Below are 71,276 nucleotides of genomic sequence, written 5' to 3' on the forward strand. Positions count from 1 at the left end.
TTCTTTTGCTCCTCTTTCCCTCCCTGTCCCCTACCCCAATTCTAGATGACTATGTTTTCCTATGCTAAAGTCCAGGCTGGGACACCTCATTCCCTTTATTAATACTCAAGAGATGGGTACTGCCCTTGCTCAGGCTCACCGAAAATATATGAGCATGAAAAGTCTTCTTTGACCACTGTCCCAAATAAATGCAATAAACAGAGAATGAAGACCAACTCTGATGGAGAAGACATAAAATATGCAATATTCCTTGTTTTCACAGAATGTGAAGGTTTGGAGGATCTTTAGAAATTATTTTAATTTGACTTGTCCAAGTAGAGGGTTAATGGTTGAACTTAGACTGAACTCAGGTCTTCTGACTCTCAGACATGATTTCCTTCACTCCTAGGCTCTCCAAGTATACCAAGGATGACAGAGAGATGGCTAGAAGAAATGTTGGCTTCTGAAAAAGGCTACATTTAAGAAGCACAGGTCTTCCCTTTCGTTCTAGGGCTCAACAACCAATTTCACCAGGGCTGTTGGTTGTAGACACAGCCTGACCCTTAACAAATGCAAAATCTTGTGAAAGCTTCTTTCACTGGAAAGTCTCTATTTCTTGAGAGGACTTTCCAAGATCATTTAATTCAAACCTTCTATCCACATAAAAATACCCTCTATGCATCCATTAGAAGTGATCATTCAACCCCCATTTTAACAGTTATTGAAATTAAATAATGCTACATAGACCATATATACATAAATACATGTATTATATACCTACACACACCCCTAATTTTTTTTGATAACTTAAACCATGTGATCAAGAAAATGTAGCTAATAGAGTTCACAAAGCAGTTATTGAAAAAGGCAAATGGATGTTTCTAATATAAGTATCCCTGTGTAGGTGATAGCTACACACTCAAAGTGCTTGCACTGTGGCATACTTGGGCATGAATGCGCACCTGTTTTCTGTGTTTAAAAACAATTGTGATTGCCAGCCCATTTATGTCTTTACTTGTGTTTGTGCTGCTCAAATTCTTTTTAGGAAAAGAAAACCCTGGTTTTAGGACGTTAGTGACCGACTGACCCAATCAGGTGCATTTCTGATGATCCCCACAAGATATATTAAGGCCTCCATTGAAATCTGTTCATCATCCCCAAAGTCTCCAAGTCGGTGACTTAATTGGTTGAGGATCCATTCTCAGAGCTCAGGGCTTGTGGGCAAAGGCTTAGAGGACACCGAGAATGAGAGACTTTGAGTCGGACTAGGGGAACAGGGAGTTGTATCTCAGAGGCTGCCCAATTCTAATTTTGACTCTCCCTTGGCCCCAAAGCTGCGCCCGAAGAAAGTCAGGCAAAAAGCTAGTTCTGCGATTGACAAGAGGCACAGGCTTCTCTGTGACCGCGAGTGAAGACTCAAGGCACAGCATGAGTATTCCCGAGCAGGTGCTCGGGGTTCGTGTGCCTGCATATGTAGAAGGGGGTGTGTATTCAAAACACTTGAGCTGGGCTGGCTGGGCACAGGTTTCCGTTCCTAACTCGCGGCGGCGAGCGACCTCCCTCCGCCCAGGATCTGTTTACCAACAACCTCGTTAAGTACGGCTCGCCTCCGCACAGCCCCACATTCCGACAAGTCGAACCTCCTGCCGGGCCTCCCAAGCCTGCAGTGGCCTGGCAGGCCCCTCCCCATCCCGCAGGGGCAGGCTAGGCCCGGGCCGGGACCTAGGCCCGGAGGCAGAGTGGCGGATCCCAAGTGGGGATGAGTACAGGGGAGGGGAAGGGGGAGGGGGAGGAGGGTGGCTAGTTTCGGAATTTATCCCGGAGCTGGGAGATAGGAAAGTCTCTGAGCCCGAGCGTGTCCACAATCCACAGGAGCAGAAGTAAACAGGACCGAGACCGGGGGAAAAGTGCCAGTGTGGGTCAGCAGAGCACCTCTGTACCTGTCTAGTGGCTTTTCTACCTAAGGATCCTTCTTTCCCTGTCTCCAACTACCTCTGCCCAACTCCCATTCAGAGCTAATTCACCCAGGCCTCCCTCACCTGGCTCTGCCGGTCCCAAACTGTCTTCCCCAACTCCTAGGTTCCCCCATGCCCCAGGAAAATTTCGAAATTCTAGCACATCTCCCTCTCAGTTGATACCCTGGATCCGATACACAGATCCCACCTCTCAACTTTCCGGAATACTCCTAAGGGTTGCTGAGGTGGGGCGTGGGAGGGGGAGGGGGACGCTCTGTGACGTCCTGAGCATTTTAGCCAATCCCAGACGCGGGGTGGGTCCCCCCCCCCCCCGCCGCAGGTTGGGGAGGGGGGCCGAGAATCTTATCCCGTAGAGAAGTAGAGGGAAAGGGAGGGGGCCTAGCGAACTCAAGGGGGGAGGGTGAAACTGGGGGATGGGGGCCTCGGCCCCCCACCCCCACCCCCCGGCTCGCTCTCTCTGCGGGAGGCGGCGAGGGGAGAGACTTTCCCCGAGATTTTAAGTTCGGGGATTTGGGGGGGAGGCTCATCCGAACCTAGTGCGCTGGGCTTGGGGAAGGGAGAGTGGCAGGCGGCACTGGCAGAAGGAGGTGAAAGAAGGTGCTGGCCTGGCCATGGGTCTAGGTGCCAAGAACCTTTAGGCCCAGGGCCACTGTAACTATGACCTCTTTGCCCTCCACCCTCCTGGGACCCGCTGCTTCCAAAGCCCCCTTCCAGGACTTTGCCCCTGCCCCTCCGCCTTCACACTCCCTTTCCCCGTACCCCCGCAGTCTGCAGTCTTCGTCCCCTGAGCCCCCAGAGGGGCCCTACGGAGCTCCGCAGCCGTACGGCTGCGCGGTAGGTTACCCTTATGTCAGCCCCCCAGCCCCTAGCGGCCCCCACCTGCCTTACCAGCAGCCCGGGACCGCCTCGCTGCATCTCCGTGGCCCTGCAGTGAATCTGCAGGCTGTGGCAGGTAAGGCGGAAGCGCCGGGGTAGTGGGTTCTCCGACATCACTGTTCTGTCTTTCTGGCAAATCCCCGTTACGTGCTTTTCTCCCTACTATTTTGCCCTCCAAAGGTTGGGCGCAGATAGCGGGATTGAAATCTAACTTGTATTCCACTCGACCTAGGGATTGGGGGGAGGGAGAGAGGGAGGGAGGGAAGAAGAAAAGATTGGGGCGGGAGGTAGGGTGAGGAGGTGGTGGGTCGATCCCCTTCTCCTTTCAAGTTCGACCTGGTTTCGATTTGCAGTTAAGTAAAGCCGGGCCCTCCCCCCCCCCCCCCCCCCCGCAACTCGTTTCCCTTCCCCCCCCCCACATTTACGCAGCGGGGCATGTGTGTGTTCCTAAGTGTACGGAGAAAGTTGAAACAATCCAGATGTATACTTTGGGGGAAAGTTGGGGAGGGTGATGCTTGCGTTACCTTCACCCAGAACAGGCTCCCCGAGAAAAGAATCACCCTCTCTTCCCCCACCCCCGACACTCCGAGCAGCTGTTTTTCCAATCCCTTCTTACACTAAACCCGCATTAAGAGAAATTACACTCCAGCTAGCTGTCCGATTATTCGTGGGGTGGAGAGAGGGATCATTTGGAACATTCTTTCCCCATCCCACCCCTCCCCACCCTCCACCACGTTCCTTAGAATTTAGCCAAAAAAAAGACAGGGGATTTATTTTCCACTGCGGGAAGAAGCTAAATAACTTCGACGGGCCCCGAAAATACCCCGCTAAGGCTTTGACCATAAAGGAAGCTGGCGGTCTGCAAATCAGGATATTTTTTCCTCTTTCCCCACTTTTTTCTCTATCTCTGACCCTTTGATATGACATTCATCCCCACATGGCTCTTTTAAGGTCTTTGGGTGAGAGTTATGTCATTCCCAAAACGACAGGAAAAAAAGAGAGAGAGAAAATAAAAGAAAACCCTGCTTGATTTTCTTGGATTTGAAAGCTTTGAGCGGTCTCTTCAGACTGGGAGAACCAGCGGAAGCAGCAACTGCAAGAGTCTGGGAAATCAATCAGTCCCCCAGTGAGGAAAAAGGTGTGCAGTGGACAAACACCACAGAGAAAAAATTCAATCCTCTGATGAATGGAGGGGCCATCACCCTTAGAAAAGATTCGGGGGACTCTCACTTAAACACCCACACAAGACAACCTATAACGGCATACATGCACAAAGAAATCTTGTCCCAGCTCCAGCGAAGTTACCGGACTTCTTCGGTATTTTATTCAGAGGTTCATAGTATTCGCACACCATCTCACAGATACCCGTGCTCTACAAATGCCCCTGGTTGCACAGTTAACACCCCACATCACCTTCACAGGAGTTAGCTTAATTGTACCTAATTGCTCCCACAATTAGACTCTTACAATACACACACACCCTCAGTAATCTCTTCCATTCAGTCCTTCTTAGACTCACTATCTCCCAGCTCTCTACAGTGGCACTCTCCTTCAGTGTCATACTAAGTCACCATTCCTCATAGTCACAGCAGGATTTTCCTGCTCAATCTTTCCCCATAAGTAAAATACTTAGAGCCATAGAAAGTCAGAGATGGAAACCTCTCTTCCCATCATCTGGTCCAACCCCCTCAGTCAATAGTTGAGGAAACAGACCCACGGTGAGCCACTTCTTTAAATAAGATTACAGTATAAAGTCATCAGCAGGATCCAGGCCTCCTGATTTCCTATCAAGTTCATTGTTTCCCTTGAACTTGGGGCATTCCCTCCTGCCTCCAAAATGCCTGGTCTCCCATCTTTTCAGTTATCAGTTTCAAGAATTCCTTCTGCCTAAACCAGTGATCCCTAAACATCAGTTATCATCTTCTCTGAAAAGATCAGGCCACCCCTCTCTAGACTAGACTTAGGGTGGTGTTTGAAGGAAAGGAAGGCAGGAACCTTAATTCCTCCGGAATCCCCTTCCCTTTTCTGTAACATCTGTACTGTTCAGAGCAAAAGTGGGTTTATGGTTTGTGGTGGTTGGGGTTTTTTTCTCTTTGGAAAAAAAAATATTAGAGTTTGTGTTTCTGTAGACTTGTCAGTGTTTTCTACTGGCTTTTCCAATCCTTCCCTTGTTCCCCTTAACCCAAGTCTTTGGAGAAGGGCAGACTGAGAATCAAAAAATGTTTTTTTTTTCTTGCCCTCTTTTCTCTCCCGGGTCCAACGAAGAAAAAGGTCTGGTTTTTTTCTCCCTTTCTTACTGGCTCTCTACTTCCTCCTCAGTGACTGACCTCCTCTTTACTTCTATGGAAGCCCAGACCCTACATCTATGGTATGGAAACTCCCTTTCCCCAGTAGGTACTCTCTGTAGCTTTCCCTTTCCAAGGGCTGTTTCTTTGCCAGTGGGTTTTGTGGCCTCTTTGCCTTGAAAGGCAGTAATCGGGACTATGAGTAGGGTTTTGCCATTTGCTATTTGGAGACAGAATTTGAGAGGGGTTGTCTAGCTCAGGGGGCTTTTCCGGGGAAGGTGGCCTCTCTAACAAAGAAGCACAGACCATTAAAATGAGACTCAGTGATTTTTCTCAGTCACTAGGGCTAAACTACTTGTAATTTTCAGGGTTTCCCTCTGGGACCTGGGAATCGACGGCAGCCCTGGTATGGACAGGACAGTGAGAAGGGGGAAGAGGAAAGCCCAGAGTCGGAACTAATGTTGGGCTGCATGTTCTTGGGGTCATGGGCTCTGGGGAAATGCTTAGGCCAGCACTACTGGTATCCTACTCACCGTCTCTTCTGTCTTCAACTCCTACACCTCTGCCCCTATTATATCCACAGAAATCATGGCTGCACAGGTGATTCTGAGTGGATGGTTGCTCTACTATTTATCCTGGACAGTGTAGACATTGTGGAATATAGGAAGCTGAGTCAGGGGTGAGAAAGGCAAACCAAACAATTTTCTGGAAACTTGGGGCAGAAGCTCTTCTGAACTATAAAAAGGGAATACTAAGAAGGGTATGGCACCCTCTGCTGTGGTTGGTAATGTTAGGATGGAGGGCAGGCAACCTCTTAGGGGTGGGCAGACCAGCAGATGTAGACCAGGATGGCAATATTTCACTGGGCTCAGTCGGAGACCACACAGTGAAATATGGTCAGAAACACAATTCTCTCCAGATTAGAAAAACACCAGGTCAGATACTGAGACACCCAAGCAGATGTTGTTGCCACATAGCCACACACAAATACACACTAGCTAGTGAGATTGCTGGGCAAAGGTAGATAACACATATATTCAAAGAAGAAGCCCATACAAGTGAGAACTCATAGAAAGGAGTATACACTAAGGTCAGAATGACAATAACAGTCATACTAGTGTTAATATACTAGTTTAAGGTTTAGAAAAAGCCTTTAAGGTCTGGGTGTTTAGGAAGGGTGCTTTCCAGGCCCCTAATAATGGGTAATGGAGAGTTTGAGTGGGAGAAAAGAAAAGTTTGCTCGAAAACACAGGGATGTTTTGTTTTGCTTGCTTCCCAGGGTAGACTGACCACAGTGCCCCTGAGGATGAAGAAGCTGCCTCACCCAGGGCTTCAGTCTCAACCAAGGAAGGGGGTGGAGGGTGGGTCTGCTTTTCTTGTTCCTATGGGGGTTGTCTGGCAAGAGTTGGGACTCTTAGCTCAGGCTCTGCATAGTGCAAAGTTAAAGTATCCCAGTGCTGCCCACAGGGTACCTGTTGGACAACTGATCTACAGCTCACCTATTACGAACAATGAATTAAGGAAGGTTTTGGTGATACACCCTGAAAAGATCAGTTTCCTTCCAGTAGTAAAAACACTAAATAAATCTGGTGACAAAAAGTCCCAAGAAATTGGCTAAGGTCTGGGGTGTATAAAACTCTGACTGAAGCTACAATCTAGCTCTCCCCAAATCAAGGCCATCTCTAGCACACTGTTATTTTTTTTGGAAGTGTTTTCTTTAGGGGGGTGGGGTGAAGGTAACAACCTGGAAGAAAGTTAATTTTCTTTCAGAGTATCAACCCAAGTAGGCAGGTTTTGTGAAATGAGAGCAGACCTTGGTCAAATCCCTTCTCCCTCAGTGAGCCTCAGTTTCTTTCACAGTAAAATGAAGGGGATTGAACTTTAAAGTCTCTTCTAGCTTTGATAAGATGTGGTTCTTGTGGAATCTCTCAAGCCCACTCCCCCTTTCAGTTCTGACAAGCTGTGGTTCTGTGGAATCCACTCCCCCCACCCTTTTCTGCCTCTGGAATTGGAGGCCCATAGAGGAAAGGGTGGGGGTGGGATGAAGGCTGGGGCTGGCTTTCCCGGAGACTCAATCCCAGGAGGGTATCTGCTGATGAAGTAAGGAAAATAAACACTTAATCTACACTGGTGAATGGTGAAATGAGAGGGGCCCAAAGGCTAGAGAGGAGCAGCCTTGTCGGGAGGATAGGACTTGTGACGTCTTTCCCATCTCCTCATTTTCAAGAGCTTGGGGAGCGATTGGTTTTTCTAGGTGGCTCCAGATAAACCCACCATTATGAAATTGAGGGGATTGATTGGGATTAGAGGACAGCAGGGGAGGGACAAAGACAGGGAAAAGAATAGGTATTTTGAGGACATAAGGAAAGTACCCTGGGGGACCAAATGCCTGTCTTTAGCTATTCTGACAACCTCCTGCCAAGAGACATGTTTGGACCCAAATGAGTGAGGAGTCTGCATGACTGGCAACAGAAAACCAATATTCCTTCTCTTTCTGCTCTCCCTTCCACTAGACCTGGAGAAGCCACTTGGGTTATCACAGCCGGAGGGATTCCAGCTGAATGGCCGCAACAAGAAACTTCGAAAGCCCAGAACCATCTATTCCAGCCTCCAGCTTCAGCATCTGAACCAGCGTTTCCAGCATACACAGTACCTGGCCCTTCCAGAGAGAGCTCAGCTAGCTGCCCAGTTAGGCCTCACACAGACCCAGGTGGGGGCCAGATGACCAAGGGTGGGGGGGGGTGAGGGTAGGAAGGGGCCCCACCTAGATCACCCTGCCTTCCACTCCATTCTCCCTGAAGCCACAGAGGAAGGAATTGGACTTGAGAGAGTGGAATGAGGAGGCAAAGGGAATTAAGTAAAGTTTATCTTTAGCCCATTCTCCCTCCCACTTCAATTCCCCAAATAGGGCCCAGCCCTCTCCTCCATCTCTGTTCACCTTCCTGTTCCTGGGCACTTTTTTCCCACTAGCCTTGGCCCTGGCCCAAAGATCTGATAAACTCATTCATGCTGAGTTATAAATGACAAGACTTAATGAGCGATTAAGTTCTTGTATTTGCATTTTAAGTAGCCAGACTAAACCTGAACTGTGGGCTCCTGATGGCAGAATTTGGAGTTTCATTGGGATGCCCCAGGGAAAAACTCTTCTTTGGGTTTTTGAAATCAAACTACTACTGGGGGCAGCTGACCACTTGGCTAAGCCAACCCTAGCCCCACTCTCTAATAAAAAAAACCAAAACACTTATCTACCTAAAAAAAAGAAGAAATGCATTCAAAGAGAGTCTGCGAATCCAGTACTCAACCAGCATTTATTGAGTAGACATGCTGGTTAGATTTTGGGAAGGCACAGCTGTAATGTGATCAGCCTGCTCCCAGAGCTTAGAGTCTGGCCACAGATATCAGACACATACCCGTAGGAAACAGAACCTCACTGTCCTGGTAGTAAGTGACAAATTCCAAATGATTTTGGAAATCATCTATACATAAACCTTAAGGTAGTATGCAGATGCTCTTATGTCTTTTGTTTTTTTTTTCATTTCTATAGGTTCTCATTTGTATGGGTTTCCTCTTTGAATACATATGTGTTATCTACAATAAATTCCATAGGGTAGGCCTCCAGAAGAGGACAGATCCTTTGGAGTTCAGAGAAGTGGCCCATGGGGGGAGGGGGCCAAGAAGAATGAGTATAAAGACAAGAAAGGCATTTCTGGATAGGGGAATAGCATAGATAAATATTGTTGGGGGCAGCTAGGTAGCTCAGTGGATAGAGCTCCCAGTCTGGAATCAGGAGGACAAGGGTTCAAATTTGGCCTTAGACACTTCCTAGCTCTATGACCCTGAGCAAGTCACTTAGCCCCCATTGCCTAGCCTTTGCTCTTCTGTCTTAGAGTTATTACTAAGACAGAAAGTTAGGGTTTAAAAAAAAAAAGACTGCTGGTATATACAAGATGTACCTTTGAGACTTTAAGAGAAACTCCTCCCATCAATCCCATCTCCTTATTAAAATTCCTCCCTTCTTTCGGAGTTCATTTTAGGTACATGAAGCTTCCCTGATCTACCCTCTCCCCCCAACCTGTATATAATTTTTCCCTCTTCTAATTTTGCATAATTTTTTCCCATTTGGACCTATTTATCACATCATTGAATATTTCCATTATATTAATTTCTAGAAGCATCCTAGACCTCTAACAGAGTGCATACTTTTAGAGGGCAGAGACTTCGTCTAATTTTCTCCTTCCCGGTCTCTAACAGGGCTTTGTACTTAATGTCAGGGACCTCAGAGTTGGAATTCCTCCCACTAAGACAGATTACAAAACTGTCTAAACTGTATAGTTTGGGGAACAGCTACTAGCACAGCAGATACAATTGCCAACCCTGGGGTTGGGAGGATCTGGGTTCAAATTTACTTTAGATACTTCCTTGATGTGGACCCTGGACAAGTCACTTAGTCCTGTTTGCCTAGTCCTTGCCCTTCTGTCTTAAGAGATGTTACTGGGGGCAGCTAGATGGCTCAGTGGATTGAGAGCCAGAGATGGTCCAAATCTAGCATAAGATACTTCCTAGCTGCGTGACCCTATGCAAGTCACATAACTCCCATTTCTTAGCCCTTAACAGTCTTTTGCCTTGGAACCATAAATACCCTAATGATTCTAAGACTAAGGGTTTAGTTCTAATTTAGTTTAGATTCTAAGGTAAAGGTTTTTAAAAAAAGAGTTGTTACTAAAACAAAGTTAGCATTATTAAAATTTAAAAATAATAAAAGATATAGTTTTGGAGTTATTCAAAGCCCTGAGAGTTTACATAATCTGTCCCATGGTAATGGACTGTGTTCACTGTGGGGATTTAAAACTTTCCCAGACTCCAAGTCTAGCATTCTATTCACTAGGCCAGGCTACTGGCCATATTGGACACCAAATGCAATTAATGTTCATGGATTGAGTTGAGTTGAATTAAATAGATTTAGTTTGGCCTGGGAAGGGTTAGTCATCTTAGGGAAGTAGGAAGGACTTCAGACATCCCTCCTTCTTCCATATTCCTTTCTTCTTCTTTTCCCCCCATAGGTGAAGATCTGGTTTCAGAACAAACGTTCAAAATATAAGAAGATCATGAAGCAGGGCTCAAATGTTCAAGAAGGGGAGCTTCTGGGTGCCCTTCCAGCCCTGTCCCCACCACTCCCCTCACTGTGGGATCTGCCTAGACCCAGGACATTGCCTACTGGGGGCTATGTCAACAGCTTTGGGACCTGGTACCAGCAGCAGCATCCCCCAGAGGCTCTGGCAGCACCCCAGATGATGTGAGTCTGGGGAAGGTTGGGAGACCCCATGCCTCCTATATGGCTCTGGACCCAGCTCACCTGCTCTCCCTGGGTCCTTGGAAGAAAATAGCTCCAGATGGGTTTTAGGGGAGGAGTAGTGGTGGGGGAGAGAGGGAGATTTGGGATGAAAAATGGAGACATTTTAACTGGTCTTCACCATCCCCCTTCCCCCTCCCCAAACAGATCTGAAGCTGAGTACCATCCCCTTCCCTCTCACCTCCTTCAAAATGGACAGACTAATGCCTAGGAGAAAAGTGGGCGTGGGGGTGGGGGTGGGGGTAGGAGAGGCTGGGACTTATGATGTGGTGGGTGAAGAGAGGAAGAAAATATTCATGAGTGTCATTGGGGCAGAGATGGGCACCTTTCTCTATCTAGACTCCTCCTTGTTGCCCCAGCCTAGTCATATGACCCAAGGCTAGTCACCTGCCTGGCCCATATTTTCCCTTGGAAGGAATACTGCCACCCCAAACATGGGAGTAAAACCAGGAAGACACATTCAATAGTAACTACCCCCCATCCCACCAATTTTCTTAGCCTTTGGCAGTGAGATAGATGGGGAGAGAGAGAGATAGCTAACACTCTTGATTCCAAAAAACGACAAGAAACTCATGTTGGTCTCCATGGTCTGAAGATTTCAAGGGAGTGGGAAGCAGGTTCTTGGGGCAGGGGGAGGAATTCAGGGTCAGATTATCTTGATAATTACTCCAATTCGGCACCAGCCCCCAAGAAACTGAGCTTAAAGAATTTAAACTGTGTAGGCCTAACAACAGGACAATTCACTGGCTCTTCCATAAGCCCTCCTCCTCCCAAAAATGTGTCTACACATTTCAAGTGCAGAATGGGACTAATTATCCAGATAATTTAACAAGTATTTATTAAGCTCTTACCCTCCCACCTACCAACCCCCTTAAAAATAAAAGAGTCCACAAAATGATATGTCCAAGTCATTAGGGCCAAATCGGAACAAAAACAATGAGTTTGGGGAGAGAGAGGAAGGAGTAGGGAGGCTGAAGGAAGGGGGAAAAGATGGGTAAGTTAACCAGATAATTGCCTCTGGATGTAGATTATGCAGATTTTCACCACCAGGTCCTGTTTTGCCTGTAGGGACATTGCCTTTGGGTTTAAGGAATAGTTCTCTTCTTTATAAAGGGCATCTGTTGTACTGATGGGAATTTGGGTCCCCAGGGCCTACATGAGTCCTTCTGGTCTAAACTCCCTTTCTGGCCAGCCACTCCCTGAGATCCCATGTCTTTTATCCTAGCAGCCTTCAGTGATTAAAGTTTGCAATAAACCCTTCTTGCTCCGGTCCTGAGTTTTTCCAGTTTCTCAGCATTTGCAGGTGTTGTCTGTCTGTCTGTCTGTCTGTCTCTCACCTGGGCCAGATTTATTCATGTTAGTGGTGTTAAACTCAAGTAGAAACTCAATTACTAATCTATTCTTGAAGGCCACATATTGGCTAAGTTTTTCAATGTAATTTTACATATGTTTCATTGTATTTTTATTAAATATTTTCTAGTTACATTTTAATCTGGTTTTGGGCAATGTCTTATACCTCTATTCTATATGACTTTGACAGTGAAGATCATTGAAGAATGCTAACTGTGCAGCTGTATGACCTTAGGCAAATCATTTCCCATTTATTGGCTTCAGTTTCATGGAATTACAGAACATCAGAGTTGGAAGTGACCTTGTAGATGTTTTTGCTTGCAAACAAGAAAGCTCTCTACAATATACAACAAATCTTCCTCTGTAAAACAAAGGAGAAATATACTTAAAAAAATAAGAGTTTAGGGGGCAGCTGGGTAGCTCAGTGGATTGAGAGCCAGGCGGTCCAAATCTGTTCTCAGGTTCAAATCGGGCCTCAGATACTTCCTAGCTATGTGTCCTTGGGCAAGTCACTTGACCCCCATTGCCTAGCCCTTACCAATACACAGTATTGATTCCAAGATGGAAGGTAAGGGTTTAAAAAAAAAGTTTATTCATATTTCACTTTTCTACCTCTAACATTTCCCACTGTGTCCCTTCCTCATCCCTCATGCAAACACCAAGATGGAATATTAAACATTTTCATGGATCCCAGCAACCTCTCAAACCTCTCCAAAACAGAAATTATGTACCAAAGATAAAACAACTTCTACTGTCTCCATGGTTTAGGACACCCATGATCCAAAAGAAAGTTTAAAAAAACCAAACCCATGAACTGAAGCTCATAGACCCTGAGCTGATTCAATACCCCTCCCCTACCTCTCTATTCAATATAGAAACTGAACTAGCAGACAGAAGGACACAGACTTGTTACCCACTCCTACACTGTGGTGGTCTTTCTCTCCTACCAATACCATAGAGACTCCAGCTCTAGGCTGCAAAAATCTGGCCTGCCTTCAAGAGTTAGCTAGGCAGCCATAACCCTTCAGGAACAAAAACGTGCTGGAGGCAACAATCCTGTAGCACCAACACTGTAACATCTGAAATGCTCAGCCCCAAAAGTATGAACAGGACAGGATATTATGAAAAGACACTCTTAAGTACTTGTTGGTTTGGGGGGAGGGTTGCAGTGGGCAGGGTAGGGTGTAGGTAAAGGGGTAAAGAACAAGCATGAAGGAGTATACAGGGTCTAGCTAGACCAATAGTGATCATCCAAAAGTCAGCTGGGGCAGTAATCTAGGCTGGTGAATTATGAATTGCCCTTCATGGGAGGAAAATGAGATGTTATGAGATTCAACCCCAAAGAAAACCACAATAAGAAGGGAAGGAGTCAGAAACTGAAGGATAAGAAAAAAAAGGGGGGAAAGACTGAATTTACTGAAGATTTCAGGGAGAAGAAAATTTAAAGACTTTGAACATAAATGAATAGCAAAACCAATCATGAATTTTATTTTAATGAGTTCAGGCATCTATGAAAAAATTTTGCAAATCAAAGAGAAATGATCCAACATTTGATTAGGTAGAATACCTTATGGAATTTGAGGGGAACTGGAACCACAGCAAACTGTTCCTAAATGGTTTAAATGAGAATTACAAGAGCAGAATTTGTGTCCTGTACAGTGAAAATAATGAGCATAATAGAAAAACTGGGATCTATGAATACAAACCTCACCCCCCCCCCAAAAAAAGAGAGAATGGCTTGGGAGTTCAAATACACAGAAGTGAAGGATAATTGAAGAATAATTGTAAAACCCAATAACATTTTTTAAAATGAGGGGGAGGGGCAAATATGTGGCTCAGTGGATTGAGCCATTCCTAGAGATGGGAAGTCCTGGGTTCAAATATGATCTCAGACACTTCCTAGTTGTGTGACCTGGGCAAGTCACAACCTTCATTTCTTAGTAGTTACTATTCTTCTGCCTTGGAACCAATATACAGTATTAATTCGAAGATGGAAGGTAAAGATCATGAAGAAAATATCATCACTTATAATAGAGAATTAATGAAAAGGGGAAAACAGTTTAGAAAAACTAACAACTAAAAAATCTGACAATATATGCAAATGTCCGTGCTCATGATCCCCTGCCTCTATAAAGGATGAGGGAAGATATCGTCTCATGTCTCTTATTTTGAAATGTATTCAGGGAGGACTAGCACCTCTCCCATAAGGGGTTGCTAAGTCCTTTTCAGAGCTACTCATTCACCTTTGGGATCCATCTTTCACCTAACTCTCACCTGTGGCTCCAAGAATCTGTAGCAAGTGCAGCAGCCACACTGGCACAGACTAAACCAGGTTGAGAGTAACTGACAGACTTCAGACTCATCAGTGAATTAGAGGGGTGTTTACCCAAGCATATAAAGATAAAGACTTCCCCTGGGAATAGGCAGATGAAAACAATTTGTTCCAACAGCCATAAAGTGGTGGCTGAAGCAGGCACTATGGAGCACTTAGAGCTTGGTTAGACATTGAAGATGCCAGGATTATTCACTGCATCCTTGACCATAGACAGTCATCTTGATTCTTACCCTGTCACTGAACTTTGATGACTGGAAGAGACAATGAGGCTGATGACTTCATGCAACTCTGCCTCACTTAAATCCAATTCATGGGCAAACATGAAGGTCCTCTTCAAAAATAAGGGAGGGAAAAGGAGGAACAATCACAGCAATTTGTTATCAAACACATGCAAATTTTGAAGCAATAATTTGAAGCAGTGATTTTTGTTCTTTGTATTTACATTGCTACAGTTACTGTCTATATTTTTTCTGGTTCTTTTAACTACACTTTGCACTTGTTCCAATGGATCTCTACATGCTTCTCTGTATTAGTCATTCCTTATAGTTAATACTGGGTTAGCTAAGTGACATAGAGCAGCAGACCTGGAGTCAGGAAGACTTATTTTTCTGAGTTCAAATCTGGTCTCAGATACTTACTAGCTGTGTTACCCTGGGCAAGTCATTGAACTCTATTGACCTCAGTTTCCTCATCTGACAAATGAGCTGGAGAACAAAATGGCAAACCACTCCAGGGTCTTTGCCAAGAAAACCTCAAATGAAGGCATGAAGAGTGTGACAAGACTGAACAACAACCACCAACACACAACACAATAATATTTCTTATTTATCTGTATCTACTTTGTTTCCAATTCTTTCCTACCAAAGAATATTGTTATAAATATTTTGATGTAGTAATTATAGCTAATATTTGTAGAGCCCTTACTATGTGCCAGGCACCATACTAGGTGCTTTACAATGAGTATCTCAATCCTGGGAGGTAAATGCTTTTATTTTGTAGATGAGGAAACTGAAACAAACCAAAGTTTCCCAAAATGATTTGCCCTGTTTCCCAAAGCTACCAAATGGCCGGAGTCACATTTGAACTCAGATCTCCAAGTCTGGTACTCTATCTACTGTGCCACCTCAATGACCTTTTTAGAGTAAGTATAAAGTAGTGAAATTTCTGGATCAATGGAAATGGATATTTTATTGTTTTAAATTTCTTTTTTTCTTTAAAATTTTTTTCTTTCATTTTAAATAAACATCTTAAACATTCAGGTCACATACCCATTTTGTATTTATTTGTTGTCACTTAAGGTAAAAGATATTAGTCTAACAACATTGGTACAACTCAGTGGAATTGCTTGTTGGCTCTGGGAGGGGGAAGAAAAGGGGGAGGGAAAGAAAATGAATCATATAGACATGGAAAACTATTTTTAAAATAAATAAATGCATTTTTAAAAAGAGAAATTAGTCTAAGCCTAATTTCTGCTGGACTACTTTCCAGTTTTCCTAATAATCCCTGTTGTACAGAGAGTTCTTTTCATGGTAATCTATGTTTTGGGTTATTGCATTTCTATATTTTTTCGGATTCTCTCTTTCTTGGTCCATTCTACTGATGGACTTTTCTATCATTTAATCAGAACCTTTTGGGTTTTGATGATTATTATGGTATAATATAATTTGAGGTCTGGAAGCACTTTCAACTCCTACATTTATATCTTTTTTCATTATCTCTCTTGATAATCTAGATTTTTTTTGTTGTTGTTCCTGAGGGACAGGCATATCTCTTCTAATTTGAGATTCTGTTAACATATTCACTATTTTCTTTTGTGGTTGTAAAAGCAATATTGTGAACCAGATCTATAGACAGGAAGACCTAGTTCAAATCTGGCTTCAGACACTCCTAGCTGTGTGACCCTGGGCAAGTCATTTAACCCCCATTGCCTAGCTCTTACCACTCTTCTCTCTTAGAACTAATACACAGTATTGATTCCAAGATGGAAAGTAAGAGTTTAAAAAAAAAAAGCAATGTGGTGCAATAGAAAAAGACCCTGGATTTGGAATCAGAGGACCTGAATTTGGATTCTCTATTACTTTTCACCTATGTGGTCAGTCATTTAACATACACTGGACTCGACTTCTTCATGTGTAAAATGAAGAAAGCCACTTCACATGGGGGGAAAAAACCATTGGCTCTGGAGTAAGAGGATTGGGACTGGACCTCTGTTTTTACTAGGAACTCCCAGGGCAGGAAATTCCCTCTACCAATACAGGTTTGGTACCTTTCTGCAACCTTAAAGATTTGCAGCCTTTAGGAGTCTTAAAGAATTGCCTAGAAAAATGACAGGTCAAGGGGCTTGTCCAGTGTCACTAAATCAGTAAATGTCATAGGTAGAACCACCTTATCCAGCACTGGCACAATTACTTGCATTGCCCTCACCCATAGCCTGACCCCATAATTCTCTGAGGTCCTAGAATTATTGAATTTCATGAGTGTGGGAAGGGTTTTTGAGATCGTATAGCCTGACCTCCCATCCAATGCAGGAATCCCCTCACATCCTAACAGCTGGGCAATTCTCCAGGCTTTGCTTAAACATGTCCAGGGATAGGAAGTTCACTTGGCAATCTCTTCTACTTTGGGAGAGTTCCAGTTATTAGGAAGTTAGCTTTAAAAAAAAACTAAGCATAAGAGTAGCTGAGTGGCTCAGTGGATGGAGAGCTAGGCTTAGAGCTGGAAGGTCCTGGGTTCAAATCTGTCCTCAAGCATGTCCTAGCTGTATGACCCTGCGCAAGTCACTTAACCCCCATTGCCTAGCCCTTACTGCTCTTCTGCCTTGAAACCAATACATAATATTGATTCTAGGAAAGAAGGTAAGGGTTAAAAAAAAAAGACAACACACATATCTTCCTTAAATTCACCATGACTTTATGTTCCACACTCTCAGACCTGGGGTGCTAGATGTATAGTCAGAAAGACTCAACCAGAAATCCTGCTATAGATACTTAGTGGGGTGACCCTGGAAAAATCATTTAACCTCTTTAGGTCCTCAGTTTCTTCTATTGCAAAATGAGGTGGTTAGACTAAGTAGGCTCTGAGGTCCCTTGGAGCTGTAAATCTATTAGCCTAATTCCATTAAAAACAAACAAACAAACAACTCTTCCTATATTTACTTGAAGATGCTCTTGTGTTCCCTTCAGTTTTTGTTCCTACCTTTACTTTTGAAGAGACAAAAGACCATACAAAGTGGGTTTGGCTGTTATGGGGAGAATTTTGGAAGTGTGGACAGTCTGATAAACTATCTTCCTGACTCAAGTCTTCCAGAAACTGGATAAATCATCACTGAACCCTTTCTTGTTTCTCTTAAACACGCTGGTACCTTCTCCCTTCCACTCAAGTAAGTTTCTTCCCTCTCTACTCCACTGGTTTCATTCTTTAACTGTTTTGGGATGGCAAGAGGGCTCAGAATTCTCAAAATATTCCAATGATCTCCTTGGTTCCAAATGCTCCAGCATAAGAGGTAATAAACTAAGATAGGTTTCTCAGTGGACTGAGCCAGGCCCAGAGATGAGAGGTCCTGGGTTCAAATCTAGCCTCAGACACTTCCTAGTTGTGTGACCCTGGCCAAGTCACTTGACCCCCATTGCCTAGCCCTTACCACTCTTCTGCCTTAGAACCAATACTTGGTTCTAAAACAGAAGGTAAGGGTTAAAAAACAAAACAAAACAAAAGATGAACAACAATACATTTCTCTGAAATTTTATTTTCTCTGATTTTTTTCTAGTTTCATTTTGTATTGGACCTTTTTCTTACACTCCTTTCCAATCAAATTGGCCTGCCAGGAGTCCTCCACCATCGTTCCTGTCTGTGAGTGGACTGTCTCCACTACTCAGAATGCACTCCCTCCTCACTTCTGCCTCCTAGGATTCCTCACTTCTTTTAAATCTCAGCTTAGGCACCATCTTCTACACAAGGCCTTTCCTGAATCCCAACCCTACCCCACAATTATTTTTTTTTCTAAAAATTTTTATTTAATTAATTAATTTAGAATATCTTCCCATGGTTACATGATTCATGTTCTTTCTCTCTCCTCCCCCCCATCCCTGTAGCCAATGCTGCTCCTTTTGCTCTGCATCAATTCCTGGAGGTCGTTCCAGTTCACATGGAATTCCTCCAGTTCATTATTCCTTTGAGCACAATAGTATTCCATCACCAACATATACCACAATTTGTTCAGCCATTCCCCAACTGAAGGGCATCCCCTCATTGTCCAATTTTTGGCCACCACAAAGAGCACAGCTATGAATATTCTTGTTCAAGTCTTTTTCCTTATTATCTCTTTGCCTACCCCACAAATATTAACTGATTCCCCGGTTATTAGCATGTTTTCCATTTAAAAATTATGCTATATTACCTTATATATACAGGTATCCCTTCCCCATCTCAAGGGTCAGTGACAAAGCACCCATGCAATTTGGGAAATCTGTGTAAAATTGTTTTGACTTTCATATTCATTTCATAAACTTCAACTTTTTGCTTACTTTAACTTTAAAAAAGAAATTGTATGTATTTATGGTATTAAAAGATAAAATAAGATGTTATACAATAGTATACATATATTTCATGCATTTCTCAGTTTCTAAACTTTTTTCTGTGTCATTTTCATCTTCTGCAACCCCCCCCCCCACGATATAGCAAAACAGTGATGGAGAAAGTCTCGATGTGGAAGGGATGCCTGTACTTTGTGTTTCCTTACTGCAGATTCCCCCATCTCAGGAGCATTTGAGCTGGTAGGGAGTGGGGGGGGGGAGAGGAATTAAAGACTCCTGATTTTTGTCTTTATATATGGTAACAGCCAAGTTGTAAATGTTTGTTAAATTGAATGGAATTAAAGCTCAGGTCTGAGCAATGGCAAACATGGAACCCAGATGAAAGCAGGGCTAGGGATAGTGACCACCAAGCCCCAGACCAATGGGGAGTGAAAAGGGGCTGGGCTCTCCAAACTGAAGGCTTTCTTTCTTTTTCAGGAGGTGGTATGGTACCGCTGAAAGAACATTGGGGGCAGCTAGGTGACACAGTGGATAAAGAGCTGGGCCTGGAGTCAGGAAGTCTCCTCTTTCTCTGTCCAAATCTGGCCTCAGGCCCTTACTGGCTGTGTGACCCTGGGCAAGTTATTTAACTCTGCCTCAAAAAACCACTGGATTTGGAAGCAGAAGATCTGGGATTGAACCTCAGTTTTGTTATTTCCTCTGGAGCTTGGGCATTTCATCTCTCTGACCCAATGTCTCCATCAAAGGAGAAGGTTGGAATAGATGTTCCCTGAGGTTCCCTTCACCTCTAAATGTTAGGATCTTATGAGAGCCAGTTTCTCCAAAGCCCAGGTGGCCTAGCTCTTTCCAGAGATAATGCTCTGATTCTAGGTCTCTCTGGGAGACACAGGGAATCCCTTCCTCAAAAGCCACACCTAGATGAAGTATGAAAGCAAGGTCCCAGCATCTCATGGAAATAGAACCTGGGCCAAGAGTAGGTCAGGGGTTATACAAGAGTAATTGTTCTATTTCCCTGTGCAGGACAGATGGGGCACTGTTGGAAACAGAGATTGTCCAGATGCCTGGAAACTCCCTTATCGCAGAATTAGGAAGGGCTGTCAATGACCCCCAATTCCACCAAAACTGCCTCCTCTCCCTCAATACCTCCCCCCACCTCCAACCAATCCCAATTCCCTTCTTTTTTCATTAATTCTTCTTATTTTTTAATATAGAACATAATATAATAGCTATATAATACAGGGGAATAGAATTCAGTTCTTTAGCTACCCAAAGAGGATTGTGGGCAGGGGCAGAGAAGGGAAGAGAAGTCAAAGGGGAAAAAGCAGGCTCTTTGCTGAAACCTCCCCCTTTCCTTTCTTTATCCCAGTCCCCCCTCCTCCACCCCTAACACCAGCAACCTTGAGCAGGTCCCTCATTCCCTCCCTGGGAGGCCGATAACATCAACTCCCCATTCCAGGTTGGAGGCATCTCTTTCCACAGGTCCCAAGATAAAATCTACCACTGGCTCTCGGAAAGCCTCCAAAGCTGAGATTAATTGGACAGCAGAACATGCGTCTCATCGTTAAAACAACAGCAAAGGTTGTAAACGTAAGTAGCAGAGAGAGTATTACTCCTCCCAACCAAGCTGGTGTACTTACTGACAGGTTCCTCCAAACCCTCCCCCCTCCCCCCAATTATACCCTTTGCTCCAAAGAGCTAAAGATAGAAGGCCCCTTTTAGTCCAACTGCCAGCATTACACAGGAGGAAACTGAGCATCTGAAGGATGATAGGATCACAGATTTAGAGATGGAAAAGATCTTCAAGGACGTCTACTCCAAACACTTCATTTGACTTGAGGAAACTGAGCCACAAAAAGGTTACATACCGTGATTGACCCAAGGTCATACAGTACTAAGGATCTGAACTCAAGACCTCTGATTCCAAGTCCTTCTCTGTTTCCACTGCCTCCAGAAAATGAATCTCAGCCAACTTGGAGCTCCTATGGCCCTGAGAGTGAGCATCTCATAAAGACTTAGCAGATGAAGAGACTCAATTAAGATCACACAGTTAGTATGGTGGTCAGGGTTCCATCTCAGGGCCTCTGACTTTAGATTTAATATTCCTTCCTCTATCACGCTATCTATAAGGAACCTTTCCACTCTGGAATTCTGGGGCTTTGTTTTTGGTTTTGTTACAGACTCAAATGGAGATGTAATGATGATGAACTCCTAAATAATTATTTGAATAAAAAAACTATTAATAAAAAATTAATAGCTATATAAAAGAATGATAATGATGAAACAATATGCCAAAATTTCCGGGATGCAGAAAAAGCCGTTGTCAGTTGTAAAATCATATCCTTACAAACATATATGAACAAAATCAGCTCTGAAATTCTGGGTTTGTGTGACTGGCCTAGGAACCCAAAGGAAGATCTTTTCCCAGCTCTTAGCTTCTTGCTGTTTTTAGGGGCCCATCTTGCTCTAAGTCATTAACAGTTCAAGGCTCTCAGTGCCCAGAAAGAAGGGACCTTAAGGTTCTATAGATGTTGACTGGCCATGGGGACATCTCAACAGAAAAATCTTCAGGGTAGAGGAGAAAGGGCCATGTGAGGTGATCAAGCTTAATTAGTCTCTATCCAAATATCATTTTCCTCTGGGTTATATTTCTTGGTTCCCTCGAGGATCAACAAAAGGATTGAAAGGAGAAAAAATACAATGAATAAACAACTCCAGAAATTGCTTTATTAGAGAAGGTTTTCAAAAGGCAAGTAGGTGGCTCAGAGGATATAGTCAAGAAGACCTGAATTCAAATTCAGATCATAGACTTAACCAGCTATGTGGGCAAGACGATTAACCTCTGTTGCCTTAACTCATTGAATAAGGAAATGGCAAACCACTCCAGTGTCTTTGCCAAGAAAACATGATCAGTATGGTCCACATGGTCAAGAAGAGTTGGTCAGTATGATCCACAAGGTTGAGAAGAGTCCTTCTTTACTAAAAGAACAACATCAAAAGGTATTAAAGAAGATGAAAGGGGGAAGCTAGGTGACTCAGTAGATTGAGAACCAGACCTACAGATGGGAGGTCTTGGATTCAAATTTGGCCTCAGATATTTCCTAGCTGTGCAACTCTGGGCAAGTGACTTAATCCCGATTGCCTAGCCCTTCTGCCTTGGAACTGACAAACAGGACTGATTCTAAGATGGATGGCAAGAGCTTAAAAAAAAAGATGGAGAAGAGTACCCATAGATACATATCTTATTTGCATATGCAGATGGTATAAACTAAAAGGAAGGGAATAGTTGATGGCTTTTTTGTTTTGTTTTGTTTTAGCTAGAGGGTGTTTGACATAGGGAAGTTTTTGGGTTCTCTCACTTCATTTGGGTCTGGGTCGATCCTTCTCTCCCTTCCCCATATGCTATTTTAAGACAAAGACTCTCACCCCACCCCAGACCCCCATCCTCACCCTCCCCACACACACACTGAAATGAGATTCAATTAAAGCAATTTTGGGAGCAGCTCCTGAAGGCTTTTCAATGTGAGATAATTACAAGTAATTTGCTGCTGTGAAGACGAAAGAGGGCAAGGGGGTCTTAGGGGAGGGGCCCCCAAATGCACACAAATCTGTAGGGATTTGGGGGCAGCTGAGTCCACAATGGAATCTTAACTACCAGTTCATTTCCTAAATTACTTGCAGGTGGGAAAAGGGGAATACAGAAGTGGAAGGGGGGGTTCGAGGGATAGGGCTACCCCTTCCCCCAATCCCCCAAACTATCATGGGCAGTGGGGAGAGATGAATGAGGGTTGCTTGGTGGAGAGGGGCAGATTCTACATAGCCAGAGAAACAGGTTACTCAAACCCTATCCTCACTTTTGTCTCAGGGGTGGTGACTGTTTAGGATTTTATATGAGACTTGCCCAATTCCCTGGGATATCATCCAGATAATTGGAGCCTGTATAGACATGACCTCTAAGAGTCAGCATGTTCCCAGGGGAAGGGGGCCTATGGAATTCAAAGCAGAAATGAGACGATGAAGAGGTGGAAAGAGAATCTGGAGGTGTGTGGAATACGGGGAGCAGGTAAACAGCACAAGCTCCTCAATAATAATGCAGATTCCAGGTCATCTTGCCCATTCCCCTGCCTCCTTAAAGAGTATTTAATGCATCCAGGATCGGTTGCAGAAAATCCATTTTTACCCCAAGGAATTTGATGGTACTCTCCCTGTCTTAGTCACTTATTCTATCCTTCCACAGCCTTTATGGATGTTTAACCTCAATCCTTTGGGTTGAAACCATAAACTCCCTCAGTCCTATTTCCATCTTTAGGGACTCTGAATCACTTCAGCTCCTTTTAAAGGAAATTTCTTTTTTTTCTCCTCCCAGTATTGCCTAGGAAAAGGAAAGGAATGGAGATATTAGCTCTTTCTCTGGCAGTGGGGAATTATCCCAGTAAGAATTAAAAAAAACAACAACTGGACAAGGATAGAGGAATGAAGAGGATAAGAGGCAGTGGTACTGGAAGATAGCCTAGATGTCATATAATCCAACATGTTCATTTTACAGATGTGGAACTGAAAAGTTAAGTGACTTATCTAAGATCGAAGAACATCAAATCCAATTTCTTTTCCTTTTGAAACTCTTACAGGCTAGGCAATAGGGGTTAAGTGACTTGTCCAGGGTCACACAGCTAGGAAGTGTCTGAGATCACACTTGAACCCAGGATCTGCAATCTGCAAGCCTGGCTCTCTATCCACTGAGTCATCTAGGGACACCTCTAAGATCTTTCACTACAAATTCAGTGCACCTTCTATGAACCCACTTATAATTTATACCTCCTCTATATTTGTGGAATGGGGATTAAGGTGGGTAGTTCTGAAATCCAGAGATGAGGGAAAGGTGGCTTTTTGATTAATGGTATAACATTCCTAAGGACTAGAAATGGCACAGCCTTAAGGACTATTGGAAACCTAGCTCAGTGGAAATAATTGTGGATCTGGAATCCGGATAAACTTGGGTTTGAATTCCAGTCCTGTCACTAACCTTCAATGGCTCCCAATAGCCCCCAGCATCAATCAGTCATTTATCAAGAACCTGCCACGTGCCAGCCACCTTGCTAAGTGCCAAGGATACAAATACAAAGAAAGAAAAGTTCCTACTCTTAAAGAGCTTACTTTGTTACAAGTGAGACAAGTAACACAAAGAGAATAAACACGAAGTAATTAAATACAAAGTGGTTAGGGAGGGAAGACACTAGAAGCTGATGTGGAGAGGAACAGATCTGGAAAGATAAAATACAAACTCTTCAGCGTGCTATTTAAAGCCTTCCACAATCCAGTTCCAGTCTGGCTTAGTTCATGTTACCTGCCACCCACCCCTCACCCCACCACCACCTCAGACAAGCTCCATTCCAGTCAAACTGGAATGTTAATGTTTCCCAACTATGCTCTGTGACACTGCATCCCGGACTTTGTGCCTTTACATTGTTGGTCTCCCATGTCCAGAAAGCACTCTCTCCTCATTTTTGCCCTCCCCCCAATGCCTAGCTTCCTTCAGAGATCAGCTCAAATGTCATTTACTGTTGTTGTTCTGGTGTTTCAGTAGTGTCTGACTCTTCGAGACCCCATTTAGGGGATTCTTGGCTCTTTGCCTGGATTGGTTTGTCATTGCCATCTCTAGCTCATTTGACAGATAAGGAAACCGAGGCAAAGAGGATTAAGTGACTTGCCCAGAGTCTCACAGTCTGAGGTTGGATTTGAACTCAAGTCTTCCTGATTCCAGGTTCCAGGGTGCCACATAGCTACTTCTATGTAGATAACCCCCAAATCTCCAGACCCACATTTTCAACTAATCAATGGGTGATACTCCACTATCCCATCAACACCTGAAATTCTACAGTCCAGACTTCCTCTCAAAGCCTGCTCCTCTTCCTAACCTGTCTCATTTTGAAAATGATAATAACTAGCCATCTTCCCTGTTACCTAAGCTCAAAATGTGGGCTTCTTTTTGTCTCTTCTCTCTTCCTCATCAACTACCAATATACTGTCAATTCCACCTTTTTAGCTTTCACATCACTCCTTTACTTTTCTTTAGGATTTATAGTGGTAAATTGTTTGCTGTATCTGAGAGAGGGCAGGGAAGAGCCGTAGGGAAGGAGGGATGGAGACAAATATGGATCTTATAATTTAGGAAAATGTTTGTGAGAAATTGCTATTACAGGAAATTGGGCAAATAAAATCTTTGAATTAAAAAAAATTAAAATTTTATTTTAGTGCTTGTCAGCTCCTGGAAGGGGGAGAGAGACAATATGGATCATATAACTTCAGAAAATGTATATGAAAATTTCTTATGAAAATAAAAATGTTAAAAATGTATGTTGATATATTTTACTACCCTTATTTTGAACTATATCTGATCCCATCCCTTGGTCCAGCAAGCCACCCTTCATAATAAAGAGCTAAAAAAAAAAAGAAAATGGGGGGCGGCTAGGTGGTTCAGTAGATAGAGAGCCAGGCCTGGAAATGGGAGGTCTTGGTTCAAATGAATATTTGTACATAGTATTGATCCTAAGATGGAAGGTAAAAGTTAAAAAACAAACAAACAAACAAACAGCCTTTTCTCCTCCCTGAATCTTCCTTGGTGTTTTTTTTTCAACCTTTCTCTGGTGTTCCATCCTTCTGCCCCCCATCAGAAGTGGTTATCTCCCCTCTCAAATGTCTTGCAGACCTTTCCTTGGCATTTATATTCTGTCTTGCAGAACATATCATTTCTATTCATGTGCATGTTAGACCGTAAGCTCCAGGAAGGCAAATGTTAGACTTACTATTCTTTCTATATCAGGTTCCCTGTATATTTTTTTAAACTAGACCTGTGATTTCAATTGTCTAGAAAACTCTTTTTTTTCTAATCTGTACCTTCTGAGAATGGATACTCCTATGGATTCCAAGGCAGAAGAATGGTAAGGGCTAGGCAGTGGGAGTTAAGTGGCAACCAGGGTCACCCAGCTCAGAAGTATTTGAGGCCAGATTTGAATCCAGGAACTCCTGTCCTTAGGTCTGGCTCTTGATCCACTGAGCCACCTAGCTGTCCTTAGAGAACCCTTAGTGAAGAAACTGATTACTAACGCAGATCTACACCTGTTGTTCTGCAAGTTAAAATCTTAGTGCTGCCTGGGGGCACTAGAGGCTAAGTGATGAGAGGGATCATACCTTCAGAATGCGTCCAGAAGTAGGACTCGGGTTTTCTCGATTCCAAGGTCAGCCCTCTCTCTAGGACAGCATGCTGCATATCTCTGTGTGTGATAGATAGGTGATTTATCAATAGTTGTTGCTTTGAATGCATCGTTTCATTTCCATTCCCTTGTTGCCCTTCTAAGCCAAGGCCCTGCTTTAAGGTCCTCATGGGTCTTTTTTTACCCATCACTATATTTAAAAAATCTATTCTTGAAGAAAAATTGCTGTTTCATACTTTTCCCCTCCCTCTCCTTTCTTCTAGGTTTTCCTCTACTGTCCCACTCTGTCCTTGTTGCTTCTTTTCTCCTCTTCTCTCTATTTCCATCTTTCTTCTCTCTCTGATTCTTTATCTTTTCTCTTCATGGGCTTTGCTAGAAACCAAGTTTCCTAGGGTTCCACAAGACTGAGGGAGCTAGATGTGCCTAGAGGTGTTAAGCAGGAAGTAAGAGACAGAGATGCCCATCTCCCCTTTTCACAGGCTGGGGTTCCCATTCTTCCCCCACATTTTTCCTCTTCCTTTTACTCCCAACTCCCAAAGATCTTGCCACTGAAGAGAATTTAGAGCTAGAAGGCACCCTAGAGATGATTCTAATCCAGAAGTTCTTAACTTGGATTTAAAAAATTTAATAACTATATTTTAATATAGTTTGTTTTCTGTGCAATTCATGTGTTTTATTTTATGCATTTCAAAACATTATTCTAAGAAGGAGTCCATAGGCTTCACCTGACTGCCAAAGGGGTCCATGTCACAAAAGAGATTAAGGATACCTGATCTCTTCCAATCCCTGCATTTTACAGATATGGAAACCGAGGCCCAGAGGGCCTAAAAGATTTGCTTAAGGTCACACAGGTGAGTCCAAACCCAAGCCTTTTCATTTTAAACCTAATTATTCTTTCTGACGTGTTTAGTTTATCCATTACTTTTTTTCTCAGTTAGGGGAAATGAGACACAGAGAAATGGAGGGCAGCCTGGATGTTGTTAACTGACAGCCCTTGATTCCAAACCTAGAGTCCTGGACATTGCTCTTCCATTTGTTTCTCTCTTATCCGAAAAAGGAGGAGCCAAATGGGGCCTGGAGTCATTGCATTTGGAGTGGTTAGCCCGAAGGTAAGATGAGGATGGAGGAATTGTGCCAGAGCTCACAAAGCAGCTGGGCTTCCCCAGGCCAGCCCACAGGACAGAATGTATGTTGGGGAAGGGCCAGGTAAGAACAAATAGGACAGGACCCCCACCCCCACCCCTGCTTCAGGCTCCAAGACAATATAGCCCAAAGTCCTTACAGAAAAATCCTTCCTTCTCTTTTCCAGTGACTGATGGCAGGAAGGAAAGTAAGATTCTCAAATTCCAACTGACCTGGCACAGCTTAGAGCCCTGTCTGGGAGCTCCCCCCCCACCCCACTTTCTTGATGCCCTGCCTGACTTCCTTGTCTAGAGCTACAGGTCTGAACCTGAGGTTTTGGGGTTGGGTGACCTGGGAGTAAGGGTGAATTGGAGAGAGATTTCAGCAGCAAGCCCCCCAAGTATGGCTACTATGATTTCTATTCTTAAGATGGAAAAAGACTGGAACCGGAAACCAAGAGCTTCCCAATTTTTCCCCTTCCCCCTTTCCCTGTCTGCCAAGTTTGGTTTCTAAAAAAAAGAAAAGCAGCCCCAAACCTCAAATCACACACACTCACATTTTCTCCTTCTCTCTCTCTCTCTCTCTCTCTCTCTCTCTCTCTCTCTCTCTCTCTCTCTCTCTCTCTCTCTCTCTCTCTCTCTCTCTCTCCTCTTTACCCAGAGACACAAATGAAGACAGACACAGAAAAAAATGCACATGAAGAACCAGTTATATACTCAAAGACACACACACACACACACAGAACCACACTCATACAGATCATTACATACATACATCAACTCCTTGCCCTCTCTTCCTTGGCTCTGGAACTTCTATGAGAATATTTTCCTGGTGAACAGCAGGGGTTGGGGGGGTGGCAGCTGAGTGGCCTCAGAAAGCCACTAATTTTATTAAGAGTTTGGTTCCTTTGTTCCACAAGCCCAGAGTTAGCTGTCTCCCTGAGCAAGAGCCCTGGTCTGTCTCTGCCTGGGCCTGCTCCTCTTCCAGCCCTAGATTCTATCCACAGGGTCTCAGCTTAATAGGCCCAATTAAGACACCAACTTCAAACCCCAAACCAGGCTCTAAGAGCCTTTCCAGCTCCCGGGCAGTTTCCCCCCAAGATGGTGTTTTTGCTCATTCCCATAGGTTTCCCTTGGAGCTACATTTTCAGAGGGAAATGAGGTCTCTGGGATAAGGGGAGGAACCTGGCTTTTTAAAGAAAGAATGAAGAGAGACTGTCAGGAGCAGCTCTGACCTTATTTTCCTTCCCTTGCCTTCTCCTACTTCACACCTGCCTACTTTGCCTCAAAGGTCTGGATGAGGTTGCTGTTAGGATGTGTTTGGAGGAGAGGTAACGTCTAACCATACTTGCTTCCTAATACTCAGGGTTCCTTCCAGATGTTGTCCCAGGAATTTCAAATGTTTGATCCCCTGAAAGGGGAAGTCAGTTAATTCTTTGACTGGGACACATCTTTGATCTCTGTCTTCTACAGGGATATTGAGATGACTTTTCTACTAGAGCAAAATCAAATTAGAGTTGAGAGAATTGGGAAAATTTAACTGAAATGGAAGACCTAAAAAAGAACTTTCTAGGAGAGTAGGGAATTATGCACTCACATACCATACCTCCAACCTTGCCTCTAGTCATTCAGTATACAGTTAACATTTTGACAAGCATATATTAAACACACTATATATAAGGCTCTAAAGTAGTACTGGGGATAGAAAGAAGAAAGAACAGCTGAGTCCCTAACCTCAAGGAGCTTCCATTAAAATGAAATTAAAAAACACCTTATTTTCTATTATAATAACAACTCTAGAACAGAAGAGTAAGGACTAGGCAATTGGGGTTAAGTAACTTGCCTAGAGTCACACTGCCAGGTGTGCCAGGAAGTATCTGAGGTCATATTTGAACTCAGGTCCTCCCAATTTCAGGGCTGGCTCTCTACTATACTATCTAGCTGCCCCAAGCTTCCATTTTTTCTAGGGAACTAGAAGGATGGTATGGCTATATAAATAAGTATAATAAAAAAGTAGGAGACAAAAGTATACTTATGCATCAGCTAATTCAAGCTAGAGCCCAAATTAACCCCTTGTGCCCATGCCTCCATATTTTCTTCCCAAAACTTTTCAAGGTTTTCTTCTTGCCTTCAAGAAGACAGATCTAGCACTGAAAAGAACTCTTCAAAGCCATTTAGTCCAATCCTCTATTTTAAAGAAGAAGATATCAAGGCCCAAGGAAGTTAATGATAAAACTTGATCCCAAGTCCTTCAATTCTAGGGGCAGAGCTCTTGGCACTGTGTCAAGCTGCCTCCTTGGGTGGTAAACATCACATTTTTTTTAAACCCTTACCTTCCATCTTGGAGTCAATACTGTGTATTGGCTCCAAGGCAGAAGAGTGGTAAGGGCTAGGCAATGGGGGTCAAGTGACTTGCCCAGGGTCACACAGCTAGGAAGGGGCTGAGGCCAGATTTGAACCTAAAACATCACATTTTTTAAAACCCTTACTTTGTCTTTTTTTTTTTAAACCCTTACCATTTGTCTTAGAATCTGTACTCAGTAAAACAGAAGAGTGGCAAGGGCTAGGCAAATGTTGTTAAGTGACTAGCCCAGGGTCACACAGCTAGGAAGTGTCTGAGGCCAGATTTGAGCCAAGATCCTCCCAATTCCAGGTCTGCTCTCTATTCACTGTACTATCCAGCTGCATCCCATCTTCCCTTCATTCTGACTTCTCCTTTTACCCTCCCCAAGTTGAAGACCACTATTTTTATAAGTCATTTACATTTGTTGCCATGCCCCATTTCCCCCTAATCCAGGGAGCATTTGGCTTTAGTGGGTATTCTGTACCCTAAGTGGAAGCAGAATGAGAGAGATAGAGGGGAAGCTGCCATGCTTCTAATCCTTGGACTCCTTTCCTGACCCTTCTCTCTTTCCCTGCACACCTTGCCACCACCACCCCATGTCTCACACCTTTCAGACCACTCTGGCCTGAGTTGTTTCCTCACTGAGACCAGTGCAAGCTAAGGCCTGTCACAAACCTCTCCTCCCAGGCCTGTTGCTGGGGAATTCTTTGCCCCAACAGATCCCAGAGAAGCTCAGACGGGGGGGGGGGGGGGGGGGGGAGTTACCTAAGTGTCTCTCCCCAGTTCTCTCCTGTCACATTCCCCCAGTGCAGGAGGCTCAGGACGGGTGGTCACTGCTAATCTGGTTTGCTCCAAATTCTTCCTTTCTCCCTTCCCTTGTCTTTTTCCTGTCCCTAGGAGCTCATGATCTGGGGAGACTAGCCCTCTGCCTTTGTGCCTCTGATATTACCTGAGAAATGAAAGGAATATCCTTCTGCACTCCACCCCCAATACCAAAAAGAAACACCCCAATTCTCCATAGTCCTCTGACTGTATTGAGGGCAGCCTGCTTCCTCCAGGGTCCTGTCCAATCTGACTATGGGTACCCTTCCCCACCTCTGTATCCGCCAGACATACATATATTCCCCAAATGCCCCACATAGACAGTAGACCAAAACTACTGTTTGGACTTTTGATTTCATTATCATTTCATTCTTTATTTGTATGTCTGTGACTTTCAAGCCTCTTAAACTGTGCCCAGTAGGTTTAGGGACCTATGTATAGGGAACTCCCTCTACCAATGAAGCTCAATATCTCCTCTTCTGTGTATAATCCCTTTTTACCCTGACCTTCCTGTCCTAGTAAGAATTCTGAGACAGAAGAGCAAGGGCAAGGCAAATGGGGTGAAGTGTCTTGCCCAAGATAATACAAGTGGGAAGTATCTAAGAACAAACTTCAACTCAGATCCTCCCAAATCCAGACTTGATGTTCTCTGCATTGAGCCACCTAACTGCCCCAACAATGACCTTCTTTGCCCAATAATACATTAAGTAAAGGCCAGTGATTCACTGGATGAGTCTTTTCTTTTTTCTCTGCCTTCTTCTATAGCAGGGGTTCTTTTTAAAAATTCAGATATTTTATTTTCCCAATTACATGCAGTAGCAATTTTTCACACAAGTTTTCCAAAAGTATAAGATCCGAATTATCTTTTTTTCCCTTCCTTCTCCCCTCTAGGAGATGGTAAATAATTTGATTTGGATTATACAATATTATCATGCAAAACATGCTTCCATATTGGTCCTTGTTGTAAGAGAATATTCACCAATATAGAAGTGTGTTTTGCATGACAATAAAAATAAATTAAAATTAAAAAGAAAAAGAGAATATTCATATGAAACTAAAACCCCCAAATAAAACTATAAATAAACTAAGGTGAAAGATAGTCTGCTTTGATCTACATCCAACTCCAACAGTTCTTCCTCTGGAGGTGGATAGCATTCCCCTTTATAAGTCCTTCAGAACTGTCCCAGATCATTGTATTACTGAGAGTAGCCAAGTTTTTCTACAGTTGATCGTTATACAATATTTCTGCTACCGTGCACAGTGTTCTCCTGGTTCTGCTTATTTCATTCTGCATCAGTTCATGAAGGTCTTTTCAGCTCTTTCTGTTTAACATTCCTTATAGCACAATAGTATTCCATCACCATCATATACCACAATTTGTTTAGCCATTCCCCATATAACTCTTTCCACCTTTTTCTGAAATCATCTTTCTAGCAGGGATTCTTAACCTGGGGCCCATGCATTTGCCTTCTTTTGTTTTTCCTTCTGTTACTATTCAGTCTTTTCAGTTCTGTCTGACTCTTCATGACTCAATATGGCATTTTCTTTCTTTCTTTCTTTTTTTAATTTTAGACTCATACCTTCCCTCTTAGAATCAATACTGGGTATTGGTTCTAAGGCAGAAGAGTGGTAAAGGCCAGGCAATGGGGGTTAAGTGATTTGCCTAGGTCACACAGCTAGGAAGTATTTGAGGTCAAATTTGAACCCAGGACCTCCCATCTCTAGTCCTGGCTCTCAATCAACTGAGCCATCCAGTTGCCCCCATATGGAATTTTCTTGACAGAGATTTTGGGATGGTTTTCCATTTCCTTCTCCATCTCATTTACAGTTAAAGAAACTGAGGCAAAGAGGATTAAGTGATTTGCCTAGGGTCACACAGCTAGTAAGTATCTGAGACCAGATTTGAAATCAGGTCTTTCTGACTCAGAGCCTGTATGTTTAGTAATTGTATTTCTGTATAATTGGTTTCCTTGACAAGCCTAGGTATTTTATTTTACACATTTAAAAACATTGTTCTGAAAAGTGGTCCCTCCCCTCATCTGGGGGTTACATTTCTCTTATATGCTTGGTTATCTAGGCTTAGGCCCATCAGGAGGTCTGCTGGACTTTTATTTATTACCGCAGAGGGTGTGGATGTGTGTGTGTGTGTGGGTGTGAGCGTGGAAGTGTGGATGTCTGGGAGTATGTGCATATATGTGGGTCCATGCAGGGAGATTGTTTTGTGTCTGTTCACACATGGCTATGGTTCTGTGAATGCTGGCATCTGAGCCATCATGGTTAAAGAATAGCATCCCAGAGTTCCGAGTGGTTGGGCTTCTGAATAGACAGACCAAAGTTTCTGACCTGTCATCATGAACTCTCAGATTTAGAAGGGATCTTCTAGGTCATTGTATCCAGCCTCTTATTCCATTCAGGAATCCCAGAGTTCTGACTCATTCAGAATGGGTCTTGTTTAGAGATATCTTAGACAGTCCAGTTGTCCTTACCAACAATGTCACCCACATACTTACTGGGTGTTCCCCTACCCACCTCTATTCACTTCCTTCCACCTGAGTCCCATGTGCCATCTTCCTCACTCAGTTTCCCCAGAAGGAGTATAAATAGGGAAGGGTGGGGTTCTGGAGGCAGTTTTTCCTTTCAGAAGGAGGATGTTTTCAGTATGATGGGTATCAGAGCCAGTGAACCCATTTCTTGGAGATAAGGGATCCTAGCAATAACACCCTTTCCATCACTGACACTTCCTTAGCCACTAAGCCACCATCTCAAAGTTCTTTTCCCCATGATGCTCTCCTCTAACTTCTACTCGGATGTTCTTAGATTGGGTTGGTTTAGTGACGTTTCAGATGGTGGCACTCCCCTGGCAAATGACTCAGGGTTATAGGATTTATAGCTAGAATTATGCAGTTAATCAGCCAATATGCATTTTAAAGTATCCACTCAGTGATACCCACTGGGAATATACAAAAACAAAAGGAAAATACCTTCTGATTTAAAGGAGTCTATAATTTCTTAGGAGCGACAACATGAACATTGGGAAAGAAATCTGATACATCATCTACTCAGACTGTTATTTCCCATATAGAGGAACTGAGGCTCAGAAGTAAAATTATTTTCAAAATCACACAGCTACTAAGTAGCACACATATACATTTCAAATGCTGGCACTCCTGTTCCAGCTCTTTTCACCAGCTGGTATTGAATTTTAAAGGATATTGTATATTTTATTTTTACATCACTGTTCAAAGTTGATCATTTTTATAGCATTGCTATTCTGTGTACATTTTTCTTCTGGTTCTACTCCCTTCACTCTACATCAGTTCATCTGAGTCTTCATAAGGTTTTTCTGAAACCACTCTCTTCATCATTTCTTACTATACATTACTATTCCATGTTGTAATTGAATTCTAAGGTGCTGAGTTCCTATTCCTCCTTTTTCAAACCCTCTCAAATTCTGTTTTTTCTATCTTTGGCTATTCCCTTTAACCTCCCTGTCTCCTAAAATTATAAAATGCCGAAATGTCAGAGTGGAAAGGCACATTTAAAAATATTAACCCAAACCCTCTCATTATACAAAGAAGGAAAATTGAGGATGCAAGAAGAGCAAGGTCACACAGATAGCTAGAAGCAGAAGAGTAGAACTCAGGTGATCTGATTCCCAATTCAGTTTTCTTTTGTAGTTCTCTCTTTTTCTCCTTCTCTGTTTTATTTTGCCCTTTTGTTCCATCTTATTCTTCTCTGCCCTCTGTCTCTTGGTCCCTTCTGTCTCTGTGAGTCTCTCTCCCCTTCCTCCCTTCCCCAGTTTCCCCCTGCCTCTCTGTCTCTGTCTTTTGTCTCTTTCTCTCTCAGTCTCTGTCTGTACCTACCACCTCAGTCTTCTCAATGTGGTTATTATGCGTTTCTCTAGAGAGAGGTGTCCATGTCCTTGTAGGGTAAGTTCAGGTTAGGTGAGGGTTTCCAGGGGAAAAGAGAACAGTCAAATGAGGTCTAGGAATCCTTCTGCAGAAATGACTCAGGTCTAAGGCCCACAGTTGAGGCCAGATCAGACAGGAGAAGGAAGGTATGCCTTTCTAACTCAATGCTTTTCTGTTCCCATCTGTCTATCAACATTATTCCAGATGCTTTTCTTTCCTTCCATCTGAGAGGCACCAAAACATAAGGGATGGAGAACGGAATTTGAAGACTGAAAGAATTGGGTTTGAATCCTTCCTCCAACTCTTGCTAGCTCAGTGACGGTGGGCAAGTTACTTAACTTTTCTGAACTCCATCTGTAAAATGGAAATAACACATCTCAGGGTTGTAGAAAGGGTCAAATGGGATAATGCACATAAAATGTTTTACAAATGTTATTAAGTGCTATATAAATGTTATAGTTTATTATTGCTATCATCATTATTATTATCTACAATATAGGTCAAAGCCTTTGACATAAGATCAGAAGACTTAGAGCTTTGGAAGCTGGTTCTATGAACTCCTTCCTTCCCACCTCTGATTCCTAAGCCTGTATTTCCCGTGACCCTATGAAGCTCTCTCTCCAAATCTCCCTTTACTCCATCCATCCCCCTCATCACTCTGCCACCTGAGGCAAGTCACCTTAATCCTTCTGGGCCATTGTCTTACTTGTTCAGGGAGGCACTGACTCTGGCCCTTGGGAGGGCTGGAAGGTGGGGTGTGGAAGGGGTGCCACACACATTGCATGCTATGGCTGTGTGCCCTTGGCATGTTGGGCAGGGCCCAGTGCTGTTTGCCAGGTGCAATGTGAACTTGCAGTGGGTGGGAGAATAGCTTTCCCCCCTCCCCACCCCAACATGCCCCCCCAGCCCCAGATAATCCCTCAGGGTGGAGCCTCAGCTCCTTACTTAGTCAGCACCTTTTGCAAATCCTGAATGAAGTTGCCCCAGGAAAAAAAAAGCCAAGGATCTGAGCATTCATGACCCCTCTCCTTTTGAGGCTCTCCCATTTTGGTCCTTCTGCCAGCCTAAACTCTCTTCCAGATCTCTCTTCCTTTCTCATCTAAGCCTTCTCCCTTTCATCTTTCAGGGCATCTCTGCACTATCTCCCACAATTCCTTCACACTCAGATGCCTTGTTCAACTTTCCCCAACCTTTCTTCCTCTTCCCCTTCTTTCTCACTTCCTCCTCCAGGAAGCCTAACCTGATTCAGTGCTATTTAAACTTTGATCTCAAATTTGTTCTCCATCCACTTATCACACCCTCAAACATAGTCCAGTGCTGACTCTTTTCAGTTCTTTTTGTTTTGTTTTAAAATATATATCTATTTGTTTGTTTGTTACATTAAAATTCCCTACTATCTTCCTTCTCCTCCCCCAACAATCTACTCCAGAGAAGGAATCATTTGACAAAAAGGTGTGTATAGATATAATATATATATAGAATAATTTCTTGCTTGTTTCTATTTATCAGTTCTTCCTCTGGAGGTGGACATATACAAGCCATTTTCAAACCATTTATCTGTTGTCCTATACATATCCCTTGCTTTCTGTGTGTCCAGTCTCCTCCTTCAGAATGAGAGTTTGTTTAGGGTGAGACCCACAACCCCTCCTTCAACTGAATGTTCTCTCACTTGTTGATATACCTCAAGGATCAATGGACTTTTCCATTTGATTTACAGATGAAACCTAAATGTGTGGTCTCCCTGGACCGAATGTGAGCTCTTTTGTCTTACTTTTCTTTTTAGAGTCCCAGTGTTTTGCATATAACAAACCTTTAATGGTTTCTTCCTTCCTTCCTTCCTTCCTTCCTTCCTTCCTTCCTTCCTTCGTTCCTTCCTTCCTTCCTTCCTTCCTTCCTTCCTTCCTTCCTTCCTTCCTTCCTTCCTTCCTTCCTTCCTTCCTTCCTTCCTTCCTTCCTTCCTTCCTTCCTTCCTCCCTCCCTTCCTTCCTTCCTTCCTTCCTTCCTTCCTTCCTTCCTTCCTTCCTTCCTTCCTTCCTTCCTTCCTTCCTTCCTTCCTTCTCTCCCTTCCTTCTTCCTTTCCTCCTTCCCTCCCTCACTTCCATCCTCCCTCTTCCTATCTCCTTCCCTCCTTTTCTCTTTTCCTCCCTCCCTCCCTCCTTTTCTCCCTTCTTCCTTTTCCCCTTTCTTCTCTCCCTTCCTTCTTTCTTTGCTTTTTCCCTCCCTTCCTCCCTCCCTCCCTCCCTCCCTCCCTCCCTTCCTCCCTTCCTTCCTTCCTTCCTTCCTTCCTTCCTTCCTTCCTTCCTTCCTTCCTTCCTTCCTTCCTTCCTTCCTTCCTTCCTTCTTTCCTTCCTTCCCAGAGCTCTGTCCACTAGGGGTACTTAGTCCAGAGTCTATAGATAAGCTACTGCCTTACTGTCCAAATTTTCTTTTGGGGAGCTGAAGCTTTTGGAACATAAATGGATTTCCTTCTCTGGCAAGGAGCAATATAAAGACTACTTCATTTGGATTCAGAAGGCCCGTCTTTAAATCATAGCTCTCCATTTCAGTTTCCATATGATCTTGGGCAAATGACCTCTACTTTCTTGGCCTCCATTTCTTCATCTGAAAGATGAAGATTCCTCTAGATAATTCCTGATGTTGCTTATAGCTCTAAATTCAGATTCTCCTGTGTTTGCCAGTTTTTAAAATTTCATTTCCCATTTTGGGTGACTGTTGGGGATCTCTTGATTGGGGTCTTTGGCCTCCCTTCCTCCATTAACACAATCTCTATCACTATGACCACTCCAGCTCACACTCTGAATACTCTCTATTCTCAAATTTTTCATGTGTGTTTGTGAATATCACTCATGTTCTCTATCCTCAAATGTCTGATAGGAGGGAGAAGAAGAAGCCCTGATGCTAAGAGAGGTCTCTTTCAAAAGGCATGGAGATCCAGGAATCCTTCCTTCTAACTATTCCTACCAGAATATCGAAGTGGGAAAAACAATGGATTTTAGAGCCTTGAGGATCTGGATTCCAATCCTTGTTCTGCTACCTACTATCTGTGGGACCCTGGGCAAGTCATCTAACCTTTCTGAGCCTTAGTTTCTTTGACTGAAAGTTAAGGCCATTGTATTTAACCCTTCCAGTTTGGGATCTATGAGCTTATGACCTTGAAAAGGTCATTTTACTTTCTTCTACTTAAATTTTCTCATCTAAAAAATGGGTCAGTGATACTTTCCCTCCATTTTGGACCTTGGATTTCCTCACTCAAGGGAGCTCCCTATGTGAAAACTTTTCTCCATGAATGCAGATCAGTAACTTTTCTGTAACTTACAGTTTTAAAAAGTTGCCCGGGAAATAGAAAGGGGTTTAAGTGACTCAGCCAGGGTCACGTAAGAAGGATGTGTCAGAAGTAAGACATGAACTCCAAGGTTGGCTCTCTCTCCATTATGCCATCCTGACTCCCAATGATACATGCACCCTATAAATGTTGTCACATTACATAAGCCATCTAAATGTCTTGTATCATCATGGCTTCAGAGTTCCTCAGGGACTCTGGCACTCCAGGTGCCCAGACAGTCCCTATTCACCCCAAATCCCTGAGCTTAGCCTTGGAGCCCTTAGAGCTTTGGAAAGGACCCATCCCAGCTCCCAGCACCCAGTCTCTGCTAATGATGAAGATTCCCAGGGAAAAGGGGAATGGAGGAATGAAATTTGGATCATGGGCAAAGGGCTTGGGTTCAGGCACTCTGAATTACCCATACCTGGGGCATGATGGGACAGAAAAAGGCATGTTTGCTTTGCTTAGCCAGTGCCCAAGTTTGTCTGGCTACCCCCTTAGATGTGAGTCCCACTCCGACTTCATGTTGTTTCCCCTGGGTCAGAGTGAATTCCCAATGCCCCCTTTACCCTCTAGACTCCCTGAGGCTGGGAAAACTGATCTCCAAGCACTCTTTCAGCTTTTGTGTCTTTGGGTACTAGGCTGTCCTGGTAGTTAGTAAACAGCTTATTAAGATGATTAGTGTGGTGCAATTAGAGATGGGAAAACAGAGGCCAGAGTGCTGGTAGGGGTTCCCCACCCCCCATGGATGCAATGCTCCCCCAAGGGCAGGTTGATGCAACGCAGACTGGCACAATCAGCCAGGGTAGAGACCCACATTCTGGAAAGGGAGTAAACTGAGGGTCCCAGTCACAATTGCCAAGCTCCCAAGAAGCAAGAGCTCTGAGTGGTTTCACCCCAGAGGCCCAGCCCCAGCTCAGAGAGGACAGCTCTAGAGGCATTATCATGACAGAACATGTATTTTGTGGGAGGGATGATGGGTGGTCCTGGATGCTGAAGTTTAAACAAGAGGAAGAGGTCTACAAGACCACTTTGGAGTGGGAAGATTGGGACCCCATCTACCAGAGGACTTTGCCTGGCAGTAATGCTGGGGTCTTGCAGTGGCCAAAAGCATTGCCTCTTAAAGCTATTCTGGTGCTGACCTGACCCTGAGGGAACTTTCCCAATTGACAGATTTAGGGACTCTCAGTCCATCCTCTCTGCTCCCTAGGGCCTTGCCACTGCATCCAAATTGGGGAGGTGTGTATTTCTTTGGTTACACCAATTCATTTTTAATAGCCAGAGTCCTGTTGAGCCCTATATTTAAACCCCATGTATGAGCTGGGGTCAGTAGTTAGAATGAAGGGAGGGGGTCATGGTGGTACATGATAAGAAGAGGAATGGAGGATGCTTGAAGAGAGTTTCCTTGAACCCGTCCTCAGCAAATCTCTTCCCAGGGTACTGCCCTCATTGGATTCAGGGTATAGGCTACCAGACACTGGTTACTGGGGGACTGGGCTGGGTCCTTTCCAAAGTTGGATCTCTCTCTCTCTCTCTCTCTCTCTCTCTCTCTCTCTCTCTCTCTCTCTCTCTCTCTCTCTCTCTCTCTCTCTCTCTCTCTCTCTCTCTCTCTCTCTCTCTCTCTCTCTCTCTGTCCCTCCCTCCCTCCCTCCCTCTCCCTCTCTTTCTGTTTCTCTCTATCTCTCAGTCTCTGTCTCTGAGTCTCTCTCCTTTATGGAAATTGTAGATTTAGACCTAGAAGAGAACTTAAAGGTCTTCACATCCAGCCTCTCCATTCTGTAGATGACAAAGCTGAGACTCAGAAAGGGCAAGTGACTTTCTCAAGGTCACACTGTAGTAAAGCTGGTATTTGAGCTTTGTTCTCTTGAGTCTAGGTCCAAGGCTTTTTCAGTAGTATGTGATAAGTGGGAAATTCGATTTGATTCAATAATTCAGTAAATGTTAATGAAGCACCTACTATGTGTCAGGAACTGTACTTAGCACTGGGATACAACTGAAGAAAAGAAAGGACACTCCCCCTGCAATCTTCTAGGAAGCATAATGTACCATGGGGGGGGGGGGAAGGAATAGCAGCGACTTAGATTCCCAAATATGGTACCAGGAGAGAGAGTCTGGGGTTGGGTAGCCCAGGCTGAATGAAGGTGTGATATGGAGGGGAGGGACTTTCTCACCCAAAGGGAAGGATGTCCCAAGGCCACAGGACTCATGCCTGGCTGCCTGCTTATTGGCTAAGCTGTAGGGGGAATTTTTTTCTAGTAAGAGTTTGGATGGGACCGCCATGGAGGTCCCTTCTGATAAACTTCTGTGACATCCCTGATGCTGCCAGAGAGATACTATCTCTCTACTCTCACGAGGGGGTGGGGATGGTCTCTCCTTGTGGCGACCAGCCTGGTCCCCTGAACATGTAGGAGGCAACAGGTGTGGCCCAGGAGGGTCAGGCCTGGGGAACTGGGCATTCATCCCTCTGGCCTCCTCAGCATCCCAGGGGCATTTGCCAATGGCTGCCCCACCCTCCTCAGCCCTGGCCTCCTGCCAGTCCCTATAGCAGGGGTGTGCCCCCCATCCCCATCTGAGCTTCTGTCTAGCCCCCTCCCCACTACCTCTGCTCTTCCCTGTGGTCCCTGCCCTTCCCCCACAAGGATGCTTGGGGGTGGTGGTGAAGAGAAGCTGGTCAGGCAGGCTTGGGGGAAGGGAGGAGGAGGAGGAAGAGGAGGAGGAGGAGGAGGAGGAGGAGGAAAGGGAGGTCATGGGGTGGGGCTGACCCCAGCGGGAGGTCACCGGGGCTGTTAATCCAGACTGACTGCGGGCCCTGGGATGTGCAGGGAGGTATTAGGGAGTTTACAACATCCTTTCATCCTGCAGGCTGCCTACCCGCCCTCTCCTCCTTTCTTTCTTTTCCTTTCTTTCTTTCTGCCTTTTTTTTTTCATTCCCTCCCTTTGCTGGCAGCCCAGCCCTAATAAAATACAGTGTCTCCAGCAAGTCTGCCCGCCTGCCGCCTCACTGCTGCTCCCACCCGCCTGCACGCAGCCCTCAAACCAAACTGCTCCACTCAAGCCCCGCCTGGCAGCTGCCACCTTAACCCTTGCCAACCCAGCCTGGGGAGGGCCTGGGACCTCCTTCCCTCCTGCCACTCCCCGAAGAGGGTCCTTCGGGGCCCATCTCAGAATTCAGAATCCTTCCCTGTGTGTGCCCCAGTCCACGTGTGTCCATTGAAGAGGATGACTGCAAAGGGTCCTTCTAATCAGAAAATTATTTTTTAAAATAATTAATTAATTTAAAAATGGGGGAGGGGTCAAATACTTTTCCAAGTTTACATGATTCATGCTCTCTCCCTCCCCCTTCCTAGAGCTGACCAGCAATTCCACTGGGTGGTACATGTATTATCACTCAAAATCTATTTCCATATTATTCATTTTGTAACAGTAATCTTTGAAAATCAAAGCCTCAAATCATGTACCCATTTAAACAAGTTAATCATAAAATTCTATAGTGTATGTGCGACGTGGTGGGGTTTCTTGGGGTTCATGTGGACATTTATATGTGAGGCTGTTACATTTCCGTGATTCTTGCCTGTACGTTCCTATGTGGATACGTGTCTCGTGCTCAGCCTCTCTGTGTGCTGGTGTGAGGTTGTCCCTTCTCTGGTGTTTGTCCAGGTGTTTCTACATCCTCTTCTGTGATGTCATGTATGTGCACATGTGTGTGCTTCTGCGTCAAGCCATGTGCTGTTCTCTCTGGTGTGTTTGTGATGTTATGTGTGTGATCTGCAGAGTTTGAATCTCTATCAGCTCTCTGCTTGCTGTTTCTCTTGGGGGGGGGCCGGTGTAATGTTGGTGGTGTCCCTCAGGTTTGTGTGTACAGCCATAACTACATGTGAGGCTATTAACCTTCATTATTTCTTGTTCACATGTTTCTCTGTGTGTGTCTCATGTATCAACATCTCATTTATCTGTTGTGTTTCTACCTCTGTGTGTATGATAAGGTTATTCCCTGGGGTTTGTGTATGCACCCCCTCCCACCTACGTGTGAAATTGTTAATTTTGTTTTTTAAATTTTAGTAATATTTTATTTTCTCAATTACACATAATAACAATTTTCAACACATTTTCCAAACGTATAAGATCCAAATTATCTTCCTCGGAGCCTGTTAACTTTCCAGATTTCTTATCAGGATGTTTCTATGTGTATGTGTGTTTTCTATATCAACATCTCATTTATCCAATGTGTTTCTATATCTACATGCATGATACCACATGTGATATGGTGGTATTCCTTGAGATTTATGTGCACATCCATGTGTAATGTGAGGCTGTTAATGTTCCATGTTTTGTCTGTATGTTTCCATGTGTGTATCTCATGTATCAACATCTCATTTATCCTGTGATTTTATATCTGCATGCATGATGACATATATGTGATATGGTGGTGTTCCTTGGGATTCATGTGCACATTCCCATCTACATGTGAGGGTCTTTTTTCTCTTAATTTTTGTTATATTTTATTTTCTCAAGTACATGTAATAATAATTTTCAACACAAAATTGATGAACTTAAAAGATCCAAATTGTCTCCCTTGGAGCCTGTTAACTTTCCAGGTTTCTTGTTGGGATGCTTCTATATGTATGTGTGTCTTTTATATCAACATCTCATCTATTGGTGTTTGTACACATGCATGTATGATGACATGCGTGTACACACAGGTGTCTGCATTTACATGTCCATTGGCTCTCTGCTGCTGTTTCTCCTGAGTGTTTCTGACTATACGTGTGTCCTTCGGCATGTTTGCTTTCCAAAGTGTGTTGATGAGCTCCCACATGTGAATGAGCCTGGCAGGGTCCTGCTGCTTGGTTTGTGTTTCTGCGGACATTCGTGGCCCCCTAGATGTTTGCATGAGAGGTGGATGGCTGTGGTCCTTGGCGCACGCGCCTCTGGGATGCTGTGTTGGTGAACTGTGAATCTGGGTGAACTCAGAGCTTCTCGGTCCAGCTGCACAGCTTCCTCTGAAAGGCCCCAGAGCTTGGGGGCTGAGAAGGGTGGAGGTTATGTTGTGGAGGAAGCGGGGCACCCAGCCAGCCCAGAAGACTGAGAGGTGGGAAGTGGAGAGGCCAGCAGTCCAGGACCGGGTAGCTCGGCAGGGAGAGGGCTCTGAGTCAGGGCTTGGTTCTCTCCCGGGGAAGGTAAACACGGAACCCACCCGCCTTCAGACATTAGGTCGTTTGTTTATCTCACGTCACCCTCACCATCCCCATCCCCAGCCCAAGTCCCATTTGCCTGGGGGCCCTGCCAGCCAGGGAGGAGGTGAGGGGAGCCCAAGAGGGTGCCCCCCCATCTTTAGTGCCTCTCCTCCAAAATCTGGGGCCTAGCTTGGCCCCCAGAGCAGCCCTTTGAGATGCAGGGGGTGAGGGGCTCTGGGTGGGGAATGCCTGTGTAAGCATGTCGGTCAGGAGCCAGAGATCAAAGACCAGCAGCCCTCAGGTGACCCTGCAGGCAGCAGAGCAGAGGCAAGCTGCCTGGCAGGGGACGCCACGCTGAGTGGAGTCCCTGGGGCCCTGCCTGCCCAGGGCATCCGCCTGGCACCAGGAGGTCAGAGAGAAGAGGGAGCCGGGCAAACACAGGCTTTACCTACTACTTTACTGAACTTGCTACTTGTGTGGCCGTAGAAACAGCCCTTTGCTTCCCTCCATTTTCTTATCTGTAAAATAGGTGAAGATTAGAGCAGAGATTTTTAACTTGGGGCCCACAGGCCAGTGAGTAGATTTTGGGGGGGCTGTGAATTTGGATGGGAAAAAGTTACATCTTCATTTTCATTAACTTCCAGTAGAAATACAGCCATTCCTTAGATTACACTTTGTTAAAAATACCTCTGACCAGGGGTCCAAATACTTCACCAGGTTACTAAGATATCTATGACACAAGAAAAGGTTAAGAATTCTGGACCTACATGATCTTGAACCCCCTTTCAGCTCTAAAGTCTATATCCTATTAAATGTGTGACCTCACGTACTGCCCTACCCCTCCACCCCCCAATACTGGACCTGGCCGTCCATCATGCCTCAGTTTTGCTCTGCTAACAGTCCTTCAAAATGGGGGTGGGTGGGGGGGTGAGGGGTTCTGGGGGGGCAGAGGCATACTAATATTCAAACCACCTTCCCAAGCTGGCTCAAGCTGGAGACCATCAGCTCTGTAGTCTAGGGACTGAGTCCTTCTTTATCCCCAAATCTCCCTTCCCACCGTCCCAGTGGGCTAGTGGCTAAGCCATGAGCCTTCAGATTCAATTTTTTTATTAATATCAGATATAAAGATGGGTCCAGTAAGAAAGCACAAAGGAAGAGAATAGTATGTCGGAGGGAAGGGGTAGAATAATGGGGGAACTGGCCAGGGCCATGCTGTCTCCTGGAGTGGGATTCCCAGAGACCTGCATATCTCCCAGCCTTCCCACCCATCCCTGCCCCAACCAAACCAAAATCCACCAGGAGCCAACAACCCTGTTTCTCTCAGTTCTACACACAGCAAGATTTGAACAGGAGGGAAGTCACATAAATAGGAAACCACGGCAGGGAGGAGGTGGCTTCTCTCTCTTTTAAAAAAATATCATATATATACTATATATATATATATATTTAGCTAGAGTATTTGGGTCCCCCCCCCCTTTCTTTGATGTTTCACCACAGTAAGAGTCAGAGGAGAGATGGCTTCTTGGGGTCCCTTGGGGGTAGGAGCAGTCCCAAGGTATCCCCAGCCGAAGAGGAAGGAGCTGAGCTGTCCTTATTCCCATCCCATCCCCCCTTTCTTCCCTCTCATTGGGCATTTTCCAGCCCAGTTGAGCTGGGAGGAATTTGTTTCCTCTGACACCCAAAAGGGGATGGCGGTTACTTTTTCTTGGTGGCTGGTTTTCTTCATGACTTGAGGTTTGGGGGCTAAAAATCACCAACTTACTGGAGGAGGGAGAGATGAAGTAGGAATGTGGGAAGAGAAGGCGAACTCAAGAGGGGAGTTTGGTCCTATTTCTTAACAATGCCCTTCGTTTTCTAGTTTTCAACAGCTTTTAGACCAAAGTTGTGCAAAGTTCTGTACACTGAAAGGGAAACACAGCCCTGGGGAAGTCAGTTCGAGAACCCCTAGGAGAAAAGGGATTCTAGATGAAAAAGAACCGCTTGGCAGGTCCCCCTTCTTTAAGGCCACAAATAATCAGTCTTTTCCCGGCTTGGGAATTTTCTTTGGTTTAGCTCCCAATTCTAATCTGGGGGCTGAGGGAGGTGGAGAAGGACAGGGGGACCGAAAGAGCCTTCACCCGTTCCTCCTAGCCTTCTTTCCAAGGAAGTTAATTAAATGGTCTTTCGAGGCCTGGTAGGGAGGAGCAAGTAAACTGAGGAGAATGAGGTCTGACTGTGAGCCAGAATCTCCCAACCGCCTTGCCAATACCTCCAAGCACTCTCTCTACCTTGCCCTTCCCTCTTTACATCCCCAAAGTCTCTAGTCCAGAGAAACGAGGCAAGTATCAAATCCTACAAGATGGGAAACTCCCAAAGCCTGTCCAGATTCGTCCAGGGAAGATACTGTCCCAGCTGAGTACAATGCGCCCCAACATCTGGGTGGCCAGGTACAACATGGCAGGGGTAACAGGGAAGAGAGTATGGGAAATCCTGGGTTCCTATAAAGTTGTTCAGGAAGAACCGAGACCCCTGAAGAAAGGGGGTAGTCTAGAGAGATTGGGGAGCTTCTCCCTACCCCTTTCACTCCTTGTTGATTTCCTGAGTTTCGGCCATGACAGATGCTCCTCTGGCTCAGTCCTGGGTCGTCCTTTGTTGGTAGTGGGTGGGGAGTCTGGGTTCCCCCAGGATCCCAGAACAGGGTTCACCCTCAGTACACAGCCCCACTATTAGGTGGGGGGCCAGGAGAAGTGTGATGCAGGGTGGCAGGCGGAGGGGGCTGCTGTAAGTGAGGTCCGCTCAGGTTCTGAGTATGATACCAGGAATTGGTGGGGTCGTCCAGGTAGCTGGGGGAGGCGCTATAGGGGAGCGGTGGGGGTAGTTGGCTTCGGGCTGGGGCCGAGGTGCTGTGGGAAGAGGTGTCCCAGAGGGCTGGAGAGGGGGGAGAGTTGCAAGCCATGGAATCGCTGTTGTTAGGGCTGTGCTCCAGGGGTACCTCCCCATTTTTGTAGAGCTTCTTAAACTTGGACCTACGATTCTGGAACCAGATTTTCACCTGGAACAGAGAAGAGGGATCAGTTAGCGTGGAGTGGAGAAGAGGTGGGACGGGGACTGAATTGAAACAGCGGCATTCTCTCTCATATCAGATACCCCTAAGTGCTCAGAGATACACAGATAAAAACACACCTACCTACATCTACAGGCACAAATACCACCCCCAAGCCCCTGCAGCTATATACACAGAGAAAAACATAGACACATTGAGAGAAATTCAGCCATACGAGCACAAATATGTGGGGATTCAAGAATTATTCATGATGAGGTGACTTGGGGACCCTTATTTGTCTCTCCCAGCCTCAGGGGGCAGGTGAACAGTGCTCCCCAAATTTCCCCTCTGGCATCCCCCCTCCCCTGCCCTGACACTGCTCCCCACCCCGTGACACTGACACAAACAATGAATCAGCTCTCTCACTGGGTGACCCAGATTCCCAGCGGCTGGGCCCCACGCAGCGTCCCACCTGTCAACACCATGAGGGAGCCAGGCGTCCCGCAACCCTCCCCTCAGGGGCGCCCTGCTGCTGCCAGAATAGGTTGGGAAGGGCCCTGAAAGTCCCTGGGTCTCCCTGGGGCCTGTTGAGGGGGTATTAGAACTATGCAGGGAGCTTTGCAGCCCAGTCTCTGAAACATGGCAGCTTCCTTGTCTTTTTCCACCAGTCTCTGGTTCCTACCCTGGGTTTTCGGGGGGCAAGGGCAACATAGCTCAATCAGCCAGCAGGAGGTATTTCTGGGGCCTGGAGCTAGAGGTTCCCTTTTCTGTACAATAACAGTGTGGTTTGCTGGTCAACTCCCCCCCCCCCAAAAAAAAAACCCCCACCAAACCCAGTGAGTCAGAGAGGACTTGAGTTCAAGTCCTGACTTTGTCCTTTACTACCTATGTGACCTTAGGAAAGTCACAGCATTTTTCTAGAGTTCAGTGTCCTCATTTGTAAAATGAAGGAGTTGGACAACATGAATTCTAAATACTTCTTCACCATATATCTATGATAAGCCAAGAATGGATGGAGGGCCCAACAGAGGGCCTCTGTGACAATCTATCTATTGGGTACATACAAGAACACAGCTACATGCGTGTAGTAGGCATAGTTGTACTGTTCCGTACGCACACAATAGATATATGCACACTCGTGCACGTATTCATCCAACCTAGGGAATGTCTTGGAATGGACTTTGGCCAGGGAGCTCCTGGGGAATTCTTGGATCAAATTCTGAGGGGAGAGTGATAGAAATGTCTGCTGGGGGGCAGTCCCATCCCCTCATGGTTTTTGTTCCGTGTCAAAGGTTCCCACATGCAAAAACTCGAATCTGAATGTTCCTTCTAATACTAACAGGAAAGCCCCAAATGCCAGGACAGACGCTGTTCCCTCATCCCCTCGGGAGTTAAGAATGGGAAGGGCCGTCCACCATAGACCTCCACGCTTCAATGGCTACGGCCGGGACATCGGCCCCTCTTTTGTGAGGGCACCCCGCCCCCATTCTGGGTGCCCAAAGGTGAAAGCCAGAAAGCAGGAACGTCTCAAGACGAGAAAGCGGCCGCTTTGGGGATTTGCAGAGTGAAGCCTTACTTGGGTCTGGGTGAGGCCCAGTTGGGCAGCCAGCTCGGCCCTCTCGGGAAGTGCCAGGTACTGGGCCTTCTGGAAGCGGCGCTGTAAGGCTGCCAGCTGGTAGCTAGAGTAGATGGTTCGAGGCTTCCTGACCTTCTTGGGCTTCCCATTCACCATTCGGACCTCCGGCTCCGGCTCCTCCTTTACCGACACTGTGGGGGGGAGGGAGGGAGGGAGGACCGTGGGTCAGCCTCCAGGGATCCCTCATTGCCCACTTCTAACTCCCTCTTGTGTGCTGCCCCCACTCCCTTCTTCCCCAGCTCCTGAGCCCCTGTGCACCCGGGCTGGGCAAAATGAGCACCCAAGGGAAGGAGTTGGGGCTCCGGTGAGGGCTGGGGCCAGGCCGGGCTGAGTTCCCAGACTTGGGCTGGGCCCCAGGGCCGCCCACAGCTCCGAGCTCCCCATCCCGTCTGGGTGTCTCTCCAGCTGAGCAATCTACCCGTGGCTGGGTGTCTCTCGGGCTCGCCCATAACTAGTTTTACAGTATGTATCTTCCTTCTCCCTCACCCTTTTCTGTAGTCTTTTTGGAAACTCCGGCCACTTTCTTTCCCCATCTCACAAGTCTCTCTTGCCCCACTCCTTTCTGGTCTCTTTCTGTTCTGGGTTCTGGTTTCTTGTTTTGCTCAATCTCTACCCCTCTACCTCTCCTTTTCCAACGCCATCTCACGGTAGTTCATCTTTTCTGTCTGCTTTCCCCTTTTAAGTTGCCCTCTCTCTGCCTCTGGTTTCCATTTCTTTTTCTTCTCTTTCTGTCTCCCTTACCTCACGATTTCTCTTTCTTTTTCCTTCCTCCTTTTCCTCTTTTCTTCTCCCCATGGTTTGTTTCATTTCTTCTTTAAATCTTTCTCTTCCTGCTCTCCCCATGACCCTCATCTACCTCCCTTCTTTCTACATGAACCCTTTTCTTTCAGACTAATTTCTTGGCGCCCCGAGGAAACATCCAGTTGATCTCCAGAGCTACTACTTCTGTTCATCTCATGGGCTCCCTGACCCCCACCATTTTCACTTGTTTAACCCCACTCCTATCGCCCACTCCCCCACAAAGCAGTAGGCGCTCAGTTCTAGCTCTGGGCAGTGTATTTCCTCCGCCCCGGGGCTAGATCGCCTCTGGATCGTATCCCCATTTACCTGGATCCTGGGCTGGCAGCGGCTGCTCCCGGTAAGCCCCATATTGCCTATAGGAGGCTCCATAGGTATATTCCGACTTGGGCGAGTAGGCGCCAGTGCCTGCGAGCCCATTGAGATTGAATTGGTGGTGGTAGGCGTAAGGATTCACCGCCTGACCATAAGGTTGGCTAGTGTAGTAGTCGTGCTGCGGTGCACTGTAGTAGCCCAGGTCCGTGACGGAAGACTCGGGGAGAGTGGGGGAGTCCTTGGAGCCAGCATGGCAGCTGAGTGAGCTGGAGATGTCCGTGAGGATGCTGCTGAGCTTGCGATCGAAGGAGCCACTCATCGCTGCTGGCTGACTGGCGCCGAGCCACCCCCGAGGTGGCTGCAACCCGGGGCGAGCGAGAGCGGGGGAGGAGAAGAGGCGGAAAAGGGGGGTGGGAGGGCCTGGGGTCGTGAATGGAAGGGGAGGGAAAGGGAGGCGGGGGCCTCTCTGTCGCGGGTCTCCGGGGGAGGAGGAGGCCGAGGGGGCTCTCAGACCATCGCCTGCTCTGGCCGACGTTAGGTGCCTCTCTCGTCCCGCGTCTCAGCCAAATGCTGCCAGCTCCGCCCGGCCGGCTGGTTATGGGCTTAATTGTGGAGTCAGGGAGGGTGGATGCTGCTCGCTGATTGGCTGCAAGTATTGCCTTGAAGGCAAAACACTTCTGTGTCTCTCTGTGTGTCTCTCTCCCTGCCTCTCTCTCCCACTCTTTGTTGTTACCCTAAACATATATATACACACGCCCCTAACTTCTCCTGTCAGTCTTGCCCCCCCAACTCAGAAATGTTATGTCGACTTTTGGGGAGGCTTAATAAAGGAGCTGGAAAGTGGGGTAGAAGAGGGCAGGGGAATGGGGTTTGAGAGCCCCCCAAATGACCACGTGTGCCTCTGACTGTGGGCTTGATTGTGTGTGGGGGTGGGGTGGGAGGTGGGGGGAAGGCAGAGTCCCTGTGTGATGTGCTTGTGGCTGTATACACTTATACATATAGTGTATCCACAACCAAGTGTTTATGTGCATGCATGTGCAAATTGAAGGCAGCCAAATGTGAGGGAAAAGTCTACAGAAAACAGACCCACTACAGCTCTAGGGAACAGGTGGACCTTCTAGGTTCTGGAGAATGAGGAGAAAAACCTTGATGAGGAGAAGTAGAATGTATAGTGTCCTATGTGAGGTGGGGGGAGATCACAGGATCATAGATGTAAAACTGGAAGCACTCTCAAAGTTCTACCTAGTCCAACCCTTCATTTTACAGATGGTGAAACTGAGGCTCAGGTAGGTTAAGTGGATTTCCTAAGGTCACACTGATTGTATTTGAGGTATAGGGTTTCTGAAGAAATAATAATGGGAGGAAAAGATGCTACTGGAGAAAGTCAGTGGAAGCAGAGGTTAGAAAAGGCAGTAGAGTCTACTTAACTTGTGTGGTTGTAAAAGGGTAGATATTGGGATATTTAACTGTTTGTTGTTTGCATTTCTGGAGCCATTGTAAATCTAGACTGTGTCCATTTATGGGGTACCCTAAAATCGCTTTAAGTCAATAAAGCTAAAAGCTTTAATAATTAAAGCTATACCAGTATTTTGGGGGCACTTGGTTTATGGCAAGTGAGTCTGCAGGGTTGGCACTGTTTCTGGTTTGCTTCAGGAGGTGTAGATAGGTGTTAGTGAGTATTGGTCCTGGTGGTATGTATCTGCCCCTGGTTTAGTGCTTGGGAGTGGGTGCCTGTATCTATCTAGCTAGGTGCATGGGGCATGAAGATGGGTATGTAGTGTGTGGATTTGTGAAAGTGAAAGGGAAGGTGGGCATCAGTAGGGAAGAACCTTGTGTTACTAGGTGCAAGTTAGTGGGAGTAAAGTTTATGTATTTGTCTGCTTGTATACCCAGAGATTTGGACACCTAGATTTGGCTCGTGTGGATACTGATGTGTATATTTGTATGTATCTGCCTAGGTGCACGTATGATCTCCCGATCTTTTCCCAAACTCATTTTGCCTGAAGGTACGACCTAAGCCCCAAACTCCTTCCTTACTCACTACCTGACCTACTAAAGAGTCCTTCTTTCCCATTCCCACAGCCCAGTGACCCCTCAGCTCTCCACGATTTCAGGGACATGACTCCCCCTACTCCATCCAATAGGGTGGGAGTTCTAGAGCGTTCTGAAACCATGAGACTTGGAAATATTCTCTTCTTATTTCCTTCTCCCCCAACCGTATCTCCTTCCACCCCAATCCCCCCTAAAACTCTAAATTTCCCCATCCCTTAACCTATCTTCACCTCAATAATCGACGCTGGGAAGTCGCAGGAGCGCGCAGTGCAACCCCGCCACCTGCTGGTAGTTCTTAGGTACTGCACCTCAGCGAGGGCCCTCGGTTCCCTACCCAAAGTTGGGGATGGAGGGAGTCTCCGTCCTGCATCTTTGGGTCTGGAGCATGGCAGGGTTGGGGGTAGGTAGGAGTTGCAATAGGTTTTAAAAGCTCAGTTCCCTTCATGTAGAAAGATGGGGAGAGGGCTTCATGACTTCCTCCGTCTCCTCCGAGAGATCTAGACAAAATATCTATTGGGAGGAAATAGTTTCAAAGTGCTTGGAGATCTTCCTCTGTCTGTCTGTCTGTCTGTCTGTCTGCCTGCCTGCCTGCCTGCCTGTCTGTCTGTCTCTCTCTCTCTGTTTCTGTCTGTCTGTCTGTCTCTTTCAATAGAGAGAAATAGTTCAGAAACGGAAGGGGGACGAGCCTCAGCTTTTAGGCCAGAGGGGCAGGGGATTGCTCCCCTTTCCCTGGGGCAGCCTGCTGCGTGGGAAAGGTGGGGGCGCGGGGAGTGGGAGTGGAAACGGTATCTGTCTGTCTATCTCCGCGTCCCCCCAGCGCCTATCGCCCGCCACTCGAAGCCCGTGGCGAGGCGAGTTTCCACCCGCTCGGGGTGCCCTCTGTTCTGCTGCCAACTGGGCGCCAAGGGAGCCCGGGGCGATGGGGGAGGGGGGAGGGCATAGGGTGCGGCGCAGTTTCCCCTCCCCGGGAACTTGGATGAGTAGGGAGTTAAATAACGTACCGAGGTTTGGGACGGAGCAGGGCGGGTGGTGGTTTGGGTAAGGGGAAAGGGCGTGATTGGGGTGCATTCTGAAGCCCCCACAACCTGGAAAAAAGAGATAGTTAACAGGCAGCTTTCTTGGAGGGCTCTAGGGCCGCCAAGGTCTAGAAAAGAAGGAACAAGGGGTTCAAGTCTCAGATTCTCCCTTCCATAGGATTATGGAGGAGATTGGAAGGATCCTTGGATACAGAATCGAAGGAACTTAGAAATCATCTCATTCAACCCCTCTCATTTTATAGATGAGGAAACTGAGACCCAGAGAGAAAAGAATGACTTGTCCAAGGTCACATAGCTAATAAGCAGGCATAAACAACTGAGATTAGGCCCACTGACTCCAAACCCATTCTTTCCTGTCTATTATATATCTGCCTGGGTGAATGTACAGATCTCTCCATCTTTTCCCAAACTCATTTTTGCCTAAAGGTGAAATCTAAGCCCCAAACTGGCCCCTCTATAACTAGGTACCCCCATCTAGCTGCCCTTCTCTGTTAAAGAATCCTTCTAGCCCAGTTTTTGGATGTGAGGAATAAGAGTGAATTCCCTGTCTTCCTACTAATCCACCCAGCATGATACAACTGTCCAGATTAAATAGGCCTGGACTGTAGAATCAGGGACCCAAATGAAACCTATGTTAATATTTTTATTTTTATGGCACTTTAAAGATCTGTGATTGTATACTTTCATTGAGGAGGGCCATGTTTCCTTCACTTTTTTTCCATGGAAGATCACATTCATCAGCTGGTAGCCAACTTTCAAATGATAAGCACCTCTGAAGCGAGCAAGTTAGCCCTCCAATGACAGTCTCTGCCTACCTAGCCTGTACTCAAAGCCTTTCATGTTTGGCAGGACCTGCCAGAGCTTGTCTTCTGTTGGCACAGCCTCCTAGGCACGGAGAAGGATAGGCAATGGCAGTGGACAGGATGGTGGGCTCAGAGCAATGAATAAGCTCTACCTGTCCTAGTTCATAGCACATGCCCACTTAATGTACCATTTGTGCCCACTCATCTATGTACCTGATTGCCACTTTTTTGTTTTAGAATTGAAACTTAGACAGAAGGTAAGGGGAAAGAAAGAAAGAAAGGAAAAAAGAAAGGAAGGAAGGAAGGAAGGAAGGAAGGAAGGGAGAGAGAAAAAGAAAAAAGGAAGGAAGGAAGAAAAAAGAATGAAAGAAAGAAAGAAAGGAAAGAAGGAAGGAAGGAAGAGAGAGAGAGAGAAAGAAAGAAAGAAAGAAAGAAAGAAAGAAAGAAAGAAAGAAAGAAAGAAAGAAAGAAAGAAAGAAAGAAAGAAAGAAAGAAAGAAAGAAAGAAAGAAAGAAAGAAAGAAAGGAAGAAAGAAAGAAAGAAAGAAGGGAGGGAGGAAGGAGGGAGGAAGGAAGGAAGGAAGGAAGGAAGGAAGGAAAGAGGGAAAAAAGAAGGAAAGAAAGGAAAGAGGGAAAAAGAAGGAAAGGAAGGAAGAAGGAAAGGACAAAGGAAAGGAAGAAGGAAAGAAAGAGGAAGGAGGGAAAGAGGGGGGAAGAAAGAAAGAAAAAAAGGAGAGGAAGAAAGGAAAGGAAAGAAGGAAGGAAGAAAGAAAGCTCTTGCCAGCTTTGATAGGGCATCCTTCTCTACAGTGAGCATCACCAGTCACTGTCCTTTGAGATATGGACACAAGTTAAAGTGATTTCTCCCTCCTGAAATTGTCTTTCCCTTTCCTTTCTCAGCTCTACCTTTTATGACTCTAATTTGTGGGTATTGTTTACCCCTCCCTCACCTAGGTTCCTTGAGGGCAAAGACTTGGTAAATTTTCACCTTTGTATCACAGAGCCTGGCGCATAGTGGTGCTTAATAAATAGATAAATACAATAATAAATCAAATAGGCATGGAAAAGGTCACCCTGTCAAAACTTCAATGAAGTGGTAGAAGTAGACACAAATGGTACATAAGTGGGTGAGTGAGGTCACTGGGCACAAGAGCTACCAGAACTGGCCAGCTGTGAATGGAGCATGTTGAGGAAGACCCTATAGACTCACTTGAGTTCTCTGTGACTCAATATCCTAATTTGTAAAATTAAGGGGTTGGACTCAGAAGTTTCTAAGATCCCTTCCAGCTCTAAAATCTGTGATCCCATGATTGTATCAATGGCAGGCTGGTGAGGATTGCCAGGTGATGGAGTGGGACTGACGCCACTCACACTGCCCAACCTGGGGCAGGGCACCTTGCCCTGGGCCAGCAAGACGAACAGGTCTGAGCCCTAAAGTCCTATTCACCTTTGAAAGGACTCTGGAGATGTGAGACTGTGGGGAGACAGCATGGAGAGATCCTGGCAAAGCTGAAAAATGTTGTGCTGGAACCATAAGAGAATGGAGAAGGACATTTACTGAAGTTCTGAGAGGCATTTGAATGAAAAAACTTTGGGTGAAAAGGAGCGCAGTTGGCATTAAGATAGCATGGGTTAAGCAAATGTCAAGGATTTTGAGGGCAGAGCCAAGGGGGGTGGCCCCAAACCCTGCCCACACTCTCCTGGGCATTAGGCAAAGCTGTCAGAGGGGCCCAATTCAGATGCCAATGGGCAGAAATGACCTAATTCACTGGTACTCACTTGCACACAGGGAAATAAGCATAGTGTTGGGTTTGTATGCAGGGCAGGGTGCCATCTAGTCCCCAAAGAGCCAGATCTTGCAAAGGAAGGGTGTTATGAAGGATGGAGAGGTGCCATACAGAATTTGGGGTGAGGGACATTCATGTCAGTGGTGACTTGGTCTACCCTAGTGTCAGATGTCCACAGTGTTTGGGCAAAGACAAGCATTATGCTCACCATTAGACTTGGTAGTCAATAACTTTTAACTGATGAAAGAGTCGGGCACCCAGCTATGCCACCTTCTGTAGGCTAGTATTACCTGAGGATCTGGCACCATCTAGTGGCCATTTCAGGAAAGGCAGAACTACACCATAGGTGGGGGTGTGCGCGCGCATGCCCGCATGCGCCCAGGACTCGGGGGGGGGGGGGGGGAGAGAGAGAGTGTGTGTGTGTGTGTGTGTGTGTGTGTGTGTGTGTGTGTGTGTGTGTGTGTGTGTGTGTTTGTGTAATCTTGGAACAAAAAATGTTGCAGAGGGAACGAAATTAGTAATTATTTAATCTAACACTTTTCATTTTGCTAATCATCTCTGTAACGCTGGCGTGTAGCGTTGGCACTAGGTACTATTCAATTCCTTCTGGCCACTCTTTCTTTTCTGCATTTTCAGATGTTTTTCTTTCTTGGTTCCATTCCTCCCTGTCTGACTATTCCTTCCCAAAATCCTTTGTTGGATTTTTATCCAGCTCACATCTAGTCATTGTTTTTGTTCAGTTGTTTCAATCTTGGCTGACTCTTCATGACCCCATCTGGGGTTTCTTGGCAAAGATACTGGAGTGACTTGCCATTTCCTTCTCCAGCTTGTTTTACAGATGAGGAAACTGAGGCAAACAGGGTTAAATGACTTGCTCAGAGTTACATAGCTAGTTAGTGTCTGAGATCATATTTGAACTCTGGAAGATGAGTCCTCCTGACTTCATGCCTGGCACTCTATCCACTGCTGTATTCATTGTTGATGCTCTCCAAAGTTCTAACTTTGACTCTTTTATCTATGTTATTTATTTTCTTTCTTGGTGACTTCAATGCTGTAAGCAGATTGGGGTGCTGGATCTGGAGTCAGTGAGTTCAAATTTGTCCTCAGACACTTGTTAATTGGGTGACCCTGGGCAAATCATGTAATCTCTGTCTGTTTTGGTTTTGTCAATTGTAGAATGGGAATAATAGATCCTACAGGATTTAAGTTTTTTTCCCCTAAAATATTGAATGCTTCAGAAATTTACATGCCACCCTTGCAGAGGGGCTATGCAATCATTTCAATTTTAGTATATGTGCTGCCAAAACAAGGACCTCACAGGATTCTCATGAGGACCAGATAAGATAATATTTGTAGATCACTTAGTACAGTGCCTAGCACATAGTAGGCACTTAAGTACTTGTTTTCTTCCTTCCTTTACTTCCTTATCATCTCTCTATAGATGACTCTCAGATCTACAGATCCAGTTCTGGTCTCTCTTTTGAGTTCCAGTCTCATTTGTTATGTATTCCAGACTGAATGTCCCAGATACATTTCGAACTCAGTTCATTATTTTTCCCTTCAAATTCTCCCTTCTTTGGCAAAGAATTGGAAAATGAGAAATGTCCATCAATTTGGGAATGGCTGAACAAATTGTGATACATGATGATGATGATGGAATACTATTGTGCTGTAAGAAATGATAAACAAGATGATTTCAGAAAAAGCTAGAAAATTCTGTGGGAATTGATGCATAGTGAAATAAGCAGAATTGGGAGAATATTGGACACAGTAACAACAATTTTCTATGATGATTATTTGTGAAAACTTGGCTACTCTCAACAATGCACTGATCTATGACAATCCTGAAAGACTTATCACCTCCAGAGAAAGAACTGTTGGAGTTGTCTTTCACTTCAGTATATTTATGGTTTTATTTGGGGTTTTTGGTTATATATAAGTGGGCTTTTACAATGACCAATTTTGCATGACAATAAAATTTTTTACAAATTCTCTCTTTCCCCAAACTTTTCTGTTACTATCAAGGACACCACTATCCTTCCTGTCACACTAGTTTACAGATCTGGTATCATCCTGACCCCTCATTGCCCCTCAAGGACCAATAGATGGTACAGTGGATAGAGCACCAGATCTGGAGTCAGGAAGATCTAAGTTCAAAACAAACCTTGGACACATATTAGCTGTGTGACTCTGGGCAAGTCAATTAACCCTGTTGGTCTCAGTTTCTTCATCTGTCAAATGACCTGGAGAAGGAAATGGAAAACCACACAGTGTCTTTGCCAAGAAAACCCCATATAGGATCACAAAGAATAGGACATGACTGAAACAACTGGACAACAATATTCTTTTTTTAAAAAAAACACAACAACAATCAAAACCTTACCTTCTGCCTTAGAATCAATACTGTGTTTTGGTTCCAAGGCAGAAGAGTGGTAAGGGCTGAGCACTGGGATTAAGGCTCTCGATCCATTGAACCACGTAACTGCCCCCTAAATAACATTCTTGCTTAGTCTATATAATCATCTGCCAAAGTCTTGTCATCAGTATCTCCACAGTTTCTCTTCCTTATGTTCCACTTCCAGCACTCTAGTTAGGGCCCTTGTGATTGATCTCTTTCAGAACTATTTCAATAGCTTTCTAACTGGTCTACCTACTTCACATCTCCTCTGATTTCAATCCAGTCTCCATGTAGTTTTAAAAAATATTTTCTAAAGTGCAAGTCTAGCCAGATCACTCAACAAATTTCTGTGGCTTCCTATTTCCTCTAGGATCAAATATAAACCACGCTGGCAGTTAAAGCTCTTAGTCACCCATTCCTTTCCTGCCTTTCCAATCTTTTTTATATATTATTCCTGTCCAACCAATCAACAATCCAGCCATATTGACCTACTTTCTGTTCTTCACCAACAATTCTCTATCTACCACCTCCTTGACTTTGTACTAGCAGTCCCCCATATGCTCTCCTCGTGCTTTGCTGAATCTGCTTCTTAGATGAGCATATTGATTTTATTTTCTATTTCCTGGGCCATATATATATATATATATATATATATTATCATGCAAGACACATGTCCATATTGGTCATTGTTGTAAGAGCACACTCATACAAAACCAAAACTCCCAAATGAAACCATAAATACACTGATGTGAAAGATGACCCCAACAGTTCTTTCTCTGGAGCATTCTGCATCATAGGTCTCCCAGGATTGTTCTAGATCAATGATTTGCTGAGAATAGCGAGGTTTTCACAACTGATTATCCCACACTATTGCTGTTGCTGTGTAGAGTGTGCTGGTTCTGCGTATTTTCCTCTGCAGCATTTTCTGACATCATCTTGCTTATCATTTCATATAGCACAATAGTATTTCATTGCCGACATATACCACAATTTGTTCAGGAATTCCTCAATGGATGGACATCCTCTCAATTTCTAATTCTTTGCCACCACAAAAAGAGCTGCTATAAATATTTTTTCACAAGTAAGTCCTTTCCCCATTTTTTATTATCTCTTTGGGATGCAGACCCAGTAGTGGTATTACAGGATCAAAGAGTCTTCAATTTTATAGCCCTTTTGGGCTATAGCCTATTGAGCATAATTCCAAATTACCCTCTAGAATGGTTGGATCAGTTCACAACTCCACCAACAATGCATTAGTGTCCCGATTTTGTCACATCCCCTCCAACATTTATAACTTTCTGTCATGTTGGCCAATCTGATAGGTGTGAGATGGTAGTTCAGTGTTGTTTTAATTTGCATTTCTCTAATCAAGAGGGATTTAGAACAATTTGGAGGAAGAATGAGTTTTAGAACATTTTTTCATAAGATTATTGTAAGCTTTGATTTCTTCATCTGAAATTGCTTGTTCATATCATTTGACCATTTGTCAACTGGGGAATAACTCGTATTCTTATAAAATTGACTCGCTTCTCTATAAATTTGAGAAATGAGAACTTTATTAGAGAAATATGAATTTTTCCCCAGTTTGTTGCTTCCCTTCTAATTTTGGTTACATTGGTTTTGTTTGTACAAAAGCTTTAAAACAATATAATCTTATTTAAAAAACAAAACAAAACAAAATCTTTACATTCCATCCTAGAATTAACACTAAGTATTGAGTTCAAGGCAGAAGAGCAGTGAGGGCTAGGCAATTGGGGGTAAGTGACTTGCCCAGGGTCACATAGCTAGAAAGTGTCTGCCTCTGAGTAGGATAATTGAAAAAAAATGGAGAGGCAGCTAAGTGACTCAGTGGATTGAGAGCCAGGTCTGGATATAGGAGGCCCTGGATTCAAATCTGGCCTCACATATTTCCTAGCTGTGTGACATTGGACAAGTCACTTAACCCCAATTGCCTATCCCTTACCATTCTTCTGATTCAGAACCTATACTGATTCCAAGATGAAAAGTAATGGTTTTAAAAAAAAAGAACAACAGGAAAGACCTACATGAGATTATGAAGAGTGAAATGAACAGAACCAAGAGAGCCTTATAAAGAACAACAAAATATTATTTGGAGAATAACTTGTGTATGTCCATCTTCAGAGGAAGAACTAATGAATAGAAATAAGCAAAACATTAAAAATTTTTTTTAATTTAATAAATTTCCACATAAGTTTTCCGAAGTTAGATGATCCATATTGTCTCCCTCCTTTTTCCCATCTCCCTTTCAGAGTTGACAAGCAACTCAGTCTGGGTTATACATGTATTAAAGCAAAACTTTTTATGTAAGCAGTCAAGTTATCCCCTCTCTAGTTCAGAGATGGGAGAAAGGAAGAGAAATAGCTGGAATTTTAATGTAAAAAGCAAACAAATTTAAATATGAAGGAGAAGAAGGAGGAGGAGGAAGAGATGATGATGATGGTGATAATGAACAACATGTTTTGGTCTTCCAAGACTTGATTCCTCTTATATCTTTCCCAGGAGGCTTTTGTTAGACCCCTTAGCTCTTTCTGGGTTAGCTTCTAAGGGTTATTTTGTATCTACTCTGTATTTATCTTCTTTTTTTTTTCACTTTTACTTTCTGTCTTACATTCATACTAAGTATTGCTTCCAAGGCAGAAGGGCAGTAAGGACTAGGCAAACAGGGTTAAGTGACTTGCCCAGGGTCACACAGCTAGCAAGTTATCTGAGGTCCCATTTGAACATAAGACCTCCTCTCTCTAGGCCTGACTCTCAGGCCATTGAGCCACCTGGCTGCCCCTGTATTTCTCTCATTTATCCCTATTTTGGTGTATCTCATCCCCCATTGGTATATGAGTCCTTTGATACAGGGACTGTTTTTCCTTTTTATTTGCATCTCCAATGCTCAACACCATGACTGACCTTCAATAAGTACTTATTGTCTGGCTTATTGATCATTTGAGTGACTGGAGTCACTTCTGTCTGGGCTTCCTTTTTCCTATCTGTAAAATGGGAAGGGATTTCTTTCTACATGTTTTCTGCAGTCCCTCCCAGCAATATGTCTATAATCCTATGGGATCTAGGCTGAGAAGAGTGAAATTACTTGTCCAAGGTCACACCACAAAGACCAGAGACTACACTAGAAAATGACCACTTGAAATACTTTACAGAGAATGACCTCTAGCCAATCACTGAAAGCTGAGGATCCTTGATGGAATATATTCACAGCCCTCATTTTTGTAGAAATTCCTCAGCAGCCCAGAATCAGGTCATAGTAGTAGCTTGGAAACAGAGATGTTACATCTCTGGGCACCAGCATCCTTCCTGGAGCAAATGCTGGCAAAGTCAGAACCAAGACACCCAAATCTCCCACTAGCTCCCCCTCTCCATTGATTAAATTTTCCATGTTTGGAAACTTGGGGCTATAGTTGGTGTTTCTCTCCGTTATCTTTATTTCTGTCTTTTAAAAAAATTTAAAACACTTGCCTTCTGTCCTACTATCAGTTCTAAGACAAAAGAGCAGCAAAGGCTAGACTTACCCAGGGTCACATAGGTAGGAAATATGTGAGATCAGATTTGAATCCAGGTTCTCCCATCTCCAGGCCCTCACCTTTCATATCCAAATGTTTAGCAGGTCAGTTTTATCTCCCAACCACCTCTTGCATCCATTCCTTCTGTGAAAAGGGAATTCTTCGTTCTCTTTGTCTATTCTGAGTTTACATTTATAAAAAGGGAATCTTCTTTGCCTAGTTGGAGTTAACACTTTGGTTAACAATAATTTAAGTACCCCTACTTAGTACCTCACTAGATTGTGAAGACAGGATTGACTCTCCTTTGTCTATATTTTGATTGAATTAACACAAGCTTGAACTAAGTTCTCAAACCACCTAGAGAATTCACACCCTCAGAAACTTAATCAGCTTGGAAACTGTGGACCCTTTTGATGATAATTCACACCTCCAGAAGGTAAGAAGTGGATCCCACAGACATTGCCCCTCTGGGCAGTGTTGGGCAATTTGGAAGCTATGATTGGCCCTTGCAAAGAGGGGAAGGGATATGAAGCCACTGTAAAAGGCTCTAAATTTCTGGGGCTAGGGGGGTCAGCTTCAAGAAGGAAGTCAGCTTTAGGAAGAAAGTCAGCCTCAGGAGTCACCTTCAGCTCCAGTCATCATCTTGACCTGCCTGTTGGAGGGAACTTGGGTGAGTGGGTAGCTGGTTTTCCCTTCCTGTCTTCTGGAGAGAGTTTAATTCCTATCGAAGGTCAACAAGTCCTGGCTGAGTCCAGCACCAGAGCAATATTTAATTAGATAAGTTAATGTCTTCTCTACCCTTTTGTATTTCTCTACTTTCACTCTTTCCACCTCTTTTGTAAATAAAAGCTATTAAAGGTCATTTCAACTTTGAGCAATAATACTTTGAATTGGTGACCACAATTATTATTTATAATTTTCATATATTTTAGTCAAACCATTAATTTTTAATCCTCCACATCATCTTTATTTCCACCAGCTCTACTTTCATGTGGGCTCTCATTTCCCAGATTATTTCAATAGCCTCCTACTAGGTCTTCCCATCTCCCTCATCTCCATTCCAATTCACATTCCTCATGCCTGATTTGAATAATCTTTCTTATGTATAGGTCTGGTATGGTCACTCACTACAACAAAGGATCCATTCCCTAAGACCCATCCCCATGTTTCTTTGGGTGACTGTAGCTTTGTCTTAGTGGTCACTTCTCTTCTAAGTTCTATAGCACCCAGAGTCCTCTAGTTCTCCTGGCACAGGCAGAGAATAAAAACTGTACTTCCTTCAATTCCACAGAGTCACAGGAGAATGAAATAATAGAACTTTCCTGGTTACTTATGGATAAAATAACAACACATAGTGACCACAGAATATAGACTGTCAGAGTTGGAAGGAACTGGGGGACCATCTAGTTCTAATCTCGTATTTTACAGAGGAAGCCACTGAGTTCCCAGTGAGATGAAGAATTCCCAAACTAGATGGAGAAGACAAAAAGGACACAGTTTTGTCTTCATAGAAGCAGTGTAGGAGAATGAAAAGAATGAAAGACCTGGAAGAAGGAAGTCCTTGGCTCAAAGCCTTACTCTGACACTAGCTACTAGATCATTTTTGTGGTTGTTTAGTTGTTTTTCAGTCATGTTTGACTCTTTGCAACCAACCCTATTTGGGATTTTCTTGGCAGAGATACTAGAATGACTTACCAGTTCCTTCTCTAGCTCATTTTACAAATGAGGAAACTGAGGCAAATGGGGGATAAATGACTTGCCCAGGATTGTAAGTGTCTAGTAAGCATCTGAGATCATATTTGAACCAAGGAATGTGTGCCTTCCTAACTCTAGGCTTGGCACTCTATCCATTATCTAACTGCCCCTCCTAGACCGTAGGCAAGTCACTTAAACCACTTGGAGCCCAGTTTTGTCTGTAAAGTGGGAATAGTAATACACATAATACCTGCCCTCACAGGGTTATTCATAGGATCAAATGAGATAATGTAGGTAAAGCACTTTAAGACCTTAAAATGCTATATAAACATCAGCTATTATGGTTGTATTTTTCCATAGTTGAGCGGCAGTTTAATTAGATTAGATAATAGCATAGTAAAAATTTAATATAATAGACACATATATTATGAAGCACAATATCTCACTCACTCTCCATTCTGACCCTGCAAGGGAAATCACTGTCTTAAGCTGGATTCCAGGCTTTCCCTCTTCAGCTTCATGGATCTGAACAGCCGGAGAAGGGAAATGGACTAACCTAGAAATTCTGTGCATAGACCTCCCTTCTTACCTTACAAGGAGTCAGCTGGATGGCTCAGTGGATAGAGTGCTGGGCCAGCAGTCAGGAAGACCCAAATTCAAATACAGTTTCTGACACTTCCTAAACTGTGTGACCCTGGGCAAGTCACTCTAATCTCTGATTGCCTGACTAAAGGATCTACTGGATTCACTGGAGAAGGAAATAACAAACCACTATCCTTGTCAAGAAAACCCCAGGGATACATGGAAGTGTTGGACATGACTGAACAATAACAAAATCTTCTCCTACTACTGATCCAATGAGGGATAAGAGAGTATACCATTAGGGGATAAATAACAGGATGATGCAAGGATTTTCACTGTGGGTTGTTGCTCCTTCCATGAATCAATGTATTGTTGTTCAGTCATTTTTCACTGATGAAGAATCAACCCTATTTGGGGTTTTCTTGGCAAAGATACTGGAATGATTTGCCATTTCTTTCTCCAGCTTATTTTACAGGTGAGGAAACTGAGGCAAACAGGGTTAAATGACTTGCCCAGAGTCACACAAGTAGTAAGTGTCTAAGGCTAGATTTGAACTCATGAAATTGAGTCTTCCTGACTCCAAGCCCAATGCTCTGTGCACTATACCACCTAACTGTCTTAGGTTTAATATTGGCTATCTGTTATTTTTTAATAGTAACTCTGTCTGCAATGATTGACTCAGCATCCTTCTCCCCCTTTAAGCTACTTCTGGTCCTCTCCTTCCCCTCCCAACTACAGAGAGGCAGTCGATGTACAGTGTAGGATTTGGATTCTGAGCACCTGGGTTCAAATCCCAGTTTTTCCACTGATTCCCTGTGTCAACCTCTGGGCTTAATTTCACTAAACCCTAGTTGTCTCATCTGTAAAATGAAGCAGTAGTAGTGGGTTATTCTTATTTTAAAAGTTTTAAAAATAAGGTTTATTAATTCCTTTTGTCAAGAGGAATACATCAGAAATGTTTCTGAAAATGCTTCCTATTTTAATTTTATTTTTTTTTTAAACCCTTACCTTCTGCCAGAATGAATACTGTGTATTGATTACAAGACAATAGAGGGGTAAGGGCTAGGCAATGGGGGTTAAGTGACTGGTTCAGAGTCACATAGCTAGGAAGTCTCTGAGGCCACTTTTGAACCCAGGACCTCTTGTCTCTGGTCTTGGCTTTCAATCCACTGAGCCACCAAGCTGTCCTAAACTGTGCCTTTATCCTTTATTTTATTTTTGAATATTTTATATTTGAAAATATTAATTAATTAATCTAATCAATTTACATTTATTTATTTAATTTTTATTAATTAACTAAAATTAATTAAATTAATTAAGAATAGTTTTCCATGGTAATAAGATTCATGTTCTTTCCCTGCCCTCCCCCAGCCCCATTCCTGTAGCTGATGCACAAGTCCCCTGGGTTTTACATGTGTCATTGATCAAGACCTATTTCCATATTATTGATATTTGCACTAAAGTGATCATTTAGAGTCTACATCCCCAGTCATATCCCCATCAGCCCTTGTGATCAAGCAGTTGTTTTTCTTCTGTGTTTCTGCACCCACAGTTTCCCTCTGAATGTGGATAGTGGTTTTTCTTGTAGATTCCTCCGAGTTGTCCAGGATCACTGCATTGCCACTAATGGAGAAGTCTATTATATTTTTTTGTGCCACAGTGTATCAGTCTCTGTATAATGTTCTCCTGGTTCTGCTCCTCTCGCTCTGCATCACTTCCTGGAGGTCATTCCAGTTCACATGGAATTCCTCCAGTATATTATTCCTTTTAGCACTTTGAGTATTCCATCACCAACAGATACCACAAGTTGTTCAGCCATTCCCTAATTGAAGGGCATCCCCTCATTTTCCAATTTTTGGCCACCACAAAGAGCGCAGCTATGAATGTTTTTGTACAAGTCTTTTTCCTTATTATCTCTTTGGGGTATAAACCCAGCAGTGCTATGGCTGGATCAAAGGGTTGTTTGCCTTTATCCTTTAAAAAAACCCTTACCTTCTGTCTTAGAACCAATATTATGTTTTGATTCTAAGACAGAAGGGCAAGGCATAGGCAATGTGAATTAAGTGATTTGCCCAGAGTCATACATCTAGGAAGTATCCAAGACCAAATTTGAACCTGGGACCTCTGGTCTCCAAAATTAGATCTCTATCCACTGAGCAACCTCACTACCCCAGGAAATGCCTCCTATTTTTAGAATTGAACCATCCCTTATAAAAACAACATAAAAAATTATGCAAAAGTCCCATATACAGTGACCATGTCTGATAATGAATACAACATCCTGTCTGTTCTGTTGGTATTTTATAGTTTACAGTCATTTTCTTCCTTCCTTCCTTCCTTCCTTCCTTCCTTCCTTCCTTCCTTCCTTCCTTCCTTCCTTCCTTCCTTCCTTCCTTCCTTCCTTCCTTCCTTCCTTCCTTCCTTCTTTTTTCAGTCATGTCCGACTCTTGGTGACTTCATTTGAGGTTTTCTTGGCAAGGATTCTAGATTGGTTTGCTCTCTCCTCCAGGTCATTTAACAGATGAGGAAACTGAGACAAACAGGTGAAGTGACTTGCTCAGGGTCTCACAGCAAGTAAGTATCTGAGACAGGATTTGAACTCAGCAAGATGAGTCTTCCTAATTCCAAGTCCTGTGCTCTATCCACTGCCCCATTTGCCATTTCTTAATGCACAATAATATTCCATTACATTCATAGCCACAGGACATTATTTATGTTTTTAAGAGTTATGCCTGAGTTAATGAGCCCTTCACTGTCTCCCTATTCCAATCATCTTCTTTAGGTATACTAAGAATAGTCTTTCTTGTTTATAGATTTGGTCTTGCTTCTCCCTAAGCCCCTAAATTTTAGTTCTTTGTTACCACAAGAAGTGAGGCTTTAAACTACTTGGTATATATTGGACCTTTCTTTGTGTCTTTGACCTTCTTGATGAGACATGTCAAAGAGAGGGATTGATGGCTTTTAAGGTTCTTGCAGGTCTAAATCTTGGATAGAGCACTGTGCCTGGAGTGAGGAAGACTCCTCTTGACTTTAAATCCACCCTCAGATGCTTCCTAACTGCGTGACCCTGGCCAAGTCAGTGAACCTTGTTTGTCTCAGTTTCCTCATCTGTAAAATGAACTGGTAAACCACTCCAATATCTTTGCCAAGAAAACCCTGAATGGGGTCACAAAGAGTCAGAAATGACTGAAAAATGACTACACATGGATATTCAGGTAACCCAGTGGATGGAGTACCAAGCCTGGAGGCAAGAAGACTCATCTTCTTGAGTTCAAATCTGGCCTCAGACAGTTCCCAGCTGCGTGACCCTGGGCAAGTCACTTCACCCTGTTTGTTTCAGTTTCCTCATTTGTCCAATAAACTAGAGAAGGAGATACTCCAGTATTTTTGCCAAGAAAATGCCAAATGTGGAGTCAGGTCTCAGTAGAAACCACCAAACAACAACAATGGTCTCCATATTGGGCTCTTTGGTACTCGGAGTGGTTCCTATATGACACAGGTTGCTTCACACTTTTTAAGAATATTGAGTGCAAGAATAATGTGAACAATTTATTGTCACTGTCATTTTCCTGCTTCAGATCTTTTAATACCTCCCCATGTTCTCCTCGTTAAAACTGACATTCCTTAGTGTGGCATTCACTCTGGCTCCAATCTACCTTACCCTTCTAGTCTTATTTCATATGATTGACTCCTCTTTTATGTTCTAGCTATATTCCAGGCAAGTTGGGGTGCTCACGTCTCTCCCCGCCTCACATCCCTATGCCTTTACTCATGCATGGAGATGGAATGCCTACCCCACCCATCTCCTCCCATTGATGTTACCCATCCTTCAATGACAGATCGCTTCTCTGGAAATGCTTTCAAGCTTATAGTTCCTGTCTGGAAACCACCCTATGAAATAAGTAAAATATGGTTATTTAATTCATATTTTACATAGTATTTTCTGGACTGGCACTGGAGTCAGAGGTCCTGGGTTCAAATCCTGCCTCTGAAACTTACTACTGCTGAGATCTGGGGCAAGTCATAAGATGTCCCTGAATCTCAATTTCTCCACCTGTTAAATGAAAGGGGTTAGACTAAACATTCAGTGAGATTCCCTCTAGTTCTAAAGATATAATTCTGTGGTTCTACAAAATGGAATGGTCAGAGAGTTTAAGTAGATTGTCCAATAATAATCACTTTCATCTCTGTAATACTTTATGCCAGATTTGAACTCAGAAAGAAAGATGACTTCTTGATTCCAGGCCCAAGTGCTCTATCATAGTAATAAAATAATACAATTGCCTTATTCATGCCTCCTTTTGAACCTTCTATGCCTTTCCATAGACCCACTCTAACACTAACAGTTATTACTGTATACAAAGTTCTCCTGGTTCTTCTTACTTCACTTTGTATCACTTTGCATAAAGTCTTTCTAGGTTTTTCTGTGATCATCTTCTTTGTCATTTCTTATGGCCCAATGGTATTCTATTATAATCATATATTGCAACTTGTTCAGCCATTTGATGGACATCCCTTCAGTTTCCAGTTATTTGCTACCACACAGAGCAGCTATAAATATTTTTGTATACCACCATGTTTTTTCCCATTGCCTTTGGTTTGCTTGAAGTACTGAATCTTCGGGGATCACAACACTCTATGATCCTGGAGAATATGGGTGTTAAACTGATGGCTTAAAAAAACAAACAAACCCTCACCTTCTTCCTTAGAATCAATGATGTTTTGGTTCCAAGGCAGAAGGGCAGTAAGGACTAGGAAATGGGAGGTAAGTGACTTGCCCAGGGTCACTCAGCTAGGAAATGTCTGAGGTCAGATTTGAACATAGGACCTCCTATCTCCTGGCTCTATGTCCACTGAGTCACCCAGATACCCCCTAAACTGATAGAAATGGGGGGAAGGTCATCAAGATTATTGAAAATGCTGTGTGATTTCCCAAGTGCAATCCAGCATTGAACCTTTCTTAACATAATATAACATAACAACAGCATACTGGGATCTGCATTACGTGCATGTATTCTGTTTCTGTGTGTCTGGGAATGTGCCATCTTTCCAATAAAGAGACAAGATTTCTTGAAGGCAGGATCTTTCTCATCTTTTTACCTCTTGCAGGTTCACTCAGCGACCTTATGTATAGCAGGAATTCAAGCTATGTTTATCGATTAGACAAAGTGAAGGATGCTCAGCCCCTATGCTGTATTGGGGCTGAGCATCCTTCACATTATAATAATGGACAGTGTTACGATATTACAATAATTAAAAAGTTTTAAATTACAATGACAAAAATGCATTCAAGCATGGAATGGGTTGGGGGCAGGAGAGGGATAGTAGAATTAGCATTTGGATTCCTATCTTTTTCAGGCATTTTTTAAAGATTGATTTGGAAGGATTGTCAGAGCAGTTTCAGCTTTCATTGCTACTAAGCCGCCATCTTGGCTCCACCCCTCTACAATAAGCATATGGGATTAAATTGGATTCCTTAAGCCTGCCAACCCTTCCTTCCTGGGAGTGCTGGAGATTCTTTTCCAAAAGTGTAATGCATTAAAAAGGCTTTGGCTGACCAAATGGACAACGTCTCTGCTCAATTAGATAAGATAAGTCTAGAGAAAGAATTGTGGGAGTAGAAATCCAGAAGAAAGCATATGGTTTGGTACTTGTTTGTATGGTTTGGGGTTTTGATTTTAAAAGATTACTCTATTAAAAAATGAACAATATGGAAATAGGTTTTGAGTGATAACACATGTATAACCCAGTGGAACTGTTTATCAGCTCTGGGATGGGGGAGGGAAAAAACAAGAATCATGTAACCACGGGAAAAAACATTAAAAATAAATGTACTAAAGAAGATAGATAATATGTAGTGGGCAAAAGAGAGATTGAGGCCGTGGTTTCCAAACTTTATGTAACAACTGTCTCCCAATTAAGAAAAAAAAGTATTATTGTGCCGTTACTCCTACTATTCGGAAAATGATAATTTTCTTACCTCATTTCTTTGAGATAGAATTAAGAACCTTCTTAAAATTTCATAACAACGTATATATTTTGGGTATGCAATAAAATTAATGTAACATGATTAGTAAGGTAGCAATTGATAAAAATCCTTAACAATTTTCATATTTTTAACTTCTAAAAATAACCATAATATTATGAATATGATGGCTAGCCTTGATTCTTAAGTCTCTTATTTGGGCAACTAGGTAGCTCAGTGAATTGAGAGCCAGACCTAAAGATGGGAAGTCCTGGGTTCAAATTTGACCTCAGACACTTCCCAGTTGTGTGTCTCTGGGCAAGTCACTTGAGCCCCATTGCCTAACCCTTACCACTCTTCTGCCTTGGAGCCAATACACAGTATTGACTCCAAGATGGAAGGTAAGGGTTTAAAAAAAAACTTATCATTTTCACTGATAATATTGCTACTTTTAATTCTTTTTTCAACCACTAATTGGAATTGATAATTTATTTTTAAAACAGTCATTGCAGAACACACCATTTGAACCAATAGGAGGTTAAAAATGGGAGTAAAATTGCTAGTGATTTGTTGATAGTCTTTCCCCCCATAGCCAAGCCTTGAAAAGATTTTTAAATACAAACACTTGCCTTTATAGACCATTACAAGGCAAGCCTATTCATCTTTCTTGCCCAGATAGAATAGGACCAAATGTTTATCTGTAATCAGTGAATATGTTTTCCATGAATACTTAGGATTAGGAAGTTGAACATTAATTTCTTTTGTTTAATTTGCAGGATAGATTCTTTTAAATAACCATCAGAAATATTATTTTGTAAATTTATTCTCTATAGCTCTATTTTTCATAATGGCAATTATTTTAGGTTTAAATGAAAAAGTATTAAACATTTACTATGTTCCAACCATGGTGCTAAGTGTAAAAATAAGTAAGATAATTCTTGTTCTCAATGACCTTTTACTCTCTAACTGTAAAGGAAAAAAGCATAGAAAAGAAATGTCAGCTACAGGGTAGATGGGTATTTCTGGATCAAAGCATGAATTGGATTTATTTTATTTATTTAGATTGATAAAATGTTTTTATTTAGAATACTCAGCTAAGAAAATGTGCCAAAGATTCACACTTCAAGAGGTGTGGGGTATTGATCTCTACTAATGTAGAGAGGATGCCATACCAACGAACTTTGGGTATTAAGTTTCAAAAGAAAAATTATAGGGAAACAGTTTTTGATCAATATTTACCTAAGCAAACAAAAAAAATTAGTGTTTTCTCACTAGAATATCACAAAATTTCCCAAGAATACAGAAATGTCTTATGCTCTGTACCCCCACCCCCATCCATCATCATGCAATTTTGCAAAGAGCCTTCCTTTTAAGGATTAAACAAAATAATTACTGTGATATTCTTTTTTTTTAAACATTATTTTATTTGGTCATTTTCATACATTGTTCATTGGAAACAGACCATTTTCTTTTCCTCCCTCCAATCCCCCCCACTCCTTCCCTAGCCCACGCACAATTCGTCTGGGTATCACATGTGTCCTTGCTCTGAACCCATTTCCTTGTTGTTGGTATTTGCATTAGGGTGCTCATTTAGCGTCTCTCCTCGATCATGTTCCCTCAACCTCTGTAGTCAAGCAGTTGCTTTTCCTCGGTGTTTTTACTCCTTCAGTTTGTCCTCTGCTTGAGGATAGTTTTTTTTTTTTTCTCCTAGATCGCTGCAGATTGTTCAGGGACATTGTAAAGCCATTATTGGAGAAGTCCATTACGTTCTCTTGTACCACAGTGTATCAGTCTCTGTGTACAATGTTTTCCTGGTTTTGCTCCTTTTGCTCTGCATCACTTCCTAGAGGTTGTTCCAGTCTCCATGGAAATCCTCCACTTTATTATTCCTTTTAGCACAATAATATTCCATCACCAACACATACCACAATGTGTTCAGCCATTCGCCAATTGAAGGGCATCCCTTCGCCAATTGAAGGGCATCCCTTCATTATCCAATTTTTGGCCACCACAAAGAGTGCAGCTATGAATATTCTTGTACAAGTCTTTTTCCTTATTATCTCTTTGGGGTACAAGCCCAGCAGTGCTATGGCTGGATCAAAGGGCAGACAGTCTTTTATCGCCCTTTGGGCATAGTTCCAAATTGCCCTCCAGAATGGTTGGATCAATTGTGATATTCTTTTTAGCAACTTGGAAATCTGAATGTAGGTCGTCATTCATACTTCTTAATACAAATTTGCAATGTGTTCAAATTGTATTATGGGGTGGGTGTGTTGGTACATGTCTATAATTCCTGCTGCTAAGGAGGCTGTTTTATGTCTCCCGTGATGTTTATTGTCAGAGAATCATTAAACAGGACAATCTCTGTTGCATCTTCTAGGAATTCTGAATAAATTTGATGTATGTATGGGAGCCACTCTGGTATAAGAGAGCCTCTAAGAAAGTATTTTATTCCACAGAATGAATTGCTTCAGTTCCCAGGCACAATAGAATCTATGTTCATTATATCATTCAGTTAATTAGGAGATGGTAAAAACATGGTTCATGGTTGAATAACACTTGCAGAAGCTCACTTCTTCTCTACTAATGCCTTTATTTGAGGTCTCCTTATTTCATGTGCAGACAACTCTCATAAGATTTTGTATAGTTGGGAAAATAGGCACATAAGTTTTGGTCATTACTGGTGTTCTTTTGGCCAAAGATTATTTCCCATGCCTTTGGCATCTTCTCCTTCAGATGCCTTCACAATTGGGCCTTTTCCAGCATGGATCTCCTCTATATATACTTAGTCTATTCAAGGTACTTTTCTTATCTTTGTTTTCTTTAATCTTTAAACTTACATCCATTCTATGATTGGGGTGTATGAGGTATTCAGGGAGGACTAACACCTTTGGCATAAGGGTTTACTGAGCCCTTTTCAGGGTTTCTCATCAACATTTAGTGTCTTCCTTTCACCCGACTCTCAACTGTGGCTCCAAAGAAACAGTAGCACCCAACAGCCACAGGTAGAACCATCTCCACAATCAGATTAAAACAAGTGAGAGTAACTGACAAGCCTCAAATCTCTAGGTG

General features: G+C 43.9%; 2 protein-coding genes across 3 annotated transcripts; one reads left to right on the forward strand and one right to left on the reverse strand.

The window, feature by feature from the left end:
- Positions 1-2,285: 2,285 nt before the first annotated feature.
- Positions 2,286-11,737, forward strand: DLX4 (distal-less homeobox 4). Of its 2 annotated transcripts, XM_007482393.3 has the most exons (7): positions 2,286-2,907; positions 5,151-5,199; positions 5,485-5,522; positions 5,700-5,716; positions 6,396-6,477; positions 7,630-7,826; positions 10,177-11,737. In XM_007482393.3, the coding sequence occupies exons 1-7, from the start codon at positions 2,613-2,615 to the stop codon at positions 10,411-10,413; spliced, it is 915 nt and encodes a 304-aa protein (XP_007482455.2). In that variant the 5' UTR covers positions 2,286-2,612; the 3' UTR covers positions 10,414-11,737. The 2 variants fall into 2 exon arrangements, with proteins under 2 accessions (XP_007482455.2, XP_056672868.1); XM_056816890.1 differs by lacking the exons at positions 5,700-5,716; positions 6,396-6,477 and having other exon boundaries at positions 2,287-2,907.
- A 31,938-nt stretch (positions 11,738-43,675) lies between these two features.
- On the reverse strand, positions 43,676-49,007 carry DLX3 (distal-less homeobox 3). Its single transcript, XM_001367658.4, has 3 exons — positions 48,351-49,007; positions 47,184-47,374; positions 43,676-45,616 (listed from the first exon to the last, which is right to left on the reverse strand). The coding sequence occupies exons 1-3, from the start codon at positions 48,673-48,675 to the stop codon at positions 45,272-45,274; spliced, it is 861 nt and encodes a 286-aa protein (XP_001367695.1). The 5' UTR covers positions 48,676-49,007; the 3' UTR covers positions 43,676-45,271.
- Between the last annotated feature and the right edge of the window lie 22,269 nt (positions 49,008-71,276).

Source organism: Monodelphis domestica, chromosome 2 (assembly GCF_027887165.1).
Source record: "Monodelphis domestica isolate mMonDom1 chromosome 2, mMonDom1.pri, whole genome shotgun sequence".
NCBI lineage: Eukaryota > Metazoa > Chordata > Mammalia > Didelphimorphia > Didelphidae > Monodelphis > Monodelphis domestica.

Excerpts from the sequence above, each read along its gene's own strand:
- DLX4 (XM_007482393.3), top strand. The coding sequence starts at position 2,613 with ATGACCTCTTTGCCCTCCACCCTCCTGGGACCCGCTGCTTCCAAAGCC. Across the intron at positions 6,478-7,629 it reads ACCAAGGAAGGGGGTGGAGG|ACCTGGAGAAGCCACTTGGG; the intron begins GTGGGTCTGCTT and ends CCCTTCCACTAG. Across the intron at positions 7,827-10,176 it reads TAGGCCTCACACAGACCCAG|GTGAAGATCTGGTTTCAGAA; the intron begins GTGGGGGCCAGA and ends TTCCCCCCATAG.
- DLX3 (XM_001367658.4), bottom strand. The coding sequence starts at position 48,675 with ATGAGTGGCTCCTTCGATCGCAAGCTCAGCAGCATCCTCACGGACATC. Across the intron at positions 47,375-48,350 it reads GCTGCCAGCCCAGGATCCAG|TGTCGGTAAAGGAGGAGCCG; the intron begins GTAAATGGGGAT and ends TCCCCCCCACAG. Across the intron at positions 45,617-47,183 it reads TGGGCCTCACCCAGACCCAA|GTGAAAATCTGGTTCCAGAA; the intron begins GTAAGGCTTCAC and ends TCTCTGTTCCAG.